The sequence below is a fragment of the Triturus cristatus genome, chromosome 12, assembly GCF_964204655.1.
Source record: "Triturus cristatus chromosome 12, aTriCri1.1, whole genome shotgun sequence".
Lineage (NCBI taxonomy): Eukaryota > Metazoa > Chordata > Amphibia > Caudata > Salamandridae > Triturus > Triturus cristatus.
The window spans coordinates 512,310,190-512,382,278 of NC_140595.1; the positions used below are offsets into that span (position 1 = coordinate 512,310,190).

Genomic DNA, 72,089 nt, shown 5'->3' on the forward strand with positions numbered 1-72,089 from the left:
CATCAGCCATATGGGTGGGGGTGGCAAGGGTGATGGGCAACAGGTCCCCTATGGGTAGGGGTGGCTGTAGTGATGGGCAAAATGAGCCCTATGGCTGGGGGTGGCAGTAGTGATGGACAACATGATACCTATGGATGGGGGTGGCAGGGGTGATGGGCAACATAAACCCTATGGCTGGGGGTGGCTGTAGTGATGGGCAACATGAGCCCTACGGCTGGGGGTGGCAGTAGTGAAGGACAACATGAGACCTATGGCTGGGGGTGGCTGTAGAGATGGGCAACATAAGACCTATGGCTGGGGGTGGCAGGGGTGATGGGCAACATCAGCCATATGGGTGGGGGTGGCAGGGGTGATGGGCAACAGGTCCCCTGTGAGTGGGGGTGGCAGGGGTGATGGGCAACATCAGCCATATGGATGGGGGTGGCAGGGGTGATGGGCAACAGGTCCCCTATGGGTGGGGGTGGCTGTAGTGATGGGCAACATGAGCGTCTATGGCTGGGGGTGGCAGTAGTGATGGACAACATGAGACCTATGGGTGGGGGTGGCAGGGGTGATGGGCAACATAAGCCCTATGGATGGAGATGGCTGTAATGATGGGCAACATAAGCCCTATGGCTGGGGGTGGCAGGGGTGATGGGCAACATGTGCCATATGGGTGGAGGTTTCAGGGGTGATGGGCAACATCAGCCCTATGGGTGGGGGTGGCAGTAGTGATGAGCAACAGGTCCCCTGTGAGTGGGGGTGGCAGGGGTGATGGGCAACAGGTCCCCTGTGAGTGGGGGTGGCAGGGGTGATGGGCAACATCAGCCATATGGGTGAGGGTGGCAGGGGTGATGGGCAACAGGTCCCCTATGGGTGGGGGTGGCTGTAGTGATGGGCAACATAAGCCCTATGGCTGGGGGTGGCATCAGTGATGGGCAACATGAGACCTATGGGTGGGGGTGGCTGTAGTGATGGGCAACATAAGCCCTATGGGTGGGGGTGTTAGTGGTGCTGGCCATGCAACCCCTATGGTGGGCTGTTGTTAGTGGCCAGGATGTGGATCCCCTGTGTGTGTGTCCCATTTTGTGGGTACTTGCCGTTTGTTTATGTGGTAGGTGTCTGACTTACCGTCTGCACCGTCCGCATCCGTTCCTGAGCCGGTCATAGATGTAGAATACTGGTATGACCTGCGCGATGGGATTCATGATGTGTTCGTGTCGTACACGCTGCTTGTTGCTCCGTCTCGTACCCGCTGCAAGCTGGTCCGTCTCGTAGCCGTGTATTGAGTTGTGGCGCGAATCAAAGCTGATATGCTTGTTTTCCGGATGCTGTGACGTGCCGTACGTGACGACCCGTCTGGCGCGTAGGAAGTACACATCGTACTTGTCATGCCGGAAACTGCTATGGATACTGCTTTCGGGTGACTCGGTTAAGTGTTAGGAGTTACGGCTCGGACGGAGAATGGAGCTTGAATCACAGCCTACGTGTCGGTCGTGTTTTTGGCAGCTATGCGCATTGTACTTACTCTACAGGACGGACCGGTTCCGGATACGTGTCGGTCGCACGGTAAGGCTACGGACAGCTGTCCGACCGGCTATCGGAATCGGCCCCAGAGCTGTGTTGCAGAGAGGTGGTTTGAGGCCACACCCCTTTTTACACTTCTCTGCAACACAGCTCTGTGGCGCTTACTGGAGGTACCTGGAAGGCTAGTTGGCCCCCAGGGACCCTCAGGCTTCAAGGGGACTTAATCCACTCTGTAAACGTAGCTTCTGGTGCACTGATGGTGGGGCAATGAGGTCCTCTTGTGTCCTGAGGACCTTAGGACACAAGTGGACTTCATCCTCCGAGCAGTAGTGCACCAGAAGCCTCATTTGTAGGATTCATGGGGACTTAATCCCCTAACTTACAACGCACCAGGGGGCGCGTTTGCACAGTGGTGCAGGGAGGGGGCGGGGCCTGATATAACAAGATAGCAATCCTGCTGTGTGGGACTTACTGGAGGTATTAAAAGGGGTAATTGGCCCCCAAGGTTGATGTTGGGGTCTAACCACCCCTCCTGTTACCTCCAGTAAATCCCACAAAGTGGGATGCTAAAAGGTGTTTGGAGGCCATGCTCACCTTTTTCAACCACTCTGAAAACACGACTGCGATGTTATAGTTAGAAATTAGCATTTAAAAAACCTTTGAAATTCACTGAAAAAAACCATAGGTTTCAGGGACGTTAGAGTTAGAAATTAGCATTTAAAAAACCTTTGAAATTCACTGAAAAACCATAGGTTTCAGGTACGTTCTAGTTGGAAATTAGCATTTAAAAAACCTTGGAAATTCACTGAAAAATTCATAGGTTTCAGGGACATTATAGTTAGGTGGACATTTCACTCATATAAAATCAGAGAAATTTCACCGTTATAGTTAGTTCAGCTAACTATAACTCGCGCCCCTGCAATGCACTGCTGATGACATCGCATATTACATCATTCATGACATGGTCAGTGACATCACTGATGACATCTCAAATTACATCACTGATGACATCATCCAGTGATTGTGTTTCTATAACGTTTAAATATGTTTTATATATATGCCAAGGTGTATTGAAGAATGAGTGGGTGTATATGTGTCTTGTTGGAAGATTTGGTAGGTGCGTGACTGACTCTATAAGTGAGTGATTAAAAGTGTCTTACTGAATGCATGGGTTAGTGACTAAACTGTGTGAATGTCTGTATCAGTCTGTCTGTTTTTGTGTAAGTTGCTGCATGGGTTGGTGAGTAGCTACATGAGTGTCCATATGGGTTATTGATTTGTTGCCTGTGTATTGGTATGGGTGCCTGAATGTATGTGTGGGTGGGTGGGAGGTGTGGGCGTGTGTTTAACATGCCCATCACTCGCACTGCGGCGTAAAGGATGCGATCGTAACAGTAGGCAAGTTAAGTTGTTTTTTCTCACACTCTTTTTCTTTGAAGTCCAAATGGTAAACCAATCATTTATCCACATTCTAAACGGTAATCCAATCTATTATAATCACAACGAGGACAGCGTGACGCCATTATAATTCTTTATTTCATTAGATATTTCCACAGCCTTCTGCTTGCCCATCCGGGCTTTCACATAGACATGTAATAGTAAACAATTCATCCTGGTTAGCCTTGCGTAACTTCACCCAATGCATTTCGGGCCTGTTTGGCCCTTCATCAGGGGTAGTGAGGTTCTGTAGCGATCCGAGCCCGTGTATTCGGTATCGTAGTACTGACACGATTTTGGTACCAATGAACCGTAAATGATCTATTTAATGCATGACAGTGTTTTCGCTGCGCTACGAGCATGAATTCACTGAGAAATAGGGCATTCTGTTGTAAAATCATGGCATCCATTTTAGATACGGCACCCATTTTGTTTCTTGCCCTCACATAGTCAATGAACAAGCGATGACCCCGGCAGAATCACCTTGTTAAGGACACGTAAGCTCGAGCCCGAGAAAGCTGACGCTGCGTGACTAGGCAGAATCAAGCTGCCTCCCCTGCCTAAGGCCAGCCCTGTTATACTGGTTCTCGTGTCCATTGTCCTGATTGAGAGGCCGAAGACGGTAGCCATGCCCGTTTATGATCCATAAATACCTCTTATCCTACTTTTCTATCTCTTACACCTGGCTCTGCTCCTCTCCTTCTGGGCTTTTACAATGGGGAGGATACGATTTTTATGATGGGGGGATTGGTCAAAGAATGGAAAACTGACAAAGGGACTTGATCGAATACCGAAAACCTACGACTAATTATTGTTTGATGTATGTTTATTGTCTGTTTGGGATACCGGGTTGGGCATGAAAGATATTCGTGTAATGTTGCCTGAAGACATATTTTGTGTATTTAAGGAGCAACCCACTTTTTGCAATTCAAACAGTCTCGTAGATTCTGCCTTTGTGTGGTTCCTATGACTTCTGTGTCCCTGCAGTAAATAAATCTTGGTCTCTGACGCCACCATCGAGAAGCTCGCGTCTCTGTTTATTTGTGCACCAAGACAGGAAGGAACTCAGGGGTCTTTGGGTGTTGTTTCCCTGACACCTCTGGACTCTTAGAAGTCCAGAACCTCAAATTGGCGCCCAATGTGGGGCGACGTCATCCGGTACCGGTCCAAAGCCTGAAAAGTTCGAGGATCTTCGTGTGAAGATTCCGGAGGGAGGTACCCCGCTTCATTGATCCCTGCATGTCGTAAAAGTGGCCCGACGATCTCTTCCACGAGGGTTCCCGTTCCCAGACGGCTACAGAGGACCGCTGCCCTGACTGTCGCCCTGTCTTGGACCCGAGGTGCAGACCTTAGTACAGCGAGACGTAGACGGGTTCTCCTTGGTGACGTCTTCCACATTTCAGTTAAGTATTAAGTGGGTTGCGCTCAGTTTGGTTGTTCTTGTTTTGCTCTCTGGATACGTTTGTTTTTGAATTCGTAGATTATCATTGGTTGCTCTTGTTAAGATAATCTTTGTTTTGGTATTGGTTAATTTGGTAGGCCTAAGTTCTTTGCGCATTTTGGTTGGAATCTGTCCTTAGTTTGTAATGACTAACAGTAATAATTGTTTCCTGTCCTGGTTAAGTTGCAACGGGGATTCCCGGTTGGAGGATCCGTGTTCGGTTCCTCCGATTGGAACTCCTACATATGAGCTCTATTGTAAACACGGTGTAGGTCCTATCGCTTATAATGAAGTATGGGACCGTTACACCAGGAAAGATGGTGTCCTTAGTTGGCCACCGCATGGTAGCTTTGAAATTGAAATTCTAGACAACCTAGAAATAAAGTTGTTTAAAAAGAAAGCCCGGCCGGCAATGTTTGATTCTTTTCCCGTGTGGCGTAAAGAAGCCAAACAGAGAGAAATTAGGAAGACGAAGAAGGAACAGAAAGAGAAAGGGTTGACATTAATGGAGTCTGCTAGACAGTTGCATGTCAGCGAGACTGAGAAAACAATAGAGATGGCGAATAGAAAACATAATTTGGCAATTGATAAATGCTACCCTGCCTTGCCATCTTGTCCTGCTAAGCCGATAGAGGACCCTGAAAAGGATCCTCTGTTGTCTTATCTGTTGAGATCACCTCCACCGTATGCACAGAGTATTACAACACCACAGTTACTACCTGTTGTGCAGCCAGCTGCTGGTCAGCCTGGAATAGGTGCTCCACTTCCTTTGATTCGAGCTCCTGTCCTTCCTGTGGTTAATGTTCCCTCGGCACCCCCTCTTCCTGGGTTGCCTACTTCGCCTTTGCCTGTCGTTTCGCAAACTGTTTTATCTGCTACTCCCACCCTTACCATTTCATCTGCTCCAGCTTCCCTGTTCCCGAACTCTGTAAACATTCTGACTCCGCTTTCTGTTCGTCGGAAAATAACCGACTCTGTAACTAACATCTTAACTCCTCTCTACAGGTCTTTAATTGGGACCCCCGTTTCTGACTCTACACAGAGACGTAGCCAGTTTCCTGGTCCCCAGGAACGAGAAATGTTAGATTCGACAGCCCTTAGGTGGATGTCGAAAGCTGCGAAGTATGATGCATGAAGAGTGTCAGATACATTTATGCAATGGAATCAACCAACTCAGCGTTATGTCTTTGACGTGATGTGTTCTCTTGTGCGTGAGGAATGGGACGATGATGACTCAGATTCTGTTCCCTCTGATTTGATAAATATTCAGCAAAAGTTCGCCGCAGGAATGGTGATAGGTCCAGAAGTAAGGGAAGCGATAGAACTGATTTTAGCTTATAGGGATGATTCTCCTCTTAGAGCACCAAGAGACTCTGATGGTTCACCGATTACTAGGAAAAGACGAGGTCAATATCCGATGAGGGAAGTTCCACCCATATGGCGCGATGCAGTTCAAGCTGATGCGGCTAATAATATTGCAGCTGCTCCGGCACATTTCCATAGAGTGTGGATACACATCCCTTGGAAGCGGGCCGAAGTATTAGCAGTAAAACAGGCGTTGCCGGACCCGCGTAAGAATCCTGCTGGTTATTATAAAGAGTTAACGCAGACAGTTCAAGCGTGTGTCATGAATTTAGCAGACATCGAAATGCTATTTGGCAATGTAGTGCCACAACCTATATGGGCCAAGATCCGGCAAGAGAACCACCCAGTCGCCTTAGGAGGTGATTGGCCAGCTATTATAGCGGCAGACGCGCAACAAGTTGGTGGTGCTAAACCTGAGCCTCTGATTGCTGCTTTACCTGGCAGAATAATTAATCTGATGAAAACGCTGATGCCAGCGTTACGGGTCAACTGGGATAAATTATCAGCATGCAAGCAAAAGAAGGACGAAAGCGTCTCTGACTTCTTCACTAGATTTGAAGAGACCTTCGTAGACCACAGTGGGCAAGATATGAGTACTGAGGGAGGTCAGAGGTTGTTTGTCGGCAAGTTTGTGTTTAATTTACTGCCCGAGCTTAGTAACAAGTTGAAGGATTCTGAGAGTGCATGGGCAGTGTCGACGACAGCACAGATACTTGCAACTGCTCAGTATTACGAGAATAGAGAGAAAGAAGAGAAGGAAAAGTCAGAAAAAAAGACAAAAGATTTGAAAACTAAAGTTCTTTTGCAACAGGCGTATCCGCCTCGCTCGAATCAGTCAGATTCACAGCAGCGACCCCAGTTTCAGCAACAGCCACAATTTCAGCAAGGGATGTCCCAAAGATTTAATTATGGTTTTCCCCGACAACAGTTAGCATGGAATCAGTGTGCCTATTGTAAAAAGGAGGGCCATTATAAGAACGAGTGTCCAGTATTGCACACACAAACCAGTGGTGTCCCAGCTCAGAGAGGTAGTGGTGGGTTTATGCAAACTCCTAGAGGTAGAGGACGTGGTACAATGACTCCACAGGCTGATCGCTCATCAAATTATTTCGATCAGCGAAATGTACAATCTACGCAACTAGGTTGATCTCCACAGTATCATGTTGAGGATTACTATGAAAATAATGAAGAGATTCAGAAAAAAGAGTACTAGGACAGCCACAGGCAAAGAGAGGGAGTAGTATCAGTTCCAGTTGATCAGAGTGGACCTTATGTCGCAGTAGTTACATCAGGCGTGGTCGAACCGTTTCTGTTGGATACTGGTGCGGCAAAAAGTTCAATTATGCATGCGAAACTCCCTGGCGCACCTTTGTCTGGCTTAACGAACACTTCAGTAGGTTTCTCAGGCGCCCCTGTTCACAATCCTGTTTCTAGTCCTTTGTCAATTTCTGTTGGGCCATGCGAACTAGAAGCACCCCTTATTCTAACAACCGGCTGTAATGAGCATCTGCTTGGTTTAGACCTGTTGAAACGTCTGCATGCGACACTGTACTGTTCTCCTTCGGGAGTGCAGCTCACATTGGGTAAGAGAGTCATTTCTCCAATGTACATGTCGATGGATAAGCTCCCACCGGAGCTGCGTTCTCTCCCTGATACTCTTTGGGCGACTGGTCCTAATGATGTAGGTCTTTTGGAAATTCCCCCTTATGTGGTGAGTCTGAAAGCGAATATTAGATTCCCACGAATCCCACAGTATCGGATTTCGAATGAAGGTGAACGTGCACTTTTACTGATCGTGAAAGACTTAATACAGAAAGATGTGATAGAGGAAACTAGAGGAAATGTCTGCAATAGTCCTGTTCTGCCGATTTTGAAACGCACTGACCCTTCCAAACCTCCAATCTACAGATTTATGATTGACCTCAGAGAGGTTAACAAAATAGTGATTCCACAGTTTCCTGTGGTCCCAGATATCACTGCATTATTGACATTGATTCCTGCCTCAGCTACATGGTTTACAGTGATCGACTTGAAGAATGCCTTTTTCAGCATCCCGATAGCCGAGGAAAGTAGAGACATTTTTGGTTTCTCCTTAGGTGGTCGCAGCTTCAGGTTCAAGCGCGCTCCACAAGGTTATTGGGAGAGCCCTTCAATTTACAGCCAAGCATTAAAAAGTCAATTAGATGCTCTTGTACTTCCTCCTGGTGTTGCTCTGATCCAATACGTAGATGATCTTTTACTGGCTGCTGATGACAAGGAAACTTGCAAAACAGCTACAATTTCTTTATTACGTCATTTGTCAGACTTACATCACAAGGTGTCACCTTCTAAACTGCAATATTGTTGCCAAGAAGTGACCTACTTAGGTCATCTTTTGTCAAAGGAGGGAAGAAGGTTGACCCCAGAGAGAATCAAAGCAATTTCGCAGATGACTGTACCAAGCACACAGAGAGAAGTGCGTGCGTTTTTGGGTATTACGTCATACTGCAGGCAATGGATCCCAAATTTTTCTCTCATGGCAAAACCATTGGTAGCCCTGACTGGAAAAGGTGTTCCGAGCCCTTTGCCATGGTCTGATGAATGTCAACAGAGCTTCTCCGACTTACGTGATGCGCTGTGTTCAGCTCCTGTGTTGGGTACTCCTGACTACAGTAAGCCGTTTACTTTATATGTCCATGAAAGAGAAGGTTGTGCGTTGAGTGTTTTAATGCAACAATTTGGCGACAAACAGCGACCTTGTGCATATTTCTCATCCACATTAGATCCGGTAGCCAGAGCATTGCCAAGTTGTTTGAGAGCTACAGCAGCAGCTGCAGTGTCTATTCGACAGTCTGCTGGATTGGTCATGAACAACATGTTGGTAGTCATGGTTCCACATGCTGTGGATACACTCATGAATCGAACGAAAACTCAGCACCTCACCAGTGCTAGACTATCAGGCTATGAGCTGACACTTTTGGCAAGTCACATTCAGATCAAGCGATGCAGCATATTGAATCCAGCAACGCTGTTGCCGACTACTCAAGAGTCGAGTGATTCAGAACCCCATGATTGTTGTTTTAGAACTGAGGAAGAGACAAAAGGTAGGATTGATTTAAAAGATACTCCGTTACTAGATCCAGATGGCACTTTGTACGTTGATGGGTCATGTTTTAAACTACAGAACGGTGATGTGACGGCCGCGTATGCAGTTACGACTTTGAGTACGATTTTCGAGACCGCAAGAGTAAGTCAGAATTCTGCCCAAGCTACAGAATTAATTGCATTAACAAGAGCGTGTGTTTTAGCTGAGGGAAAGAGAGTGAATGTGTTTACTGATAGCCAATACGCCTTCGGCGTAGCACATAGTTTTGGACGTCTGTGGAAAGAAAGAGGTTTTCTCACGTCCCATGGGACTAAGATCCAACATGGACAGTTAGTCAATGACCTGTTGGAATCTCTGACCCTACCGAATGAAGTTGCGATTGTGAAATGCAGTGCACATCGAAAGATTACGGATGATGTTGGCCGTGGGAATGCGTTTGCTGATGAGGTCGCCTAAGAAACGGTCAAGAACATGATGAGTCGAATGTATGTTGTAACGTCTGCAAGATGGATTGCTGAATCAGGAATGTGTGAGAATACGATTGAAAGTGTGAAGGCAATCTAGAATGAAGCGACTAAAAGTGAGAAGAATGAATGGAAGGAGAAAACGGGTAAAATGGATTCAAGTGGATGTTGGGTTGATTTGTCTGAGCAGCAGCGTTGGATGTTACCTGATGCGTATGTACTTGCGGTAGTCACAATGGCGTATGGAGCGGCGCACATTAGTTCGAAAGGGATCTGTAAAATGTTAGCTCCAGTATGGAAGAACGATGGAATTACTAAGTGTGCGGAAAGAGTGGTGAAAAATTGTATGATATGCCTGATGCATAATCCTGGCAAGGGAACCCCAACCCCAACTGGTCATTTTGCTCCCCCTTCTTGTCCCTTTGAAGTAATTCAGTTGGATTTTATCCACATGGACAGGTGTAATAAGCTTAAATATGTCCTAGTGGTAGTCTGTGCCTTTTCAAGATGGATTGAGGCATATCCGTTAAAGGATAACACTGCTATGTCTACTGCCAAAATCCTCCTCAAAGAGTACTTCCCCAGGTATGGTATGCCACGGATTGTTTGGTCGGACAATGGAAGTGAGTTTGTAGGGAAAGTTATGAAGAGTGTGTGTGCGGGTCTGGGTATCACCCAGAAATTCCACAGTGCGAATCACCCACAGTCAGCAGGCTTGGTTGAAGGGTACAATGGTACCTTGAAGCTGAAACTTGCTAAAATACAAGCTTCCACTGGTCTATCTTGGCCAGACGCACTGCCTTTAGCTTTACTGTCCACCAGAGCGACTGTACACTCTCGAGTAGGGCTTAGCCCATATGAGATTGTGTTTGGTCGTCCTGCTAATGTTTGGGGAGTCCCTAGGCCAAAGTAATTCAAACAGATCGAATATCCAATGTTGATTGATTACCTTTTTGACCTGACTGCTAAATTGAGCCTTATTCATCAACAGGTATTTGAATCCTTGCCTAAACTGCCAGAGAGTCCAGGCCACACATTGAAACCCGGTGATCAAGTTGTGGTGCGGAATTTTGAACGAACCCGGAACCTCCAGCCAAGATTCGTGGGCCCGTTTCAAGTGCTCCTGGCCACAAGAACTGCTATACGCCTAGCTGGAAGGAAGAATTGGGTGCACGCTAGCCATACAAAGCGTGTCCCTCTCCCACTCCCCTACGACAACTGGGTTAGACAGGGATTTGGTGTATCCGAGACAGAACCTGTTCCTAGGCTCATCCCCTTCAGTGATGCAGAGTACATAACGGACAAACCAACTGAAACGCAGAACTCTGATACCCCACCAGGAACTGTTCTTTCGAACCTTGAACAGAGTGTTGTACAAGGTGAACATTTGCCACCTGTGGATTCGAACATTACTGTACCGGTAGATCAATTGTTTCAAGATCAGACGAGACCAGGAAAATTTCGATACAATCTACGTTCTCATTTTAGAAAACAATAGCATTGCATAATTACCTTTCTATTTAAAAAACTCTTTCACATTTCTATTCAGTCAGGAAGTTTGCTCTATAACTTTTGTCTTTTTTTTGTTTTTTTTGTGTTATGCTCTCACCTTGCCATCTGGGTTACCGTAGGGTCGTAACGTGTGCCTTGTTTTAACTTGCAGGGAACCAGACACAAGGTCGGTTTCTTCTGTTTATTTTGGGAACTCCCAGGGTAGACAGAGGCAATTTTTTAACAGGTACAAACCATCCGTTGCGAACGGTTGTAGAAGATGGAGCTTCCTGAACTGCGACGGGCTAACGTCATAAATGCTCGCAAGACAAAACTGTATAAAATATTGTATAGCAGATGTTTCCTAATGCAATGTGCTCTGACATTTCTGATTGTTTTAATAACTCTGGTAGGCGGAATTATTTTTGGTATTCAATTGATCTTTGCACCTATTACATCTACAGTATCTCCCCATGTTTCTGTTTCTCCGACTGTTGTTTCTATTCATTCTTTCCATCCTTTTCCTGCACATGAGCAAGCTCGACGCTCTGAGTTTATAAATAACACTTTCATTCAGCTCTTGCACCAACACCAACTAGTGGTAAACACAACGAATTGCTGGGTGTGTGGCTTGATACCACATACCATGGACAAGGATATCCCTTATCTGGTTCTGCCCTTTAGTTATAATGGATCATTCTGGGCATTTCAGACCATGTTCGTCTATGCTCTAGAGACCTATCCCCCGCGACCTCCACGTTCCACTAGGTATAACTCCGCTAATAGAGCCTTGGTAAAGGGAATTACTGACATGGTTAGAGACGTCAATAACACTCCGTTTATTCCCAAGGATGAGTTGCGAGTTTACATGGGTTGGAACGTTACGGAATATGGCATTACTTTGGGTGAGAACAAACGTAAAAGCTCGACTCCGATCTGGGTCGTACCCCACCAAGGTCAGGTATGTTTGCAAGGAAATGGGAGGAATCCGAAAGCTCGACTAGGGAAGAGTGACTGTACCGAAACATACGTTTTCCCGTCACAGTCTTCCCCTGCATTCTTAGCTGCTAAGGGCACCTATTTTGTTTGCAAAGACAGAGCATATAAATGGCTGCCTGCTGACTTCTCAGGCTCATGTTATATCGCTCAACTGTTGCCTCCGACATACACTGCTGCACCGGATTATCACAAAACTAGAGTTGTGAGAGGTGTTTTCAATAAGGAAGACACTGCTGGCCAAGAAGCAGGAGACTTCTTCAAAGGTTTCCATCCGTTCTGGGGGCCTATGGCCAACAGTAGAAACTTACGTCAACTAACACGGGTAGTTGAATCCACTATTACCGAAACTGCGGGTGCCCTTAGTAACCTGACAGCTGAGCTTCAAGCGGATCACCTCATGACGTTACAGAATCGTATGGTCCTTGATGTATTACTTGCAGATCGAGGTGGGGTATGTAAGATGATCCAATCGAGTTGTTGTGTTTTTATCCCAGATAATGCGCCAACTGTATATAAGGCCATTTCTAAGTTACACAAAATCTCTGACTCTATCCATGTAGAGGAAGGTGACTGGTCACTAATGGGATGGTTCTGGAATCTGTTATCTGCGTGGGGATGGAAGGTTCTGATAGTCACTGGTGTTGCGTTGGTATTTTTATTCTCGTGCTGTCTCATTGTTCAGTGTGGTCCTGCCTTATGTGGCCTTTGTGTTTCAACATGCGTAAGAAGACCACCTGTTAATGGAGATACGCCACGAGATAGAATAATGTTCCAGCAACATATCAGTGACCTGATGAACATAGAGATGGACTCTGACAAAGAGTAAGTTATTGCCTATGTAAGGGCAAAAGGACGGTCTGAGGTTCTGTAGCGATCCGAACCCGTGTATTCGGTATCGTAGTACTGACACGATTTTGGTACCAATGAACCGTAAATGATCCATTTAATGCATGACAGTGTTTTCGCTGCGCTACGAGCATGAATACACTGAGAAATAGGGCATTCTGTTGTAAAATCATGGCATCCATTTTAGATACGGCACCCATTTTGTTTCTTGCCCTCACATAGTCAATGAACGAGCGATGACCCCGGCAGAATCACCTTGTTAAGGACACGTAGGCTCGAGCCCGAGAAAGCTGACGCTGCGTGACTAGGCAGAATCAAGCTGCCTCCCCTGCCTAAGGCCAGCCCTGTTATACTGGTTCTCGTGTCCATTGTCCTGATTGAGAGGCCGAAGACGGTAGCCATGCCCGTTTATGATCCATAAATACCTCTTATCCTACTTTTCTATCTCTTACACCTGGCTCTGCTCCTCTCCTTCTGGGCTTTTACAATGGGGAGGATACGATTTTTATGATGGGGAGGATTGGTCAAAGAATGGAAAACTGACAAAGGGACTTGATCGAATACCGAAAACCTACGACTAATTATTGTTTGATGTATGTTTATTGTCTGTTTGGGATACCGGGTTGGGCATGAAAGATATTCGTGTAATGTTGCCTGAAGACATATTTTGTGTATTTAAGGAGCAACCCACTTTTTGCAATTCGAACAGTCTCGTAGATTCTGCCTTTGTGTGGTTCCTATGACTTCTGTGTCCCTGCAGTAAATAAATCTTGGTCTCTGACGCCACCATCGAGAAGCACGCGTCTCTGTTTATTTGTGCACCAAGACAGGAAGGAACTCAGGGGTCTTTGGGTGTTGTTTCCCTGACACCTCTGGACTCTTAGAAGTCCAGAACCTCAGTAGCTGAAATGATAGTAACAAAGGCAATTAAACATCAGTTCTAAGAATGAGATGATGCTAACAATGTGCATGCATATGCTATTTACCCGCCCTCTCACTGAACCCCCCCGTCAACCCATGCTGCCATTCCCAAGCAAAACAGAACTGAAAATAGTATTTCCACATACCCACTCCTAAACACACAACCAGTATGAAACATGCGTAAAACTATTAAGTCAACCCCTCCCGTTCAGTGCCCAAAATACCTTAAAAACTAAAGTGGAAAAAAACAAAAATGAAAATTAACATCCCTCCCGTATCTCCTCTCCAATCCTGTGTCCCTCTATTTAACTAACCCTCCCATACTGAAACAATCAAAATACCTTCACAGCCACAGTCGGCAAATATGTGCTCCTTCAAACTGTCTTAAACTCCCGTTAGCACATAAAACCCATCTTCACGAGCACCAACTAAACACTCCCACCTGAAAACCATCAGCTTTATACCCAATTCACGATGTATAACCCTGACCCCATGACCATGTCCCAATGCAAATGTCAGCCTTAAAGATTCAAAGTACATGGGAATCATGGTAGCAAAAACAAAAACCTGTTAAAAAAAAATCTATTCCACCCACTAATATGTGTACCCTTTTTACGCCCCCACCCAAACATAATATCACCTATCTACATCAAAGAACACATCCCACAAAAACGTGTCAGCTGAGTCAATAAATGTTCATTTCACAGTGAATAGAAATGCACGCAGATACACACATGATTGTAGTGTCCATCTTAGTAAATGTAAAAATCCATTTCAGAGTTTAGCAACCACAATGACTTTAGGATCCTTATGATAGTTCACTAGGCTCACGCTGTCATCATTATAATATTTCAGATATTTCCATAACATTTTTCATTCTTTTACTTTTGTCGTCATCAACAGGGTACGGACTGCGTCGGGACTGAATATTGCAAAGCAAAAAGTACATGAAAGCAGAGTGCACTCCGTCCCCTAAACTAATTCAAAATGTGTAATTCTGTGATTTTGATTTGAATTGCGTGCAAACTGATTCCATGATCAATCCCAAAAATCACGGCTCTCGGTAAAGTAAACCAAAAGGTCCGTGTTTAATGCGCCCATCAGTCGCACTGCGGCGTAAAGAATCCGATCCTAACAGTAGGCAAGTTAACTTGTTTTTCTACCACTCTTTTTCTTTGAAGTCCAAATGATAAACCAATCATTTATCCACATTCTAAATGGTAATCCAATCAATTATAATCACAATGAGCACAGCGTGATGCCACTATATTTTCTTCATTTCATTTGATATTTCCACAGCCTTCTGCGTGCCCATCCGGGCTTTCACATAGACATGTAATAGTAAACAATTCATCCTGGTTAACCTTGCGTAACTTCACCCAATGCATTTCGGGCCTGTTTGGCCCTTCATCAGGGGTAGCTGAAATGATAGGATCAAAGGCAACTAAACATCAGTTCTAAAAATGAAATGATGCTAACAATGTGCATGCATATGCTATTCACCCGCCCCCTCACTAAACCCCCGTCAACCCATGCTGCCATTCCCAAGCAAAACAGAACTAAAAATAGTATTTCCACCTACCCACTCCTAAACACACAACCAGGATAAAACGTTAATAAAACTATTAAGTCAACCCCTCCCGTTCAGTGCCCAAAATACCTAAAAAATAAAGTGGAAAACACAAAAATGAAAATAAACATCCCTCCCGTATCTTCTCTCGAATCCTGTGTTCCTCTGTTTAACTAACCCTTCCATACTGAAACAAACAATCAAAATACCTTCACAGCCACGGTCGGCAAATATGTGCTCCTTCAAACTCTCTTAAACTCCCGTTAGCACATAAAACCCCATCTTCAAGAGCACCAGCTAAACACTCCCACCTGAAAACCATCAGCTTCATATCCAATTCACACTGTAAAACCCTGACCCCATGACCATGTCCCAATGCAAATGTGAGCCTTAAAGAAACAAAGTACATGTGAATCATGGTAGCAAAAACAAAACCCAGTTGAAAACAAATCTATTCCACCCACTAATATGTTTACCCTTCTTACGCCCCCACCCAAACATAATATCACCTGTCTACATCAAAGAACACATCTCACAAAAATGTCAGCTGAGTCAATAAATGTTCATTTCACAGTGAATAGAAAAGCACGCAGATACAAACATGATTGTAGTGTCCTTCTTAGTAAATGTAAAAATTCATTTCAGAGTTTAGCAGCCACAATGACTTTAGGATGACGTTGAAAGTGAAAGAATGAAAAATATAATGGAAATATATGAAATATTATAACAAAGACAGCGTGACCCTAGTGAACTTTCATAAGTATCCTAAAGTCATTGTGGTTGCTAAACTCTGAAATGGATTGTGGAGAGTAACCCTGAGCGTGACACTACGCTTCGCCCACGTAGTGTACGTAGCGCTGCCTGCTTCGCAGTTCTCGAAGTAGGCGAAGCAGGCAGCGCTACGCACACGCCAGGGCGAAGCGTAGCTGCCTGCCACCCACCACCCACCTCCCGCCCGCCCTCCTTTCTCGCAACAAATGCGCATGCGCGGGCGTCCGCGCATGCGCATTTGTCAGAAGAAGTTGGAAACCAGGAAGAGGGAGCCCCGGAGACGCCGCGCTTCAGGTAAGTGTCTTTACTTTTATTTAATTTACAATCAGGGTATGTTTTAAAAGGAGTGCGGGCGGGAAGCGGGTGGCGCGTAGTGGAGCTACGCGGAGCACGTAGTGTGCGTAGATTTGGGCACACTACGCGCTGCTTCACGTAGCCCCACTACGCCCACTACGCCCACCCTTAGTGGAGAGCAAACATGAATTTCCTACCTGCTCCTAATCGAAAGTCAGGACTTATTAAATGAAATAAGGCAACTCAATGTTCTTCTGCGGGAGAGGTAGGCCTCACAATAGTCAAAAACAAATTTAGATGTTTTTGACTACAAGACATGTCATACTTAAAAGTACATGTCCAACCTTTTAATTACAATTCACCCTGCCCTGTGGGGTGGCTAGGGCCTACCTTTGGGCATTTTGGCTATCTGGGCACCTTTAGCTCCACCACCAAGCGTCCAGGACTGGATGGGCACCACTTGGGGGCTGGAGTTAAGACTCACTCAGGCTGGGTATAGGTATGGGAGCAAGATGGTGGGATCCTATTATATCCCTGTGACTCTGAACAGGAGGCCAGCAACCTAGCCTGTCGAATCACTGTGGCAGTCCAGGGTTCAGATGAAGAAGCAGAGTTCAAGCAGCAGGGGTTTAAGGCAGGCTCCAGGCAGAAAAGAAGACTTGTGGAGTACACAACTGGCCACGGCAGCATGCAGTTCTCTGATTGACCTTCCGCAGGTCCAGAAAGTAAACTGAAGAGTGGGTCTGAGGGCCCTATTTTTATACCTTGCACCATCTTTAAAGTAGGAGAGATTTCTAGAGGTTACTCTTAGAAGTGTGTGGAATTTCCTGACTTCCCTGCCTTGGCTCCAAGCTGGCTTCAGGAACAATGCAGTGGTGATGAGCTCTTTGTGTAAAGGCAGAGCAAAGCCTACTCAGTTGCAAGTGAGGCTGTGCCAAGCTCCACACACCCCATCCTGCCAGCAAACGGCCAATTCAGGCACACCTAATCCCTCTAATGTGTAATTGTCTGGGAGGAATTCACAAAGTCTAACTGAGAACTATGCCTAGTCATGAAACCCAGGGGAGGCTGCTACGGGAAACTTTCTAAAAGTAGAATTTTCAAAATTGTAATTTGAAATCTAACTTTACCATTAAAGAGGATTTTTAATTGCAATTTCTTTGATACCAAAACGTAAAATCCTTATCTGTCCCCAATCAAAGGTTTGCTCTTAATAAATACAATAATGCAACCTAAAGTTATTCTATGGGACGGGTAGGATTCTCAGTAGTGAGAAACAAATACAGGCGCTTTTCACTACCAGGACATCCGAAACTTAAAAGTACATGTCCAACCTTTTCATTTCAATTCACACTACTTTATGGGCAACCTATGGCCTGCTTTAGGTGTGACGCATGTGCACTAAAGATAGAGTTTAAGGCTTGGCAAGAGGATTATATTACTAGTCGAATTGGCAGTTTTAAACAGCATTCAGCCTGCAATGGCAGGCCTGGGACATGTTTTAGGGGCTACTTAAGTGGTTGGGACAATAAGTGCTGCAGGCCCACTAGTAGCATGTATTTACAGGTCCTGGGTATATGGTATACCACTATATAAGGGACTTATAAGTAAATTAAATATGCCAAGCAGGTGTAAACCAATTTCAGGGAGTGAGCACAAGCAATGTAGTCCTGGTCAGCAGTGATTAACAGCACAGAGTCGCACATCCAGCAAAAACAAATTCCGAAAAATAGGAGGGTGAAGGCAAAAGTTTTTGGGGGAAAGACCATCCTAAGGCTGACAGGTCTAATGCTAGGTTTAATGTTGACTATGGGCTGAGCACCTATCATGCAGACAAATAATTATCAGATAATTATTGTGCTACTGCAAGAGCACCAGAGATAGCCACTCACCTTTTGTTGTCCACAGCGTTTATGGTAAGATTTGTTTTACAGCAAATGATGCATTTGCAGTACATTCTATAGAGATGGCATATAATTACATAAAATGGCATAATGGACGAATTCCAGGAATTTAGCTGAACAAGGATAATGCAAAATTCCTGAAATTATGCACATTTCACCAGAGTAATTTAATTTTTACCCATGCCTATTAAATACACTGTTTCAAGAACTTAAACCTGGGCTCATCCCCTGATAACTATGGCACAGAGCAGAAAGGCTTAACTTAGGGAAAAGAGTGTAAAGTACTGAGCAAAACCAAAACATTTGAAAAGTCAAAACAGCAACTCAATAAAATCCCTTAACCAATTTCTAAAAATCAAGATGAGAGGACCTTAAACTTGAATTTTCCTTCTCTGATATTTTGTCATCAAAACTAGCAACTTCAGTTGACCTCATCCAACAGATATCCAAGTTCGAGAAGACCTCCAGCCTCGAAACGGTGGAATATTTTGACTTCCATTCCAGAGACTACATCAGAAGGTAAAATCTTTGACCTAGATGACATGCTTGAGGTGCCCAACCTTCTCTTCATCACTGTCGGCCTGAAATTGCACCTAAGCCCCGCTCATCCACAAACAATAATACTAATTAATGATTTACTTTTTCTTGGTGACTTTTACCTGTAACTTTAAAAATTAAATTCACAGGTTCCTCTTATTATATTTTACTTGTTTTGGTGTCAGTTTTCTTAAAAACTTGTTTTCTATTTTTGGAAATTGGTTGTGGGATTTGTATTGTATTGTGTTTTGACATTTTAATTGCTTTGGTACTGTTGAATACTTTAAATACTTTTTTATTAAGCCTGTCTACTCTGTGCCATGGCTACCAGGAGTTGAACCCAGGTTTATTTATTGAACACGTGTGTTGGGCCTAATAGGATTTTGGACATAATACTTGGGAAGGACTACTGACATTCCCAACTAATAACTAGTTTTCTCATATTCCACTTATAAATACTAGATACCCTACTTCATAGGCTTCAAAGTGTACTTGTGGGTGACTCATTTAATATTTAAAGTAAAGGTTCTTTCATGTCATTACTGTTATTTTGACGGGTTTACCAGCATGAGTAAAGGCTGCTGCAGCCAGGCTACACATTTAGACCTGAAACCATACTTGCCTTATCGGCCTAGTGGATGGAGCAATATCTGCCACAGATGTTATTTGACTTTAGTTTTACAGTTTTAGGGATCAGGGGGGTCATACAATGGAGACGGGTCAGCAGTGCCATAGTCTGCAGAGTTCAAACACCAGCATTACCAGTCACAAACAATGGGGTTAAACATGCAAAGAGTATTTTCTAACAGATGACTATTAGCTAAATTTCTCTTTTTAGAAAAGGAAATGGTAAAGGTGCCAAATGTAGCACCTTTGTGATGGTGACAGCTCCAGCATTTTGTCTAGGAATCTTATAATTACTTGCAAAAGTATTCCTTAACTGTGGATTATTCGAGAATGTTGAGCCTTGTTATACATCTCTAGCGGTCTCGATATGCTATCATATTTTATTGCTCAAAATGTGGTGACTAATACATCACAAATTGCTCTGTACCCGGTCTTTGGCTTACATTTGTATATTCTTATTCATGCATACAAGTATATATATACATATTTAGTGAAGTTTTTGGTAGGCCATTGCCATGTCAAGATAACTTGTGCTATTGTAAATATACAATTATATGACAATCAATATACACTGAAATGGGTGTGAGATAAGAGTGTAACCGAGTGAAGTGAGGACCACAAATTTGCATTCTTCAGATTTGATACCAGGATCATATCCAGGCAAACACTTTCCCAAGGAGTTCATTTGTAAGTAGCTTCCTGAATTACAAGTAGTTTGGATTCGCTCTAATTTGGGGGCTGTGGAAAGTTCCATGATTTTGTGTTAAAAGTTCAACAGCTTATGCTGTATTTAGATCAGCATCGTTTTTTGTTTTAATCTGGCAACTTTTTCTCTTCTTTTTAAATCTGTTCCAAGATTCAGCATGTTGGTGGTGAAATTAAGTGTTTAGGAATTTAAACAAGATACCCTAGATAGAGAGCTGGTGTTACTGGTAAGCAACTGTTTCTTGTGGTTCTTAGTATTATTATTATTATATCTAGGTTATGCTTTACCATGTTATTTTAGTTTAATTTTATTCTTCTATGAAGTGCCCTCAAAACAAGGAGGATAATTCTTACACTTAAAATATGCAGCTACAAATTGAGGACACTGTAGTTTGCGGAAACAGATACATTTGATAGAACATTATTGTTTAACAATATGATAAGCAATGCCAGTGGACATATTGGGGCCGATTCACTGAACTAATCTGAGACAAAATGCTAAACTTAATACTTCTGCTATTCACAGAAGGGTATGGCCAGACACCACATCATAACCCAGAAAGGTTTACTCCTTTGTATCATGGCACAATTTGCTCTCTCCTCAGTGTTGACTATAGTGTCAACACCACAGTCAACACTATGGGCACTCCTCTTAGTGTTGACTGTAGTGTTGACAACGCAACACTAGAGAGAAGGGGAAATTGTGCATTGCATGTACCATGATGTCAAGGAGCAAACTTTTCTGGGTTATGATGTATGGTCTGGCCATACCCTGCTCCCTGCCCAAACTATATTTCATGACCTCCTCTACCATTTATCACACATTCCTAATGCCCCTTTTTGTAAAAATTGCATTCCTGCCCATTGATTACACTTTATCCGTCCCGAGCCGGAGATTACGTCTCGAGCCGGAGAGTACAGCCCTAGCCGGAGAGTACGGTCCTGGTGCGGAGAGTACCGTCCGGGTGCGGAGACTCTGGCCCGACTGCGTACGTAAAGTTAGGAGTTGTAAATGATTTCTGTGAATTCCAAAAATTGTAAGTGCCTTCTGTGAATAACAGAACAAGTAAGTTCAGGATTTTGTCTCAGATTAGTTCGGTGTATCGCCCCCATTGTGCTTTTGTTGATTATCTTCTTGCTTGAGTAGTCCCAATTCCTTTTGAGTTTGTTTTTTATTCAGTGTTTATTAGGTTACATGTAGTGGTAGAGAACAACACAAAATTTCATAGGTAATGCCCAGGCATGCATATGCTAGCAGCATACAAGTATGAACACTTGCAATTGGTCATCTTCTAAATCTGTGGAACTATTTGTTGTAGGTCAGTTGTCATACGTTTTGGTGTCCGTAGTAATGTGCTGTTTATGAATGAGAAGTACTTTCAACATAAATTTTGAAATACATTTGCAAAATAGGTGAAATGTTGCTGAATAAAGGAAAAGTCATTTTTAAAATGCATTGATATTTACAGTATTGCCGAAATTGATGAACATCTGAAGTAAGGATGTATGTGAAACAAATTACTTTTCTTAGGTACACTATACATTTAGTGCATTTAATGACAGGGTGTTATGGGTCTTTACATGTTTACAATGTTAGATCAGGTTGTGATGTCATTCTAAATCGTTTGGGAGGTGAAGTAGATCCTTGGTCATAGTGTTGAGGCAGTTGACTTATGAGGACACTTAACTGTCTGTTCCTTTACAGTATCAAATCAATCCTTAAAAATAACCTACGCGATGTGGATTCAATACGTAACAAAGTTGTCAACAAGGATGAGATATGAACACACATGTGTAAGGCACAATGGATTTCACTTTATTCCCTTACTAAGATTAGATAAAAATCCTCATACTCTTGTAATAAACTACTACAACAGCATATTCAAGGGTTTAAGGGTTAAGGTAGTGGAGGATTGGGAAACGCATTTGAGAGACTCCTTTTAGATAAAGTGAAAGATGTGTTTATAATATGAGCAGGAGATTTCAACCTAGCAAAATGTACTGTAGCTCTAAATAAGGTATGTGGCTTAAGGGAGTCTTCTGACGTAGACATTGATCATTTTAGTCATTCCCCGTATGGCTCCACTTTGAATAAGTTAGATTATAAATATAATATGAATTTTATGGATTTAGATGATACAGGCCGTGTTTATAATCCACCTACTTTTATTGTGATGAGGAACAGAATAATATTGACCAAATATTGGTTTCCAGTGATCATAGGGTGACTCCAAACAATTTGGTGGTCTGGAAAAACTGTGTTAGTGATCATAATCCTTTAATCCTAACATTACAATTGTATTGCCGAATGTATAAGAGCCCAGCTAAAATAGAAAACATTAATCTGATTGGGAATAACACTACAAGAATAAAATGGCCAGGAGTTGGCCCAGCTAATTTTATGTCAGTATTGATGAATGAGAACAAAGATCACTTATTTTCCTGCCTGGATGGAGAATTAGATAATGCTTCAGTTATTCATGCCCATAATTTGATCTCCAAATCCATTACCCAAAGCTTGAGCAAAGTTACTGGAGTCAAAGAACCAGGGCCCAAGGGATGATTTAACCACAACTGTACAAAGGCACAAAGTGATTTGATTAAGCAGTTGCATGTTCATCCAAGGGATCGTGTAGCAATCTAAAACAGTAAAACATGTTATAAGATGGCCATTATAGCCTGAAAGAAAGAACTTCAAGAAACAGCTTGGGAGAATCTAGTGCAGGCCGCTGAAACAAAGGATAACATACTTTTTTGGAAAGACTATTAACACCCCTTTACTTAAGGATAACTCTGCTCCTAACCTTGGGAGCTTAATCCCAGCAGAGGTATGGGTAGACCATTTTATTTCTATTTTTAAGTCTACTTTAGACTTAGCTTAAAAAGGAGGGTTGCAGAAGGAAATAACTCAAATCTGCATTACTTTTACTATTTAAAAGATCCAGAGAGCACTTGTTAAACCCCTTTAGGTAAAGCACCCGGTCCAGATGGAGTCCCCATAGATGTGCATAAATATCTCCCAGACATCTGGCCCCTCTGCTTACAGTTGTCTGTAATGCAACTTGGTCGGGCAGAGTACCATCAACTTGGTCTGAATCTCTAATTATCCCAATATTCAAGAAAGGCTCCAAAAAAGACCCCAAATTTTACAGACCCATTTCTATGCTCAACACTTCAGCTAAAACATTAGGAAGGATCCTATTATGAAGATTAGAGGACTGGGAGGAAGAAAATAACATTTTATCACGTGCTCAGTATGGTTTTAGAAGGGGCTTAGGGACCGTGAAACCGTACCTTAATTTAAATCTCCTAATGGGCCAGAGGTGCCAATTATTCCATGTGCTTTGTGGATCAAAGCAGTGCCTTTAATATGGTGAAACATGACAAACTATGGACAGGTATGACTTCTCTAGGGGCCCCGAAGACATCATATCACTACATGTACTTGCAGAGTAATCTAATTTCAAGAGTACAATAAGAACCACAGGGTGAACTAACGAGATTATTTAAGATGTGCAGAGGAGTAAGACCGAGGTAATCTAGAGAGGAGTCTAAAAGCACTGTGATGTGATATATATATATCATATCAAAGTCACCCAGGCTTACAGAGTTATCTTAGCTAGGTTGGAAATGTTTACCATAGATTTCTTTTGATATTATTGTGATTTTCTATAATATATCACCTGGTGCCTTTCAAACAGCAACAAAGTGGGCCCATAATGATGTTAAATGTCCATGCAATAATACATCAACACAATCAGCTATGTTTGTAACCCTTTTTCGTAGTTTCTATTTCAAATCCAGAAGAAAGTATTTAAAGCCTCTGTTTTTATGTGAAGGCCTGTATAATTACCAGAAAGCATATCTGTTTCTGATGGATATGGATGACATCAAAGTTAGTTAAGTCTTAGCAAAAAAATCGACAAATTTAATAAGAATATGAAAGGGCTGTAGGAAAACTGATAACACTGTATTATTAATATGTGTAGTTCATCTCCTTTTTAGCACTGTGTACTCATGATTTTTTAAATACTAAATCAATTGGTAAGATTGAGATCAATGTTTATTTACTGTTTGCATTTGAACTAGAAACTTCATTTGAGAAATAATGAATTAATTTTAGGAATCAGATTTTATTCTTATTATTTTCACTTTATTTAGGAATAATTTATGTAAAGATGGTGGTTTTAGAGTTTGGGAATTTATTTTGAGGAGAGCAATTTCTAAGTCGGAATGGAGATTTGATCCATTTTATCTTCTCTACCTTTACTATGATGGATAGTTTTAAGATGTTGTGCTTTTATGGTTGACTTATGTTATAAACCAAATAATTTTGATTTGATTTGATTTGACTACAGAAGGAACTATTAATACTTCAGCTTGAATAGCCAAGCTATCTGTGAAACTACAAGACTACAATTATAAAGTGGAATGTGTACTGGGGGGAAGATAATGTTATCGCTGACTTTCTTTCCAACATGCCTAAGTAGTTGGTTGAGTGTAAAGTTGAACTTTGGACTGATCTTCAAGTTGCCTATGTAAAAGATTGTGGAAGTTCTAACATTAAGAAAGAGGAGTGGGACATTTAATATAAGAAAGACAGTTTGTTATTATATGTTACAACATTTCTACAGAAAGGATAGTCAACAAATTTCCATTGGAAGCAAGATAAAAGCCCTTTTGGGAAGTAAAAGAGGAACTCTGTGTGCAAGGGTAGTGCATTTGGAGGGGTAAAAGAGTTATTTCCCCCAAAAGTCTGGGTGTACTGATTGTTGAATTTTGTCACAAAGGCCATTTTGAAATAGTAAGAATAAACCAAATTGTAAAAAATTAATTGTGATGGCCAAGAATGCATATTGAAATTGAGAGGTATTTATGAAAGTTTTCCCTGTGTGAGAAGGCTGATAACTCTTTAGTAAAATTGAAATCTCCTATGGGAATGTTTCCTATAACAAAGCTACCTTGAGATTTTGTCACAATTGATATAATGGGTCCAATTGGAGAATCACATACATTCATCACTTTATAATGGAATTGTTCTTTAGTTGGCCAGTGGTCAAAGTCATGCAGAAAGTGGATACAAATCTAGTTGTATATTTTTAGAACAAGGTATTTTCAAAAGAGGCAATTCCTACCAATTTGTTAAGTGATAACGGTGTACAATTAATGTCCAACAAAGCAAAGGAATATTTTGACAGGCTAGGCATTAAACACAGAACAACATCTTTATAAAATCCAAACAGTAATGGAATAGTGAAGCACTTTAATATAGTAATTATAAAACCATTCAACTGTCTGTTACATGTGGTAGTGACTGGGAGACACAAATGTAGAACACTGTGTGGGATTATAGGGTGTCTATTTGTGAAGCCACATGATATTCTCAATTTGTTCTGATGAGTGGAAGAAACCCTAAGACTAAATATAATCCAGGGTGGATTTGGAATCCAGTGTGGTACATTGCTCAAAGGAAGACATACATGATAGAGTAGAATCTACACAGTTCAAAGGGAATAATTGGAATCATACCAAATGATATGGATTGCCAGGTTACAGTGGGCCAATGGGTATGAGTTCAAAAACCTGCTAAAGTTCCAAAAGGTGAAAGTCACTTCTATGAACCCATGGAAGTTGTGTGGTATTAACCAATGCGGTACATCTGACAGATAAACGAGTCTGGAATCTCAAGAGGATTGTAAAATGGCATGCGCCTACCTCATCTATATGTCATTCTGCTTATGGTTTTTGCGATGATGTATTAAAGGATAGTGTTATGGACTATAGTGTCATGTCTGACTATAGAAGAGTGTCCGACACATTGATAAATGAGTTGCCTGGAATCACACTGACAGGCCAAATGTCTTGAGTCCAGAAGTATCAGAGCGCTTTACATGAGGTTCCACATTGTTACAAAGTTACATCTGTTGCTAGAAAACATTTAAAGAGCATAGAAGATGAGATGAATGGAGCGTAGAAGGGTAGGGGATAAGGTAAAAGGGTAGGAGGAAGATTTGGCAGAGAGACGAAGGAAAGTCTGCCCAAAGTCCGGCTGGGTAGGTGACAGCTGAGGGGGAAGTCCACAGCCCATCTCCTCTTTAGCTATCAAGGTTGCTCCACCGGGCATCGGCCAAAATGCTAGCTCTCAACGGTCGGTGGCAAGTTCACAGATTCAATGTCCTGATGGGTGAGCCGGATGGGGGATATGCTCGAGGTCTGGTTGATGTCCACGTTTTGTCCAAGAGTATTAGCACATCATGGTACAGGACCACTGTGGTGGCCATCTTGGGGTCAGGCAAGGGATTCTGCAACTGGTGTTCCATTCAGCCTGTCCTCATTTTTATCTTTCCGCCATGTATACTCAGGGGTCCCTAGGAAATTCGCATAGCTTCTTCAGGTGTCTTCTGGGCTGTCTCAGTAGGAGACTCCTCCTTGATGCCTATTTAGCCGCCATTTAGGGTCCGGGGTGCAGGAAGAGATCGCCAGAGGTGAGGCAGAAGCAGGCTCTGAGGGGGTGAATGTTGCATGATCCCTGCGCACAAAGGCGGGGTGTTTGTTATGCAATGGAGCCGCTTGAGGCCAGTGTTTTGCCTCCCGAGGAGTAGAGTATTGCTGTGTTATAGCTCCCCAGAGTAACTGTACTTTCCTTTCAGGATATGCCGGTATAGCCTGGTCCGGTTATCATCTTCAAATGGCATAGTTCCACTGAGGAGAATGTAAGAGATAACTCCCAGAGCCCACATGTTCACAGAGTTTGTGTAAGGTTTTCGGACTAAGATCTCAGGGGCAATGTACTCAGGGGTTCCACAGATGGTTTTCATCAGTCATCCCCCTTCCTCCGAGCGCTCGCCAGGCCAAAATCTGTGATCATGATTTTGGCATCTATCCCAAGATGATAATACAAGAGCTTCTCGGGTTTTAAGTCCCTGTGCGTGATTCCTAGTGTGCGCAAGTACTTCACACCCTCCAAGACCATCTGGAGCACCCATGTAGCATCTCTCTCTGTGAATGGTCCTTTGGCAATAATCCAGTCAAACAACTCTCCACCAGTGGCCAGTTCCATCACCATGTACACCCTCTCCTGTGTTTTAAACAGTTCAATGAGCTGGAAAATGTTGGTGTGCATAGGAAGCTACCAACGGGTTGAGGAGGCGGAATAGCCATCGCCTATAAGGAACAGCTTACCTGCCGCCTCTTGGGCAACCCGCTCAAAGACTGTGAGAATGTTCTCTTCTCTACAGAATTCTCCCCACTTCTTGCCTTCACAGGCATTCTAATATACCGGCCCCCAGGACCAATAGGGTCCTTTAATAGCTCTTTGCTTGAGGCTACAATCAAATTAGCAAGCTCCTCGGGCAACTTTACGATTTTAGGAGACCTCAACCTTCATTTTGACGAGCCACAAGCCCCTAATGCCTGCGAGCTAACAAAAGATCTTCTATCCCTCAAACTCTCCCCAAAAATTAATAAGTCGACACACATAAGAGGACACCTGCTCGACCAAGCATTTTCTAACCTATCCGACTTGAAGGGAACTGAACCCACTCCATTACCCTGGACAGGCCATTTCCTTATAAAACTTCTCTGGTCTCCTCAGACAATTAGGCCCAAGGTGCAACCGTCCTGGACATTTGGTCGCCGTTGGAACAAGCTTCCCTTGGACAAATGGTCTCAGGAACTAGAAAAGAAATAACCTAGCACATCCCAATGTTCTGGACAGGCTAACGAGGACTTCCTCTGTTGGATTGAGTCACTTAATACGGTCCTTCCAAAAACCAGGATAAAGAAGTCGGCAGGGCCGCGAGACGCACCATGGTTCACACCAGAGTTACGTGTCTTAAACAGCAATGTAAAGTAAAGGAAAGACACTGGAGGAAAGACTTCCTACCGTCAAAAAAACAGGAATACAGATCATCTATTCTTGCCTATAAAACAGAATTAGGGAAAGCCCAAGCTTCGTATTATGGACACAGAATCTTAGCAGCACCCAACTCCTCCAGAGAAACTTTTAATATCATTAAAAATCTTCTCAAAGCCCCTCCCCCCAGAGCAGCCCCCGATATTTCAGGCAAACAGTGCAACAAACTCGCCGAATACTTTAGTAATAAAGTTCAGCTTATCCTGGAATCCCTCCCAACTAAGATCGAGGAAGACTCCCCCCCACCTCTATACGAATCTCCAAACAGAGTTCATCCTGAAAGATCTCCGACCTGTGACACAGGAAACTTTTAACTCCCTGTGGACCACGGTAAAGAGTGGCTCCCCGGCTGACCCGGCGCCACTGAACATCTTGAAACAGGTCACCCCCATCATAGCCCCGCATATAATAAGCCTGATCAACGCCTCACTTACCACGGGAATAGTTCCTCCCAGGTGGAAAGAGGCGAGGGTAAGAGCTCTTCTAAAGAAACCTAATCTGGACCCGACCGACCCAGGCAACTACCGCCCCATATCCCTTCTTCCAGCCATCAGTAAGATCACTGAGAAACACGTAAATGTAACTCTTTCAGGGTTTCTCGAGAATCATGGCATGCTCCACCCCTCCCAAACCGGCTTCCGTCCACGCCAAGGCACTGAGACCGCGCTACTGGCAGTGGTGGAAGAAAGCAGGAACATTCTGGACTCTGGAGGATCGGCGGCCATTATACTCCTTGACCTGAGCACTGCCTTTGACACAGTGAATCACCTGACTCTGATCCGGCATCTTAGGAATATAGGTATCAATGGCATGGCACTCCAGTGGCTATCATCCTTTTTGGAGGGTAGAACCTTCCAGGTTTTCAATGAAAGCACGGTTTCCAAACCCATACACCTGCCGAACGGGGTGCCCCAGGGCTCTTCGCTTAGCCCAACTTTATTCAACGTGTATATGTCCCCCTTGGCAGCCAAAATAGAACCTTACGGAATCCAAATTATCACCTATGCTAATGACACCCAGCTAGTGGTCGGGCTTACCCAAACCGAACAGGAAATCCACATCCTCCACTCCTGCTTGAATGACATCTCAAGCTGGATGGTTGACTCCCAACTTAGGCTCAACGGAGGAAAAACGTAGATTATGATCTTAGGTAACTCCCTCCGTTATAACCCCAGCCAGATGTGGCCATCACGTATGGGCCCAGCCCCTATCCCAAAATCAGAAATCAAGAGTCTGGGGGTGTGGTTGGACCAGGACCTCAGCCTCAGAAAGCAAGCCAGGAAAACAGCAGCCCTCTACTATGGCCAACTCAGAATGGCCCGAAAGGTCCTACCTCTCCTTCCATCCACAGCTAAGAAAGTACTAATTCAGTCATTAATCCTTTCCAGACTGGATTATGGGAACACCCTGTATTTGGGCGCTCCCATTTCAGCAATCAAAAAACTACAATCCGTGCAGAACAGTGCAGCGAGACTCCTAATGGGAGTCTCTAATAGACTGTCAGCTGAACTGGCCCTTCGCTCCCTCCACTGGCTACCGGTTCAGGAACAAATTAAATTCAAGTCCTTATGTCTAGTGCATAAAATAAGGCAGGGATTCGGTCCTCCGTCGATTTCCACCATGATTCGCCCATACAAAGCCAAGCGTAAACTCAGATCAGATGATCTGCATCTGACTGAGATCCCTAGGATTAAGAGGTCCAGAAGTGGTGGCAGACTCTTCTCTTATAACGCCGCTAAACTCTGGAACGCTTTACCTCTTCACTTACGTACCACCCCTGACCACATGACCTTTCGGAAGCAAAAAAAAACGTATCTCTTTCCTTAGCTTTCTGGTTCCCCCTACTCTCGGTTATTAGCGCTGGGATGCCTCCGGGTAGTCATGCGCTCTATAAATGCTTTTCCATTCCATTCCAAGCTAAGCTCAGATTCACACACTTCTCATCCTTCCCTGTACTTAGTCTCAATCATTTTAATGGCGTATGGCTGTTTAGAGCCTTTGTGCTCCGTCCACACGCACAACCCGACAGAAACTGCCCCTGCCAATAAGGGCCATAATGTCATACTTTGCAGTCACACGAGGATCAAATTTGGCACAATATTTAGTAACCTTGTTCCTGCGGGAATCAACATGTTTTATTTGGCTTGGTGGATGCCCACTGTGGTAATGGCTGGTGTGATGGGGAGGTGAGGGAGACCCACTTTTAAGGGGGATATTGCCCTTATCTATGATAAAGTGTTTGTATATGTCATTTTTGTGGGACTCGGCCTTTTTGACGAGATCCAGCTGAACATCTTCTGGTGACTCAGGAAGTATTTTGCTTGTCCCACAGCCCATCACTGATGAATGCTAATCATCCATGAAAGCCTTCTCTCAGGCAACACCAACATGACACTGGTTCTGGGAAAGCTGCTTCGATACCCTTTTGGTAACACAGGGAGCCTGTGAGTCCAGCAGAATGTCCATCATCCGCTGTTGATCATTTAATGGATGTCCATTCTTTACTTGTTGGTATGTTAGGTCAGGCTGGGGCGCCATTCTAGATTGTTGGGAAGGAGTTGAGCCCTGTGAGAGTGCTATGGCAATTGACTTGTGAGGACGCTTACCTGTTTGCATCTTTACCATATCAAATAAATCCTATGCTTGTGGATTTAATACCTAACATAGGGATTATAGAATTTCTATGTGAGGACTTCATATGGGAACGTTTTGTTTGAAATGCAGTTGTGTTGCCAATCTCAATAAGGGTTAAACGAACAGGGGTATTATTTACTTTTTTGTAAACATCACAAAACCCAAGTATTGTTTACTTTTTTTGTAAACATCACCGATGTTTTTGTTTTAATTTGTATTTATTTTTCAAGAGTTAGCCTCCGTATCAAGTGCAGTCTGAGAAAATCAAGAAACTGAATGCATCAATACATTTCATTATATGCCATTCCTACTGAGACTTCACTTTTTAATAGTTTTAGACATGTTTCTGATAATGAAACAATAGAAGTCTTCTGCTAGTGGAGCCTATTGACATTGTGTTCTTTGCAGCAAATTGCCAATGTGAAGATTCCGACACACATATCAAAATTCTATTATCTTTCTGTATTATTCCCATTATATTTCGCTTTCATGGATATTGTATCTTTTCCGATTAGTCTTGATTTATGTGTCATGATGCAGCCCACGGTGTACCTATTTCAAATGGTTCATAAAATAGAAATGAACTGTAAGAATTTAAAGAAAGGCATGTCCTCGAATAACTTCTCAGGTATTTTATACTAAACATGCATATCATACAATTCAAATTGAAATACAGATTTAAAAGTCGCTGGAATGCCAATATAAAAAAATATAAGAGCCTTCACTGTCAAAAGAAAGTTATTGCAAATTAATTTCAATTATTTTTCGTCATTTTCCTACACTGTCTTCTTTTTCTGACACAAATATTATTTAAAAAATGTCTTGTTCACAGGAGGAACAATGGCAAAGTTAACATTTCCTTTAAATACATTTCTGACTGAAACCAACATTTTAATTATGTTGTCTTCCACCAAAATCTGCTACATCTCCAGTGGTTTCCTTTAGTCAATTAAGGATTTCACAAAATTGAAGGAGGCAAGTAAAAACTGCTGTGTATCACAAATTACATTCAACCTCCATCAACTTTACCAACTCCTCTACCTTTTCACAACAGGTCTCCCGTCAGCAAACCGTTTCTTCTCTCTGACAGTACTTCTTGCTATGCTACATCCCACCATTCTTTCCTCACTATTTGTAAAAAGCTTGAGAGGAAGAAGCTAAAACCAACAAGGTTATCTGTGCTCTACAATAACAGCACTATTATCACTTAACAATAACAACCTGAATTAATTAAACGAATCATTAATTATTTGTTCACACATTTGCTGTGGTTTTCTGCCTTTTACTGTAAGTCAGTGTGTTTTACTTTTACCAAACAGATCCGGCACTTCAAGGTCCTGATTCGGTGTGGGACGTACATTTCTAATTCGTTTGTGAACCCCTGTTTGGGCAGGGATGGGAATTCCAAGGTGTACAGTCATTATTTTACCCCTGCAATTTTCTCTAGTTTACTTTTAGCAGGTAAAACCTGAAAGTTACTTGTGGGAAAATGTCCAGTAAATTCCCACCAATGCACAATTTTCTGTGATAAGCACTTGGGGCCAGATGTACGACCCCTTTTTGCGGGATGCAAACAGGAGATCCTTTCGTTTGTGGTCGTAAAAAAGGGTAATTGCATGTACAAATGCTATTTTGCGAGTCACTGACTCACAAAATACCATTTGTGACTCTCACTTTTAGGAAGGAGCATCCCTTCCTAATAGCGAGTCACCATGCCATGTACAATTGTTTTGCAACCGCTTTTGCAGCCGCAAAACACTCACAGTAGGTGGTAAACCACTCGCAAATGGGAAGGGGTTCCCAAGGAACCCTTTCCCCTTTGTGAGTATGTGAGAAACTATTTCTAAGAGCAGGCAGTGGTCCCAGGGATCACTGAATGCCCTTAAAATATTAAACTGAAAAGTTTAATTTTTCTTTTTTAAATGCATTTTGTTTTCCCTCAAGGAAAACGGGCTGCATTAAAAAAAAGACTGCTTTATTTAAAAGCAGTCCAAGACATGTTGGTCTGCTGACCCCTGCAGGCCACCATCCCTGGGAGTCAGAGCCATTCCTAATGGGGTCGCAAATGGTGGCTGCATCATTAATATTCATGAGTCATGCAATTTGCAACCTCATTAGGAATCGCGAACAGTGTCTGAGACACTCTTATGCATCCCAATTTGCAAGTTGCAAATTGCGACTCGCAAATGCGATGCAATTTGCATGTCCCAAATTGGTAGGTCGTACATATGGCCCCAAATTCCATGTAAGGTGAGTTTACTACTGTACCACCAACGAGCCCACTGGATTCAGGGTCGTTAAACACTGCTAAATGCGATTTGGATGCTGGCAATGTGAGGGTTACAAAATGTCCCCATACAATTACACTATAATTGAAGATGTCACACCATTACCAAAGGAAGAATTATTAGATGTTAGCCATTCCTTCCTGAAGCTATAATAGGCATTTTCAAACCCAATAGGTCTTGCCTTTTAGCTGCCAATGCAGACCACTTAGATGTGTTCCTTTTTGTCCATACTGTATCAGCAAAAAGAGAAAATAAATGCAAAGATTCATAAGCATGCATGAGTCATCGCTGACCGGCAAATCAGGATCTTCATGCATACACATACATGCATTATCACGCATCTGCACGTAGGCATAATGAAATGGCAGCCATTTTGAATTTTGCTATAATTTATCCTTTCAAGACAGCAAATGCCTATCTTGGACAGTTATATTACAACAATGTTAAGGGCACCTACCGGTTTTCTTTTTTTAAAGGAGTGGCCTGGTAGCAAATTGCATCTGCTGGACCCTCAACAAAAAAAAAGTTTAAAAAAACATTGATACAGAGACTGAGACTGAGGAGCAATGGTGGAGGCAGCAGGTCAGCTGGATGGTTTAAGCACCGACGAGTGACGGGAGCAGCTGTGGGGAGTGATAGTGGAAGTGTATGGGTGTGTAAAACTAAAGACACAAAACTGAGCTGGACTGGAAGGGGTGGGAGAGCAATGAACAACTGAAAGGGAAGGTGAGCAATGCAGAGAGTACAGGAGTGGTTTGAGTGCAGAAGTATATTCCGAGGGAGCAGAACAAGAATAAAGTAGTCCCATGAATCAAAGCAGTGGAAAGCTAGAAGCTTTTCAAATAAAAAGGATGACAAGGAAGCTATACTCCAGGGGAGGGACATGCACAAAAAAGAAGGAAAGTCATTGAATGGGAGTCAAGCAAATGAGTAGGCCTGTACAGAGTTTGCAGAGTTCCTCCTCCAAAAATCTCCACCACGTTACGCGGAGTTCCGCAAGTGGCAGAGCGGTTTTGGTCATGCTGGTCGAGTTGATCTTTAGCACTGGGTGTTTGTACAGAGCAAATAGCACCATGCACATGAGCAGCAGTTTTCTCAGCACGAACAGAAGGTTTCTCAACGCGAGCTGCCGCCACCATCTAAGATCGCCAATGTTGGGAAATCTGACCACCTGCATTGAGAAATCGCGGCAGGAGGTGAAATTTCATTACTCACACTCGCCAGCTTGATGTTGGAACATGGAGGGGAGCAGAGTTTTTCAGAACTCTGTGTGTTCTGTGGAGTGCAGAAAACTCAGCGAACGGAGCGGAGTTCACCACCCCAAGGCCAACTAATGAGATTGACAAGAGATCCAAACAATTGTAAACAGTGAGTTGACCCAAATCCCAATGTAAGTACAGAGCAGTTTGTAGGTGACACTTGAAAAGGATATTTACAATAAGTCTAAATGGTCCGATTTTATTTATTTTTTTAAATTTTTTATTGAAGTTCTTGTGTCAAGGTTACAATTGGAGAATAACATAAGTTGGCTAACACAAAGTAAGGATACAAAATAGAATAGAGAAAATTAATTACGAAATGCAAAAGTCGAACATTACTCAAAATAGAAACTCCAAATTCTGTTGAACTTCCTAATCCCACCAATTCGCTGTGCATATCGCATTTCACTCTTTCTAACATTCCTAATTTTTTGAAGACAGGCATTAAAAAGAGGAACTTGAATTGACTTCCAGTTCTGGAGCACCAAGGACCTTGCGACTGCCATTGCAATAAATAATAGTTTAACCATCTGTTCTGTCAAGCCAAGATCAGAATCGTATCCGTACAATACTAATTTAACATTATAAGTAATCTGGATCCCACAATACTTTTGTAAATATTCGAATATCTCGTTCCAAAAAGGCACAATTTTAACACAGTAAACTATAATGTGAGAAAAGTAAGCAGGAGTATATTGCTGGCATCTAAAACAGGTGGCAGTAGTATTAACAAACATTTTAGCAATGGCAGCAGGAGTACGATAAAGAAGCCATTTACTGAAGAACAGCATTCTTCTCCAATTAGACCCTCGAAGAACACTAAAATTCAGCTTATTTATGATTTTCCAAGTGTTGATAGTAAGTACGTGATTCTCCTGTTCTTGCCATTTTTTAATTGCTTTCTGGCTCAGATCAACCTCAATGTATTGAGCTAAACAACGTTTCTATGCCCCTGGCTTCCTCGTCCTAGAAGTCATAAACAAATCGTCCCATAACTGATTCGAGGAACCAATGCTTATCGGCTCCACTTGTACCAACATTTTAAAGATCGAAACATACGAGCCTAATAACTTAAAATGCCCTGGAATAATAAGCTGCATTTCTCCAGGTAACAGCCATGTCCCCTCCCTTAAAAAATCTGACAGAGAGTAAAATCCCAGACGTGCCCATTGTAGCGCAATATCAACTCCAATTTTCATTCCCATAAAAATGAGAGCATTTCTTAAGGGGGTTCTAATATTGAATTGCGGGAGAGAATATCTCTTAAGAAAAACATCACGACGCTTAAAGAACCAAAGCATCGTCTTATATCGAGTGAGTTTCGGTAATTTAGGAATATGTAGCGGAGATGGGATCTGAGCCTCATAACAAATTCTGTCAAAAAAGAAATTAATAAAAACATTTGGGGTCTGCATTCCAGATTTAAACCGCTCTAGATATTGGGCGAAATATGCGCTATAATAATCTCTAACATTGGGTACAGCTAAACCTCCCAATTCAGTGTCGGCATAAAGAGTCCTCATTGCTATCCTGGGAGTTTTTTTTGCCCATATAAACCCTGAAAATAATGATTCCACTTTTGAAAAAAAAACACTGGGCAAAAAACAAGGAATGGCAGAAAATAAAAAATGAAATAGCGGAAGAATGGACATTTTTATAAGTGCCACCAATCCCAAGATGGAAAATGGCAGCGAGTCCCATCTAGTAAACAAGGATTGAACCTTGCGTAGAAGAGGATCAAAATTCAACATAACTAAATCGGAAACCAAAGTAGAGTACATAACTCCTAAGTACCTCTTCGGTCTTGAATTGATACAGCCAAGTAAATCAGTGTGTAACTCCACCTCACCCCCACCACAAACTAGTATTTCCGTTTTTTTTAAATTAATTCGATAACCACCCAAATCTTCGAATTCTTCAAAAAGCTGAAGAACAGCAGTTTGAGATTGAATATCCGTCTTAATCAATAACAAGATATCATCGGCATATAGTTTAATTTTTGCCATGGAAGGGATAGGAGGAGAAATACTCACAGATTCACGAATAGCTGTAGCTAACGGTTCAATAAAAAAAGCAAAGAGAATAGGGGACAAGGGGCAACCTTGCCTGGTGCCCCGTTGAACCGATACTTTGCCGACCATAACTGAATTAATAATTATATTGGCTTTGGCACCCATGTACAAATTCTGAATTAAACTAATAATCTGTGGAGGAATTCCAAAGTGCTTTAAAATAACAAATAAAGTTGTCCATACCACCAAATCAAAGGCTTTTTCCGCATCTAACAATAGAATTAAAGCAGAGATTTTGTTTGTCTGAAAATAATCTAAAGCCTCAGTAAGAAAATGTGTATTAGTAGCTAATTGTCGGCCTGCCACAAAGCCATTCTGATCCGGATGAATAAGATCCTTTGCAATGTAATTGAAACGTATTGATAATAATTTAGTAAGGATCTTATAATCAGTGTTAAGTAATGTGATAGGCCTATATGAGTTAGGATCTTTAGGATCTAAATGGTCCGATGTATATATTGAATGGTTTATTGGTGGATTACGGGAATGGCTATGCTCCACCAAAAGAACACCTCTCTGACCCAAGGTAATACAAGTGTTAATGTTTTCTACTAAACCACACAAAAGCTACTCAAATGTGGCTTTGCATGTCTTTTGCATCAGACTGCATTGTAGGAAAGGGCCCCTGTTTGTCATAGTTACCCCCACTTTTTGGCAACGTTACTGATGCTTTTTCACTGATGTGCACTGGCTCCCTGCTAACCAAGCCCCTGTGCCAATGTTCTTTCCCTACAAATATGGTAAAATGGTCTTATTGTCACACAATTGGCACACACTTTGGCAATTTTCAACTGCAAAGTCCTTTTGCATACACCTCGAAGTAAGTGACAACAAGTCCCTTTAAGTCACTATCTTTCTTTCTGTCTCCTACTGGGCATGCTCTGTGGAAGTGAAGAACCCTCATTTGACTATAGCTTTCTTTTTTAATTAATACACTATTTTCCTTTCTTCTTCACACGGGTGTGATTCTACAATTTTTGTTCAAAGAGTACATGGTAATTGTTGTTCTTTCCATGTTTTCTTAGGGGTCAACCATTTTTATTAATAGTCCTGAAATGGTCTAGTGGACAAAAGCCTAAATTAAACCGAAACATCGATAATTACACCTCTTTCTTTTTTATTGTTGTTTATTCATTTAAGAAAAGGTGCTCACAATTGTTACTAGGAAGGACATTTAATTGTATATAGCTGTAACTTCTGGTTTCATTGTGTTACATAATGATTTTGTACCCTCTACAAAACATCTTTTCTACAACAATGTAAAACTCTTTTGAATACATACACCCATGTTTCTATTATGCTTTATGTTTATACAAGATATATGCATGTGGAAATAAATGCAAATAGTTTTTGGATATAAAACATTTACTGCCAAGCAAATTGAGATAGCCTGTCAAGATTGAATGTATGAATTGATCTAAGTGTTTAGTTTAGAAAATCCCTTGTAGGTGTATTTACCTGCTAATATTACTCGCCCAAGCCATCAAGGGTAGATTGGGTTCCCCATTGGTGTTGATATCTTCGCAGTATAGAGCGCAGCATAAGAGGTAACACCTTTAAATACTGCATCATTAAAGTGGATTCATGTCAAGAATATGTGACATGTTAAAAGCAGAGGGATGCAGTTGAGGAACAAGAACACATCACATTAAAATAACTTACAATAACAGAAAACCAACAAAACACACTAACAGAAAATGATCACAGAGCAAACACAAGGCTCACAACGCAGCAGCACAACAGCCCACGCAGCAGGACACATGATTGACCCCGTCTATTCTCTGACCAGCAAAAACGTACCTCCAGCCACACCTCCGAACTCCTCTGAACCAACCACCACTACATTAATTTCGCCTTCACCAAACCCATCATACACCACCACACCCATCGCCCCCACTGACTTAACTAGAATAAGGTCGCCGAAGAACATCTCACCACCTCCCTTAGCAAAACCACATCACCGACATCCACAGATGCCAATATCACAGCACGCAACTTCTACCGATAGATCTACAACCATTCCGACACACTGGCACCTCTCAAGAAAGCACCCGGCAAGCAATATCTCAAGAAAGCCAGTTGTTTCACTGCCGCCCTCCATGAGTCCAGTCGCATCTGTAGACGGTTTGAGAAGAGATGGAGAAACAACAAAACCCCGGAAGTCCACGCAGCCTTCAAAGCCGCTGTCACTGCACACCACCTCCTCTTCAAAACTACAAAGAAAATAGCCCTCCAAAACAGAATTAATGGTAATGCACGCAACAGCAAAGAAGTCTTCGCCATTGTCAAGAAGTTCACCAAACCTAACAGCAGGACCACAGAAGTCCCACCCTCCCAAGAACTCTGCAACAAACTTCTTCCACCACAAGATTAATCAGATCTATGACAGCTTCGGCACCTAAGACCCACCCATCACTCCCGCCACCACTACACGTCACGACTGCTCAACTGGATGCTGCACACCATGGATGATACTCTCAAGATCATGAGGAGCACCCTCGGACCCATGCCTGAACCAGATCTTCAACAGAGTTGCCACCTCCATCGCCCCCGAATTCTGCCGCAACATCAACTGCACTATCAAGACCGCCACCTGGAAACATGACTGGAAACATGCCGAGATCAACCTCCTGCTAAAGCAACCTCCCGCTTTCCCGACAGGCCTCAAGAATTTCAGACCCATCTCCCTGCTCCCCTTCCCACCCAAGTCTTCGAGACGGCCAAAGCCCAACTCTCCAAGTTTATCAAAGCCAACCACACCCTGGACTCCTCTCAATCTGGTTTCTGAAGCAACCACAGCACCGAGACCGCCCTCCTTGCTGCCACCAATGACAACTGCTCCCTCCTTGACTGGAGAGAAACAGCGGCCTTCATCCTCCTGAACCTCTTGGTCACCTTCAACATCATCTCCGACTGCACCCTAAGCACAAGAATCCATGACGCCGGCATCCATGACAAAGCCCTGGACTGGATCCATTCCTTCCTCAGCAGTAGAACACAGTGAGTCCAACTACCACCCTTTCTCTCAGAACCCATGGAGATCGGCTGCAGAGTCCCCCAGGGCTTCTACATGAGCCCCACCCTCTTAAATATCTACACGACCCGCTCGCAACCAAAGCCAGGAATCACAGACTCAACAATGTCCCCTACTTCCACGATGGTATGAAGGCCGTCAATACCTGTATTAGAGACAGGTGCCTCAAGCTCTACTTGGATAAGACCAAAGTCCTCACCCTGGGACCCAACACCACTTGGGAAAAGTCTTGGTGGCCCACCGTGTTAGGAACCCTCCCCACACCCACGGACCACGCACGAAACCTCAAAATTATACCGGCCCCCTCGCTAATGATGAACCACCTTCTCCTCATCATGCTTTCACACTCTTCACCTGCTTTGAAAGACCTTCGGATGGATCCCCACTGAGGCCTGAAAGATGGTCACCCACACACTCATCAGCAGCAAACTCCACTACGGCAATGCACTTTATGCAGGCACCACCCAGAATCTCGTCAGGAAACTACAGAACGATCAGAACACCACCACCAAACTAGTCGTCAACATCACCAGTGAGACCACACCTCCAAACACCTGCAAGAACTCTACTGACTCCTAGTCAACAGAAGAGTCACTATCAAGCTCCTCACACTTGCCTGCAAAGCCCTCCATGATGCCAGACCTGCATCCCTGAACCAACACCTCTCATTCCACGTTCCCACCAGACACCTCCGCTCCGCCAAACTGGCTCTTGCCACTGTCCCTCAGATTTGCAAGAACAGGACCGGATGAAGATGTTTTTCCTACCTCGCCACCAAAACCTGGAACACCCTGCCTCTCCACCTCAGGCTATCCCTGTCACTGACCCAATTCAGGAAGGATATCAAGACCTGGCTCTTTAACTGAACCTCAGTGCCCTGTAGGACCTGTTGCCCCCCACAGTGCCTTTAGACCCTCATAGGTGAGTAGTAACGCTTAACAAATTTTTGATTAATTGATTGAGAAGAATGTAACTAACAATGCAAAGCCGCAAAATGCAACTGAGCAGTACCACACAAAAAACACAAGTACAAGATAAATGTATAAAATATGACAGCACCATACCAACAAACAACAATGCACCAAATCATAACGAGAAAAACAGCCCAACACTAAATAGCCATTCAAAAGAATCCCAGCACATTACAAACAATAAAATAACAACACAACTTAAGAACACAAAAAAGTCAGCTAGAACACAAAAACAAAAACACACTACAATTATGTTGTGTTTTATGTGCTGATGTTGTGTTTGCATGTGTTGCATTTCAGTGTGTTCTTTTGTGTAGTTCTTTTGTGGTATTGTTTTATAGTATTTTGTGTGTGTTGTTGGATTTTAGTCTGTTGTATTGCTGTGTATTGTGATGTATTTTTTCATTGTGCTGTGTTATTTTGATAGTATGCTATGTAGTTTGATTTAGTTCTGTCACTGTAGTGTATTGTTGTTGCTTTGTTACCGTGTTTCATTATATGGTTGTTATGTTATGTTTTGGTTTGGTTTGTTGGGCTTTGTTGTGGTTGTTTTGTGCTGTTGTGCTGTTGTATTGTGTTATCTTGCTCTGTAGTGCTGTTACACTTTTTTATGGTGTTGTTGTGTTGGTATTTTAGTCTGTTGTGTTCTTCATTTCTTTCTTTAGTGACTGGAACAAATGTTGCTAAGTTTCTAGCCTGAAGGAGCATACTACACAAAGGTTCCAGTGCACATAAACAATTACTTTAACCAAAGATGGTAAAATCATATTGCCACAGCTTTACGTCTTTACATGGGCCCAACCACACTAAATCCACATCATACTATCATTTGAACTGTTTTTTACTTTGTTAGCCACAATAACTGTCAACAGCAGTTCATTTTTATGTGTAAAATGTTATTTATAAAAAAGCCACTGGACCAATTCCAAACATATCACTTGCCGTATGATGCTAATATCCAGCATTTTGCAATGTAATGCTGACAATTAAGCAAATATATATGCCAGGATTTACCACTGGCTAATTCAAATATGACTAACAGAAATTTGCTTGCATAATAAGGTGAGTACTGCTGACGAATTTGAATACTGCTGACACAAACTGTTTATCAGGCAGCACCAAGCCTTAACGCGGTGTTTATTTGTTTTTAATTTAGAAAACAAAATACAATTATATGCCAAATAGAAATCTAGCATAAGGTGATATCATTACAGCAGATATCAGATGATCTCAAAAGGTAGAGAAGGGCTATGATTAAGATTACAGGGATATGTTGAAGTTCTCATTGCAAAGAATCAAACAGCATGGTTGTTAGAAATGGGGGTCTCTTGTTGGCAATGGTTTGCACCTTTATCCAAGTAGAGACCCTTCTCCTAGTCAGGGTAAGGGGATACAATTCTAAAATAACCCCTGCTCACCCCCTTGGTAGCTTGGCATGAGCAGGCAGGCTTATCTCAGAGGCAGTGTGTAAAGCATTTCTGCACACATACAGAAATACAGTGAAAACACTACAAAGGGACACCCCACCAGTTTAGAAAATAAGTAATTTTCATCTAAAACAAACAAGACCAAATATAACAAAAATCCAACATACAATCCTGTAAAAACAGTTACTGTGAAAAATAACTTCAAATTGCAGGCATAATGTGATAACACAGTTCTTCCGACTTGGTAGCTCCGTTCAGGGCTACCGCAATACTGAACACAACAGAGTTTGCCAATTCCAGCTAACCCAGTCGGTAAGGGTCAGCTAAAGCGTTGACAGACTCAGAGACAGTACCTTTCTTCTGCGGCCAATGTGCTGATGCGAGTGGGTCGTGGCAATCATCGCGGTTGCGATGTGAGATGGAAGCATTACAGCGTGCCGTGTCCTTGCTGCTCAGTGCAGGCAGCTGCTCGTTTATGGAGTAGTGGAGAACAAGGATTGCGTTGCAGGGTGAGACGGTGCTTGATGCGGTGCTGGCAGGCCACCGTGTGGTGACGGAACCAGTTGATGTTTGATTCGGGCAGCAATGGAGTCAGTGACGTCTGTGCAGTGTGTAGCGAAGTGCGGTGCCCAAAGGACGCAGTGCAAGCAGCAGCTCATTGACGGAGTCTGTGAAACCAGGGCTGCGTTGCAAAGCTAGGAGTGCTCTCTGAGGTGCCTTCAGGACTCGGAGTCTGTGATGGGCTCAGCTGCTCTTTTGTTCTGCAGTGACTGGAACCAGCAGAACCAGAGACAGTGCCCAGAAGGATGGTGAGGTCTTTGCTGTTCCAGAGACCTCTTGAACAGGGGGCAAGCTCCACTTCAAGCCCTTGGAGATACTTTCTCAAGCAGGATGCACACACAGTTCCTCTCCTTGGCAGAACCAGCCACTGCAGGCCAACCCTAGACAACACACAGCAAAGGGGCAGTACTCCTCCTCCAGTTTCCCCAGCTCTTCTCCTTGGCAGAGGTTCTTCTTGAAGTCCAAAAGTGATCTAAAGTTCTGGAGTGTGGGCCCCAATATTTATACAGCAAAATCCTTTGTTCTCTGGTGGCACTCAGTCAAAACCGGTTCTGTTGTCTCTGGTTCAGCTTCCTACCAGGAGGTGGAGACAGCATTGTTTAAGGGAGACCAGGCCAATTAAGGTGAAAGGAAATCTCCTCTCCCTACTCTAAATGCAGCCCAGGTCTATTCAGCCCATGACTCACCCTGGAAAGGCAGGACACACCTAACCCCCCAAGTGGCTGTCTGAACAGAATGCACATCCCCAGACCCGGCACACCAAAGCCAGACAGTCAATACACATCCTAGCAGAGGCACACTGGATGGCTAAGCAAGAAAAGATCTACTTTCTAAAAGTGGTATTTTCAAACCCAGAATGTAAAAATTACCCTTACTAAAGGATGCATCTTAACATTCTGAGTTCAGGCATACTAAACTTTATTTTCCTATCTTGTTCTCCTGGGCAGTTGTACTTTCAATATGCTATAAGCAAACTCCCATGCTATCCTATGGGACAGATAGCCTTACAATGGTGAAAAATGAAATTGGCAGTATTTCTCTATCAGGATATGCCACACACATCAGGGAATGTCCTACCTTTCACATATACTGCATCCTGCCCACAGGGGTACTTTGGGCCTTCCTTAGGGGGGACTCACATGTAAGAAAAGGGAAGGTTAGGGCCTGGCAAGTGGTTGCACTTGCCAAGTCGACTAGGCAGTACCAAACTGTGCACAGACTCTGCAGTGGCAGTCTGAGTTATATTTACAGGTTGCTTATGTGGGCGGCACAATCAGTACTACAGGCCCATTAGCAGCATTTGATTTCCAGGCTATGGGAATACACAGTGCACTGTACTGGGGACTAACTAGTTAATCAAATATGCCAATCATGGAATCACTAATCCAGAACAACAATTTACAGGGAGCACTTGCACTTTGGCACTGAACAGCAGTGGCAAAGTGCCCAAAGCATCTAGACCAGCAAAAACTAAGTCCAACACACAGCAAAGTAACAGGAGGCAAAGGCAAAAATACACCCTAATGATGCCACAAGGGTGCACTTATAATCTAACGCATTGAGGATAGTAAAAGGAAGCAAGAGAAATATGCAATTGAAAATAGAAAATAATCGTTTCTGTCTTTGTATTCATTTTAATGCCATTTTAGCGTCTGTGAAGAAGAAAAGAAGATGGGGGCACTATGGTGCTATTTTATAAAAGCTCCAAACATAGTTAGAAGTTTTCTCCTGGGGTTACTTCAAAGTTTGGAATAAATTAAATACTTTTTGAGAATTCAGGAAAGACACCGGGAAGCCTCATTGATATCTTAAATATATATGACTACTCAAATGTGTACCTATCCACATACGCTATGCAGTATAAAAGATGAATGCCTTGCCCTTGAAAAGCGTTGTTCTTATTTTATTTGTTGTATATGTTTCCTGTTGATAAACAACTTCCTCTATACAATCATGAATTACGGAAGCGTTTCCTCACCATGCTCACTGTCAAACATATGTACCCTTACTTTAGTAGGATTAAACAAGCTGGCATTTTCAGGCTGGAAGCCTACAGTGTATATGAACATTCTTAGCATTGTGGAATTCCCGTGTATTTAAGTATATTAGTATGAATAGATTCATGTGTACCTTTCCACATATGTTATGCAGTATAAAAGATGAATGTCTTGCCTTGAAAAGCGTTGTTCCTATTTTATTCGTTGTATATGAATCCTGTTGATAAACAACTTCCTCTATACAATCATGAATTACGGAAGCGTTTCCTCACCATGCTCACTGTCAAACATATGTACCCTTACTTTAGTAGGATTAAACAAGCTGGCATTTTCAGGCTGGAAGCCTACAGTGTATATGAACATTCTTAGCATTGTGGAATTCCCGTGTATTTAAGTATATTAGTATGAATAGATTCATGTGTACCTTTCCACATATGTTATGCAGTATAAAAGATGAATGTCTTGCCTTGAAAAGCGTTGTTCCTATTTTATTCGTTGTATATGAATCCTGTTGATAAACGACTGCCTCTATACGACCATGAATTACGGAACTGTTTCCTTACCATGCTCACTGTCAAACATATGTACTCTTACTTTAGCAGGAGTAAGTCAGCCACCATTTTCAGGCTGGAAGCCTACAGTACATACGAGAATTTCCAAGCAGTGTGGAATTCCTGTGTATTTATATATAGTAGTATGAATGGATTTATGGGTGCTCATGGGCTGGTTCACCTATAAAGGTTCAAGGTGAATAAACTCAAATCTTTGTGAGTATTCACCAACTTTTCCAAGAAATTTTAATATCGTAAAAACATTTCTAACTTTACTACTGTCGGAGCACAATATAGGGGTCAGATACGATGCAGTCCGGAAAGGTTCCAAACAACATCCGATTTGGTCGAATCCAATTCGGAAGCCTTGTTTCCGACCGACTCGGACACATTTCCGGACAATGGATCATGATTTCCCGAAAGTGTCCGAACTGTCTGACTAGGTGTCCTTCGGAGCTGACTCATACAGGTCTATGGGCCGCGTTTCCGGATGAGCGATCAGCACGTAGGTGCCGGACAGCCTTTCTGAGTCCAACACGGATCAGCTGCAGGAATCTGATTTTGGGGCCCATAGCGCGGCCCCTCTTCAACCTGGACCCTCCAAATTGGGCCTGTGGGGGTACCCATGGGTCCCCCATTTACCTGCATGCACAGTGTGGCAGGCACCATGGGGTGCCTGCCAGAGATTGCAAGGTTTTCCCCAACCACGCCTTTTCTCAATGGGAGCCTGTGTTTTCGTTCAGAACACAGGTTCCTATTGAAGTCAATGGGAGTCCGACCGAAAGGTGTTCGGACACACCGTAATCAGTAGGTTGGACTCCCCGAACCCGAGTCGTTCAGAAAGCATTCCTAAACCGATTCGGTTGGAATGCTTTCCAGACGACATTGTAATCGGGCACTAAATGTGTTTTCAGCATGAGAATGGGAAGCACACCACCATAAGACATTGAGATGAATGGTTTTGAGAACATGTTCAATCATTTTTAATATGAAAATTGATCCCTGTGTGTTGTATTTACTTGTTTTACCTGGAAACCCCATTTGAAATGAGGACAAAAAATCACCTGCCTCTGTTTAATAAAGTTAGCAATAAATGTTTGCAACATTTTGAATTGGCATGTGCCCTTTCCTCTCTGTGTTCCCATTGCGAGATGAACATTCAAACTCATAATGTTATTTGCTGAGACAGAACATTTTCTTAAATGGGTGTGTTTGTCTTCCCATAGGTGAGCACCTTCATTTTGCGTCTGTGTTTTATCTAAATTGAAAATGCTAGTAGGGAAAATTGTGACACGATCAATAACCAAAACATAAACAGGTAGTATAAAAAAATATCCATTATGCATTTTATTAAGCAAGACGCGTGGAATATGGTGAGCAATCTTTCATTTACTTAATAATTATAACTGCTGGCAGCCCCTGGAGACATTTTATGGAAAAATAATGTTTATCCCAAAATAAATGTTATTGAACATGTAGCAGGTAGCAGCCACGTGACGTGGTGTTTCAACATGTTGCTTAAATCTAGCTCAGTGCTTTCAATTACAAGATTATGAGAAATCATATGAATATTTATAGTTGACTGAAACAAATATTTGCAGTAAGTCTGATGTTTTCAGTCAAAAAAAGTGTCTACAATTTGCTATTAACTCCTTCTTCGAAGTAACCTCAGTGTTATTCTTTTTAGGTCGAGCGTTAGCGTACGACCTCTTGTATACTTTAGTATACATATATCTCTTTGGGCCAAATGCCATTCCTTGCTTCTCATTTGTTTGTTTCAATGTCCTTTAAAAATTCTTGTTTACTAGTGGCCAGTCTTGCCTTTTTGTCCCTCCTTTTTCTTCCAAGGAGCAGGGACTTAGTACAATATCATTACACTTTGTTCTGTTGATCCACTTGTGGGGGGACTATTTTATTATGTTTTTAATCTCGTGTTACACTGTGGGTGCTCAGACATAACTGCTTACATTTTATTGCAGCATTCACCTTCCCAGTTCCTTTAATGTGGCTGGCATTCTTTTGTATTCTCCCCGAAGGCAGATCCCAGGCTGTCTTGAAATGCAAGCAAGTAAGTATTTTCTATTTGCTTACTGTTACCATCACGGCAGTCGTGCTTTAGCTGTAAACATCGCAAGTTAAAGCGCGGGGCCGCGATTGCTTGAAAAGTAAAGAAATTGAAAAACATATGTTTTTCTATTTCTTTACTTTTTAAGCAATTATTGCACCTGCGCTTTAGCTTGCAATGTGTACAGCTAAAGCTCAAGTGCCACAAAGGCTTGTTGTGTTTTATTGTAAATTCCAAAAATGTTATGTTACTTGTTTGAGTGACATGTTTGCATTACATGCAATTAGAAATAAATAGGTGAATAAATAAACAAAAACATATTTCTACAAGGACAATGGAAATATTTTAAACCCCCCAAAAAATGGTATGCAGGATACGTTCGATAAAGAGTTCATGTTAGGCAAATCATGTAACAAACGCATCAGCGAACCAATCTTTTACAATGAATACAAAAAATAGATATAAATACTTTTATCCTTTTTATCTAGTAAAAAAACAGCGTAATATTGTGGATTTGAGATGGTCTCTTTTTGGGCTTTGTTAACGTTTAGTATTTACACCTCGTTGGTGAATGAATGCCTGCAAGGCTGATTACTTTGGAATAAGGGCCTAAAAAGGACAGTATTTGATGGAGTCATTGGTGCAGACTGAATATTCTTGCACATTTGAGCCAACGAGGCGATGCACGTCTTGCTGTGTAGCAATCAAGGCCTGTGCGAGGACAGCAACAACAGCAGTGCACCTCAACAAGGACAACGATGGACATTCATAAATGTCCACTTCATTGGGGACATAAGGGGCTTTCACCCCAACTGACCTGGCCATTGCCTGATTGGGTGTACACGTGCCCAGTGGCAATGTCTGGTTGACCTCTGGCTTGAACCTGTACGTGCTGCCCCCAAAGCAAAGGGGGTGGGAGAATTGCAGAGTGTGATTCGATAAATCTCTGGGAAAAAAAGAGTGCAGTGGGACATCTGTCAGAAAGCAGATGAAAAGGTGTTTGCCAGGAGGAGAGCAGCGGAGGCAGAAGTGGACTCAGTCTGAGGAAAGTCAGACAAAGCTGTTTAACAGCAGCTTTGCTGAAGTGGAGAATGGCCGTTTTATTTGCGTCTTCTGGGAGGGGCCATAGAAACGCCCAATGTATAGAGAGATTACATCACTCTTGCAAATCTGCGGACATACTCCCAGGACTGACCAATCACCCCCATCATGGTGGGTTTTCATGTGTGCCACTGGTGTGGTTGCACTAAAGTATAGCCCATTTCTTCACTAATATGCCTCTGTAAAGCCGACTTCGCCAAGTGGTTCGTCTGCTGTGTATATTGGCATGTTACTCGAGAGTGCCCAGACACCCTCCTGACTGGCTCACATTTAGCGCTATTCGAGTGAGCACTGTTTTTGTATCGTGCCATTTTGGGCGATGCAGAAGGTTAGACTGCCAGAGTTTGGTATAGGGTTTATAGTACAAAGCCCTTTATCATCCGTGGTGGAAGGACTATATGCCAGCAGACACTTCTTCATCGATGCAAAAACATAAAATAGTAAATAAGTTCCAGTTGTAGAGAGTGCTTTAAATAGGCTGGTACTGTTAGTTATTGTGTACTGGCACTTTTTAGGTCAAGCCTAGGCTGCGCTCATACGCTGTCTGGAAGATCTGGTGGAAACACTATACGGAATGTAATTCCACCTGCTGCTTGGGATTGGTTCACTCCTGCGTTGCTCTTCTGTCCTGGCTCCTTATTGGTTGGTGGTCCCATACAGCATTTCTGTTTTATGTCACAGCAGCACCGACTAACTCCAGTTTGCTTACGCTGTAGGTGTTCTTCAGATTCTTTGAGGACTACTTATTTTATTTCCTGATAATGATTAGACGGAAGCACATAACTTTTACATACACGGGTGCTGTGCTTTATGTTTAGCACGGCACCCGATTTAATAATTACAACACGGACGCTGCGCTTTCTGTTTTAGCACGGCGCCCGTTTTTATGTTTTGCTGTCAGTTTCATTAATATTTGTTCCCTGCTTGTGTCTTTGGTGCCTCTTTTGCCGTCTGTGCGTTCCCCCCACCACTACCTCCCGCCTGTCACTCCTTGTTGTTGTTTGTTCACTGCTTTTATCTTCTGTTCGTCAAAACCCTTTGCATTGTACCAACCCACTTCACTACAATCTGGCAGTCTCTTGTCTCCTCATATGTTCAAAACGTGGCACCCCATCGGCACAGCAGTGAAGCCGCAGCAGGCAGCTTGCCTCCATGCCAACCTGCTGTCACATTCATTATCGCACCTTTTGTTCTGCCACCAACATATCGGGACCGCAGCGACCATGGCAGTGACAGCAGCAGTGAGGAGAGGAGAGGCGGAAGATTTGTACTTTAACTGGGGGAAGGCTCCCCTGCGACCTACCCTCTTATGACACAGTCACAACTTGAAAAAGGCTCCATGGACCACAGCCTCACAGTGGACGAGGAGGCTCTTTACTGTTCCTGTGGTAGGTGAGCGGCGGTGAACTACTGTTGCTCACAGTTATTGGTTCGATTTCTATAGCTCTAACTCTACCATTCCAAAATGGCCAAACCTGGAGGGACACTTACTAGTTCTTATTCACTAGAAAGTCCTTTCTCTATCTCTACTAGATCACGTGAATACACAAGATTGGTAAAACGGCATCCTGCTCCTGTGCTTTGGGCGCCACACCACTGTTTGACCTTTTGCTTACAGGTACTTGGTTTTTGTGGGTTGCATTATGTATTTTTTTAAGTTTTAAAGGTTTTTATTTGATGAATGAAAAATAAGTATAACATAATACAGATAATTCAAGATTAATATCATACACGAGAAAAGGAGAATAATACATCTCATTAGAAAGAGGAAGTGGGAAGGGAAAGAGAGAAAGAGGGGGTAAGAAAGAGCAAAAAAAAGGAAAAAGGGAATATATAATAACTGTATAAGCAAACAGTATTACAATAAAAATGTTCCTAATGCATTATACAAGCATATAACAATAAAATAGAAAGAATTAAACAACAATGGTTACAAAAGTCAAGGTGGTTTGAGTACTTATTAAATGGAGGGTTTGTGTAAAGACATCTGTTTAGCAGATACATTTAAAAAGTCTGTGACAGGCAACCAAAGTAACTCTCTTTTAATTGCAAGCGAGATGGGTTATACATAGGCTCTATCCAACCTATGATTATAGCAGACTCTGTACCACCATGCCTGAAAAGAAACCGCAGAGGTATCTTTCCATGATTTTGTAATTTTTTGAAAGGCAACAGCAAGGAGTAAATTGATAATATGCACCTCAGTGGCTTGTGACGACCAATCTTCAGAAATGCTCCCCAGAAAAATATGAGTGAAGGGAAATGGAATATGGTAATGGAAAATATTGTTAATGTGTTGCCAGACTCGAGTCCAAAAAGTAGGAATGAGTGGACAATTAAATAACATATGTTTGAGATCTGTGGATGAACTAGTACAATACCAACAAGTAGAGGGAATGGTAGGGTCAATCTTGTGAAGTTTAGCAGGGGTGATGAGAAGGATTCACCTAGATCAGATTCCCAACTATGTTCTAATTTATCTCGCAGAAGGGGGATGTTAGTTAAAAATGTATAGATTTGGGAGGCAGAGGGCGTATTGCTTAAAATTGAAGTTATGTTAGAAGATGGAGGGACAAGTGGAAGGTTAGAGGATAAATCCTTATAAGAAGATTGAGCAGTCAAAGATATGCATCTTGGTTTATATGGTGAGGGAAGGGAAATATGAGATTGCCTTGTTGGGAATAGGATACAAACGCCATCTTGAAAAAGCTGATGAGTTCATTTAAGCTCATGAGCAAGCCAATCTTTCCAAAAGATACATTTATTATAAAATTTAATATGCTTATTATACCAAAGTGATTTGTTTAAAAATTGTGTACGGTCATCTTGTGAAGTGGAGAAGAGTGGTTGGAAAATTTTTCGAGCATTTTTAAGAATGGGAAAAGTTAGAGAGGACGGAGTGTGGGAAAATGAGATAAACTCTTCAAAAGAAAACGGATGAAAAAGAGATTTTTCAACTTCCACCCATGAGGGGTAAAGTATAATGTCAGATTGATTGTCAGATTAAAGAAAAGCAGATTGTTTAAGAAAGAATGCAGAATGATAGGGGTGAAAATTTGGGAAATTAACTCCTCCCATATATTTAGGTTTTTTAAGCTTACAAAGGGACGTTCTTGCTATTTTGTTATGCCATAAGAATTTGGATAGAATAGCATAAAGCTTTTTTATAATAAGATTTAGGAATATTGATTGGAATATTAGATAAATAAAACAATATGATAGGGACTAACATAATTTTTATGGTATCCAGTCGACCCCTCATGATAACTACAGGGGGTGCCATCGCGAAGTGGACACAGATACTACTGATAGTAACTCTTTCAAATTTAGAGCGACAGTATCTTTAAAAGAAGTACTGAACCATAAACCAAGATATTTAATCTTTTTTGAATTCCAATGAAAAGATGAAGCAGAAAAATCAGCATGAAAGCATAAACTATTTAAAGGAAGGATTTCATATTTATCAGCATTTAATTTATAACCAGAGACAAGGGCAAAATCATCTTCTTCTGAGAGAAAAGCTGGAAAGGAGGTTTGTGGATTCGAAATAAATAATAAAATGTCATCTGCATAAACTTAGAGTTTTAAAAGTTTGTCACCATATCAGAATTCTGTAATAACTTTATTTAATCTAATTTTGATTAAGAAAGGTTCCAGGGCAAGAATAAATAATAATGGAGAAAGGGGACAACCATGGTGGACTCCTCTATGCAATGGAAAAGAAGGGGAAATAAGACCATTGGCTAAAATAAAGGATTTAGGAGAGGAGTATAATAAAAAACATAATTGATTAATTTTGGGCCAAAACCAAACTAAGCAAGCCTTTAAAAAATAGAAGGCCAACTGACTCTATCAAAGGCCTTTTCGGCATCCAAAGAAATTGCTGCTAATTAATTTTTATATGTTTTGGATTCGAGTGTTATCAGATAAATGTCGTCCTTTAATGAAACCGCATTGTTCTTTCCCAATCAAATGGGGTAATAGAGAATCTAAGTGAAGGGCGAGCATTTTTGCAAAAATCTAATCTAATCTAAATTGATCAAAGAGATTGGCCTGTAATTTTTGCATGAATTACGGTCTTTGTTTTCTTTAGGGACGAAACATATTAAGGCCTCTTGAAAGGATCCCTCCGAATTTTGGATAGAGATAAAGTGTTGGAATAATTGATATAGTTTAGGAAGATGGATCTGGGAGAAATGAGTGTAGAACTCAATTGTAAACCCATCAAGTCCCGGAGCTTTACCTTTTTTAATAGAGTGAATGGCGGTCAAAATATCCTTAGGTTTAATATCATCTTCTAGGGAAGAAAAATCTACCTCAGGAGAAGAAGGAGGGGTGATAGAAGATAAGTAATGAAGGATATCTTCTTGGCGAGAGGGAGATTCAGGAGTATAAAGGGATTTATATAAATTAGTAAATTCTTTAAAAGAATATCTTTGTTTTTATGAACTCTAGTGTTAGCCGAAGTTAAAATGTAATCAATTTTAGATCGTTCTTTTTTAATCTTAAGATAATTAGCGAGAAATTTTCCACCTTTGTTTTGGGCACCATAATATTTAGCACTGGATTTAAGCAAAATCAGATTAGCAGATTCGGTTGAAAGTGTATTAAATGAAAATTTGGCTTAAAGAAGCGCGTCTAAATCAGACTGGGATTTAGTAGAGTGAAAGGAATGCTCTAACTGTTTAACATGCGAAGTGAGTGTTTGTAATTTTTTGGAAGAGGATTTGTCGTTTCTGAGCTATAAAAGCTCTAGAAGCAGCTTTGAAGGTGTCCCAAAGTAGTGATGGGGAGGTATGCGGGGATTCATTTTCTAGAAAATATTTATTTGAAAAATGTTGAAAGGCTGGGGTAAATGTGGGGTCCAATAGAAGGGAGTTATTAAATATCCATCGTTTAGATCCCACTGTAGGAGGAAGTAAGTCTAAATTGAGAGATACAGGAGCATGATCTGAATGTAAAATGGATCCTATATTGGAATGTGAAATATGTTGTGTAAGGGCCTTAGAATTAAACAGGTTATCTATGCGGGGTTGAGAGGAGTGAACAGGAGAGAAAAAGGTATATTCTTGAAGGGTAGAGTGGCATAATCTCCAGGCATCAACAAGGGAACGTTGGACAATAGTAGACATGAATTGAGAATGGATATTAGAGGAGATAAATCTAGATTGTGAACGTCTATCAATAAAGGGGTCAACAATCATATTACAATCGCCACCAACAACCAAATAATCATCACTGTACGCCATTAGTTTGGATAAAATCTGGGGGGGGAAAGTTTATCAGGGATAGTGGGTGCATATAAATTAAAAACAGTCAAAGGAGTTTTTTTAACTAACAAAGAAACTGAGACCCATCTGCCTTCAGTATCCGCTTCTTGGGCAACAACCTGAATATCCAAATGTTTATGACAGAGAATAGCTACCCCATTACTTTTCCCTGAACCAGGAGAAGCAAAAACATGGCCCATCCATTGAAGTTTGGATATCTCTTTTTGAATTACATGAATCTCCTGCAATAAAACAATGTCACCTTTCAAGCCAGCAATATGTGATAAAAACCCTTTGACGTTTTATAGGCGAACACAAACCTTTAACGTTCCAAGATAAAAAATGTTAACGACATCTTACTTTCTCTAACGATAATTCAAAAAGTACAGTAGTGTAAAATAGAAATAGTAGCAAGGAAAGAGTTAACAAGAAAAGAATAGTGTAGATGAGTAGACAAAATAAAGGAACATAATTCCAAAAGATCATGCAATAACTAATGAGAGAAAGAAGATAAAGAGGCTGGAAAGAGGAAAAGAAAGAAGAAAATGGAAAGGAAGATACATTTAGGGGCATATTCACAAGAACCTATCGCCGAGTCAACGGCACTTTATCGTAGCCAAAGTTGCGATAAATCCATCGCACCATTCACAAGCTGGTGTTAACAGCCCACAGCACCAGTTTACCCGCGATAGCAGCCGCAAAAAATATCACCACAGAGGACCCGCGCAACTATCGCTAATGAGATGCGGAGTGGGCGTTCCCGTGCCAAAAGCCACGACAACATCACACCACAACATTCACAACGACCAGCCACATCGGCGATAAAAACACAAAACAGGCGATAAGACGCGTTAGCACCAGGAAATCTACACCTGCTCTGACCTGGTGTAAAGTCGGACGGCAGCCTGCACCACAAAAGGGAGACCAGCCCAGGGCCACCGCCGAAGGGCAACAGAAGCCATGGAGCCACCCATCATGCGGCCCGGACACCCAAGAGGGCCACAACACCCACCGACACCACCCCCAGGACCACCCCTACCTGGCACCCCCGACCAAAGACATGCCACATCAGCTACACCCAAACATGCACATAATAATCCGCCTGATGTCACACAATTACAACTGGTGACATGCATGTGTTGACACAGAAAAGAGCAGCACACATTCACTTTCGAAGCAACAAATGAAAGTTTATTACAATGAACACTGAAATGAAATGAAGAGACATGGCCGCTCCCCTCGGAACAATTCGTAGGTCCCAGCCTGAAAGACAAAAATCATGTTGAGAAGGTGTGTCCTGTGCACATCAAAGGACAGAGAGAGAGCAAAGGGGAGAGGGAGGAAGAGAGGGGGAGAGAGAGAGAGAGAAGAAGAGAGGGGACGAGAGAGAGAGAGAAGAGAGGGGAGAGAGAGAAGAAGAGAGGGGGAGAGATAAAGGAAGAGAGGGGGATAGAGAGAGAAGAGAGGGGTAGAGAGAGAAGAAGAGAGGGGGAGAGAGAGAGAAGAGAGGGGGAGAGAGAGAAGAAGAGAGGGGAGAAAGAGAAGAAGAGAGGGGGAAGAGAGAGAAGAGAAAGGGAGAGAGAGAAGAAGGGGAGAGAGAGAAGAAGAGAGGGGGAGAAAGAGAAGAAGAGAGGGGGAGAGAGAGACAGTGCCGCCCGTGCGCACCCAGGCCACACTACTCACCTGCTGCCACCGGTGTGTCTCCAACCACGTACAGGTATGTATCGCAGTTCACCTGGTCACACATCTGAGTCAGAGCCGCCAGCTGAAACAGAGTCCAGATACATGACTGGCACAGTACACACACCTGCACAAGACAACAGTGCCTGTCTGCCCATGCACACCCAGGCAGAGGCACCCCAACCCCTCCCGCCGCCCTTCAGAGCATGCCCGCCCATGCGCACCCAGGCCTCACTGGTCACCCTGTTGCCACCGGTTCATAGACGGACGGTCCCACAATGTGCCAGTGCAAACCACAAGCCCGGGGTCCGCGGACATGGCATCCTCCACACTATGCCGCCACGCTCCTCAGGCCAACAGGTCTCACGTTTGGTGCTGGGTCTTGATTTCTCCATGGCAGAGGAAATACCAGTGCACCCGGCACCATCGCAGGCTGCACACCCGCTCAGCCTAATGGGTGCCACTGACTCTGGGATCCCGGAAGCGACGCCACGTGGCGGTAGGCCCGCGCTGCTCGCTGGCTCTGGCCTACACTGCGGTCCAGCAGGGCACACAAATCATGAGCTGTCCGGACCGCCAGGTCGGGGCTTCATCGCAGGCTGCACACCCGCTCAGCAGCTTAAGGTGCCACTGACTCAGTGCACCCAAAGTCACCGTCCCGTGGCAGGGTGCCTGTGCTGGCCACAATGCTCTGAGTGCCACTAACCCTGTGCAACCCCAGTCAGCGCCACGTGGTGGCAGGCCCGTGCTGGCCGCAAGGCCTTGGGTGCCATTAACCCTGTGCAACATCAGTCAGCGCAATGTGGTGGCAGGACCATGCAGGTCGCAAGGCATCAGGTGTCACTAACCCTGTGCAACCCCAGTCAGTGCCACATGGCGGTAGGCCCATGTCGTGCGCCAGGCCTCAGATGCCACCAACCCTGTGCGCAGCAACTCATTGGCCCTTTATGAATGAGAAGCGTGGAGTGGCCGTCATCCAGTCACCACCGGAAGAGGGGAATGTGACGTAGTCGGCCCCTTATGTTGGCGGAGTCACATGACCAATGACGCCTGTGCCAGATGGGTGTGGTGTGTGTGCAAACCTGCCCTCAAGAAGTGGCTGTGACATGCTGATGACTAGACCAGTGACCTGCACACCACCAGCGAGTACACCTGCGACGGGTAGCAATGATGGCCCCCCTCGGTGCGTCATCGTAGTGGTCTGGCCTGCCGTACGCTGGATGAGTGCAGGGCTTGCCACAATGACTTGTGGGCTCGGGGCATGGTCCAGTCCATGTCCGGACAAGGAAGTGACTGATGTGTGTGTCCCGGTTGTAGTGTTCACAGGACCAGGTACACAAAATGCAATGGTGCACCCTCTGACTCGCATCCCACAGGATGAACATCATTGACGCAAGGGAAGGCACTGTCCCCACATTCATCCACACATCTATTCCTGAATGATGCAAGACATGACACAGCAGTGCATCACTGCATATTTATTTGCACATCCCGTGCAGTTATGCAGCTGGAGTGGTACAGGGCAATGCCGAGCACACTACACATTATGGGCCCGTGGAGGGCCAGCCAAAGTCCATCCGGGATCGACATGTACTGCGGAAGAGGAAGGGTACAGTCTGCAGTCTGTCCGCCATGTCATTGGTCGTCGAACAGGATGTGGCAGTCCATGTCGCTGTCCAAGGTGAGTGCATCGGAGTGTATCGGGGGGTCAGTGGAAGGTCATGAGGCCATGTGCGGCAACAAGCAGAAACAGACCAGGTGGTGGAAATTAATGCTAGTGCCTCCTGATTACAAACCCATCCACGTCCTCGTCCCCGGATGTGTGCCCTGCCCCCCCCTGTGGGTGTTGCAGTCCCGGCTGCGGCACTGTGTGCCACTGACACATCAGGGGCCTGGGTGGATACATCTGCTGCACTGTGAGGCACTGACACCCCAGGGGCAGGGATGCGGATGGTGTGGGGGCAGCAGCATTCATCAGCGTCACACCTTTTGGTGGCAATGCCATGATGGAGGTCTGCAGGGCATGATAGATCCCAGCTACATTCCGATGATGTGCAGCGGTGGCTGCCATCCTTTCCGCCTCCATCCGCATCATGTCCTCCATGAGCCTCCGCATGTGTGCCAACTTACGGCTGGTATCGCTGGAGCCACTCTGAGCAGACAGCTGTTCTACTCTCCACGTCATGACTCCAGCGATGTCAGTTAGGGCTCGTTGGAGACCATGGAGAGGACATAGACACCCAAGGATGGCGTCCAGTTTGGCAGTCATGAGTTCGTACCCCACCTGCACCTGCTCAGCCGTCTCCCTCTGGCCCTCCAGCACATGGCATTGGAAGGCCATTTGTTGTTCCTGGGGGACTTGGGAGGGTGCCAGGGCTGTGGGTGCCTCCTGCTGGGTGGTTTGGGTGATGGGTGGGGTCTCCTCGATGTAGCTGGGCTGCCCTGATCCTGGAGGTGAGTCGCAGATGAGGTCAATGATGTCTAGGAGTGTTTGTGCATTGATGCTGGTGTTGTCCTCCTCGTCATCAGTGAAGAGTGGCTGGGACTGCTCTGCAGGAGGTGTTGACAATGCCCCTGCAATGTGAAGGGGAGATGGTGTATTACAATGTGTCCACATGTATGTAGCCGCATGTAACAGATTGACATTCTGACAGCATGGCATTGTACATTGTGACAGTCTGTGGGTCTGAGCGAGGAGCCAGGGTCATTGTGTGTGTGTACTGTGCCCTGCTTGATTGTGCATGTATGCCATCGTGGCCATCTCCACCCGTCCCCCCAGTACCTGGTGGTCACTCACCCTGTTGCGGTTGTGTTGTGTCCTGTCGAGCAGTGTTCGGTCCCCCGACTCCGGCCACAGTATCCACACTGATGACTGTCGACACCAGCTCCTCCATGTCATCCAGCTCCAGCTGTGGCGCTGGGCCCCCACCTCTGGTCTGCATTGCTGCCTTCTGGTTGGCGGAGAGTTTCTCCTTAGTCTTCCGCTTGATGTCATTCCATCGCCTCTTGACCTCGTCCATTCTCCGCTTGTACTCTCTGACGGCATTCACCTTGTCAACGATGTCCCGCCATATTCCAGTTTTGGTGCCCAATGACACGTTGGAGGTGACGAAGAGTTGTTGCTGGTGTTCCATCACCTCCGTGACTATGATCCTGTTCGCCTGTGGACTGAACTTCGTCTTTCTCGTCTTCTTGTCCTTGCCCTTCACTGTCCCCGATGTCCCTGGCTGGTCGTCCGGAGTTCTTGTGGGGTTGCGCTCGTCCTCTGTGCCTGCTCCGGCTGCCTCCATGGTGCTTGGGTGTAGGTTAGTTTGGGTGTGGGTGTTTTTTCTACTTTTATGGTGATTTGTTTTGGCCTGCCAGGTGTATGTTGCAGGCCTGGCACTGCTTATCACTGATTTCCTCATCACGCTTTGGCCCATCGCGTGTGATTTGGTGTTGTGGTTTGTGGTTTTAGCTCCGTTGTGGTGGTTGTATCGCGGAGATTGGTCACGTGTCAGCAGACTATCGCATGGTACAGCCTTGTTGTGAATTCCACGTTGACACAGGGTTATTTTCCCGCGATGGGCTACGATATTGGAAGTTGCGTTACCCTACTCTTGAGGTAGTTATCACACGTTCTTGTGAACATACCCCTTAGAATATATAGGAATAGATAGAGAACAGAACCAGGGAATACATATATAGTCAAATAGAGAGACCAAAAGGGGATAAAAAAGAGAAAAAATAAAGATAAAACAAAAAGACATACCACGAACATACAATGAAAACAGGGGTAGTGGAGCCACATCAGGAAGACGGCACAGCCAATCGGAAAACTCCAGGACGAGAACAGGAAAAGGAGGAGGACATCCAGACTAGGTAACAGTCACAGATCAGGGGACCATGGAAACCTTACCTAGTGGTAAAAAGAAAGAAAATACATTATATAAAAAACATAACCATATAATCTGAAAAAAATGACAGCTAAGGAGAAAAATAGATAACAACAATGTTAACACTACAGTCAAATTGGCGAAGAACGAGCAATTTTCATATCTTCCCTAGAGGTATCCAAAAAATGCTGTAATAGAACAGGATCTTCATAGTTAGTGGTTTTATTTTTGTAAGTCACCTTAAAGAGGCATGGGTGAAACAAACCATATCTGGCATTCAATTTCGATGTGCAGGTCTCATATCTAGAAATTTCTTCCGAAGGTCTGCTGTCACTTTTGCATAATTTTGAGCAAAAAACAGGTTAGATCCTTGCCAAATAATTTTTCCCTTAAGTGTGGCCGCCTGTAAGACCTTAAGTAAGTCGGTATATTCTAAAAAATATAGAATAACGCCTCTTGGCTTAGTTGATGAAGAAGAAGCTTGTGGGACATGACGCAGACGGTGTGCTCTTTGGATATTCAGTGGTGGAGATTCTGGAATATTAAGAAGCTTTGGGAGAAAAGATTGGAAGAAAATAAAGAGGGTCAGAGCCCTCAAGTCCCTCCACAAGGCCAGAGATGCGTAGGTTGTTACACCTATTTCTATTTTCTAGATTTTCCGCTTGTTGTTTTAGGCGGGAAATTTCCTGATGCATAGAAGGCACATGGATGACAACAACTTGAACAGCGTCAACTTGATTATACATATGAGTAACTTTTTGATTGGTATGAGACCAATTGTCTTCGAGACTTTGGAGGCGAGCATTTGTTTCCTTCATGTAAGGTTTGAGAGCATGAATTTCTTCGAGAAGTAATTCCATAGATATGTGTGCTGGAGAACTGGTAGGAGAAGGCGGGTCTTTTTTGACACGTTTACCTTTCGCTGATGACGATACAGAGGGTAATTTAGAGACTGGTTTACACGCAATACGGGTGGTAGCAGATACTGCACCATTTATGGCAGAGGAATAGGAGCTTGAGTCCATGTCATCCATGTTGTCTTGTAGAATACTGAAAGGGTTATAATCCACCAAGGTAGCAGGATCGGGAGGAGGAGCTCCGCCATGGGTAACTCGTGCTTTTTACATAAACCATACACCAATAACACTGACACCCTCGTGTATATAGTAAGGCAAAAATTTGATGAAGAAAAACAGGAAATAAGAAGAAATTCTACTCAAGTCAGTCAGTAGAATTTATGACATTTTGCATCGTGAAAAAGGCAAACGAGAATAAGCCATGTAGATGCTGATTTTAAACTTTGAGTCATCTGGGACTTAAAAGAAGTTGGTTGGTGAGTAAAATTAGCCAAAAGGATATGAAACTTTGGTGAAAGTGGTCCACCCACTAAACAGGCCAGCGAAAGTCCCAAGACGTCAATTTGGTGATCTGGTCTTATATGTTATATAAGAGCTGAGTAGAAGCAGCATGTAAACAAAAGATCTTCAGCCAAGAAAGAGGGAGCATCTTTGTGGACAGTAATTAATTTGGTATCCCAAGGCTGCCATTTATGGAAGTACAACTGGAAGTTAAAGATGCTCTTCTTTAAGTGAGAAGAGAATATGGCCTTCAGCACTGCCAGTGAAGTTTACCGCTACACAATAAAAGCTCATAAATTAAGCTATATTTGTTCCGGGGCTCGAGGTCGCGGTAATGTTTCCAAAAACGGCAAAAACAGCAAAAGGGGTGAGGGCATTAAAAAATTAGCAAGAGCGCTTATTTATTAGAGTTCGTATAGGGGTTAGCTGTAAAATTGAAAACCGAGTGATAAAAATGCTCAAAATGGCGACCGAGAGCTGACTGAAGTGGAAGTCGGCAAAAAAGAAGACAAAGTGCTCACCCCAAACTAACGGGAATGTCACAAACGATGGAGAAAGACTTCATCTTCACTCGCTGCTAGTTGGGGCTGCGAAGCGTCGAGTGGTGCCGTCCCTAAATGTCCTCCTTTCCCGCACTGCCGCAGAGCTTCACGGAAAGGTAGCCATCTTCTTTGGTGCCGAAGCCACGCCCCCGGTTGCATTATGTATTAACTTTTATTATTTTTAACCCATGGCAATTCTTACTTTATGCCGATATTTACATCATCTAGGTAGGAGCATACCAAGGACTCTGTATCTCATTTGTTTAATTATTCTTGTCTTTGCGCCAGTGCGGTTCATGTTTGTCTCAGATCTGTGAGGAAAAATATTGTAATTTGCGAATTACATGAATGTCCTATTCACATGTACTGACTATGGAATTTCAAATATTAATCAAAACCACATTAAGTGCATTTTATGTAATTTTAGTAAGTTTATATTCTTTCAAAATGTTGGTCCACATGTGCATGTTCCCACAGTTTCTATTTCCTGCTTTATCCAAAAGAAATCATCCATTTTATTGATTAATATGTAGTGATAGTAATGGTATCGCACATCTCATAAATACAACATAGCAGCACATGTATGTCGCAAGCCTGAGCTCACCAGTGAATAATATAAAATCTACTTGCAAATCTCATCTCTCACCATAAGGGTAGCATTCAGTGTTTCAGCACTAGGGTCAGAGTCAGTCTTTGAAAAGGTTCAGCTTGCTCCACACGAGGTGCCCCCGATGGCATATGTTTTGGAACAGGCAGTAGTAATACCACCGGTGGTAATTTGTTATACCGCCATACCAACCATTACAGTGGAATATATTAAAATCGCCTCCCCACTGTCGCAGTCTTGGCTGCCCCTCTGTTTATTTGATGGTACAGTGCCCTGCTATGCCAGTCCCTAGGGAGCGCCTCCCTCAGGTAATGGAGCAGATGAAAAGGGTTTAAGATGGCAAGAGGGGTGCAGTGACTCCATTCAAATAGGCAACTAGTCTGGCAATGAGAATATGCCCACCCTAGCTACTTTTAGGAGGGACCGTGCCTTAGGAAACCGGACTGTTGAAGCAGTGTTATTCTGTATTAAGTCACAATCATTACATCTTACTAAAGGGCATTCATGTATATTTCCATGCAGAAGCAGAGCAGGGTTTAAAAATAAATTTGAGAATAAACCAGTCCGTAGGTCAATAGGGTCAACACATTGTCAGAATCTTCAGCATCCTCTAGCTTGTGTTTTTTCCTTTTTTTTCATTTTTGGACTTCTTCTTACAGGGAATCCCCAATACTTCATAGTGTTTGCTAACGCAGGCCCGTCGGCATTTCTCCTCACGTGCCCTCCACATTATAGGGTTGCATAGGAAGTTGCCTATACAAGCGCTTAATAATCAAGTCCTCGATACGTGTGTCTTCAGTGTCAAATTAAATGGTGCTGTATCATGAGTATGTGACACCATTTGGCCACAAACACAAGTGCCTCAGGTTTGTATATTTGCATTCATAAATGTATAGATAGAATTTCTACCTCACTATCTATACATTAACTACGCCGTTTTATTCATTGTGCAAAATTCTGTCCTGATACTTTGACAGGTGCATCTGTCTATCTGTTCGAAATTGGCTGCCTAGTCTGTTTATTAAATGTCCTTCAACCACCTTAATTTATTAAGTTATTGGTTTCATAAATACAAAATGATGTATCTTCTTCAGGAATACTGTGTTTTAATTTTCAAAATTTGTGTATTTGTGTACAATAAAAGGCTGCCTTTCTTTGTAAATATGTTTATTCACTTTTAAACTTGGTATCACAAACCACACAAATACACTCCACCCCATGCCACATAATTTGAATCTGCATACTTTCACTCAACGCCACACATTTCCATGCCACACAGTTCAACTCTACACATTTCCATTCTACACCACATAATTCGACAACATACCACATATTTCAACTCAACAACACAATAACACAAAACACCAAATGCATCCAATCCGCACCACAAAATTCCACATCATGTCACAAAATTCAACAGCACACCCCATAATTAAATTCCACTACATACCACTCCACAACACAAAATACCATTACACATAATTACACTCCATGACACACAATCCCATTCCACATAATCCCAGTACACTCAATACCACATAATTACTATCCACATAATTCCACTGCACACTATGCCACATAATTCCACTACACAAATTCACTCCATACAATTCCACAATTAACAATTCCAGTCCAGCCCACAGAATTCCACTCTGCATCACATACATCCACTCCAAACCAAAACATTGGTAAAAACAATATCACTTACAATGCCAATAGCTCTAACTCTCAGAAATGCAAGACCTATTGCATTGCAAATGCTTGTTTAAAAGGGTGTGGTTTTGTTTAACCACATTGTGCACAGTACTTGTTTATAAATATTAGTAAACTATCTCTTCAACAGCTAATTTCAGGTTACCTTTTTAAAGTAGAAAACTATGAGCGATAGTGTTGCACAATGGTAAACGTGGAATCCCTAATGCGATAGAAGAGAGCTGTTGTCCGGCAGCGTCTAACCAGTCTAATTTCCAACCAAATTATACAGTTTTTTGAAGTGCCCTTTAGAGGGCCAGAAATGCTTTAAAAACAAATGTTAGAGATTTGTGTCTTGTAAAGTTTTTCAATCTTCTATTGCGCAATCGTTTCTGATTGACTTCTGTAAGCTGTCCTGGCTGTTCTTTGAGAAATATTTTAGGCTGGTTTTCTGTCCTTAAAAAACTCAAAAGAATATGAGGTAACAAAACAAAAAACATGTATTTAAAAGTATTCATTCGTACTAGTTGTTAGTGATAACGTGTTGTGTACAATGATATTGCAATCGGTAAGCAATGTAAATAACACTTGCTAGAATTCCGAATGGACTATATCAGAAGGTTGAGTTGAATCTTCTAGCACTTGCCACATGGCGCCATCGGACATGGAGCTCAATAAGCCATCTTGGCGATTAAACCTTTTTGATAAATGTGCTAGAAATTGACACTCAACCATGTAAGCTGAGATGGAGATGGGGTAAGGAGGGGATGGGGGAAAGCTAATGTCAGTTTGTTTCACCAGATTGAATAAATAAAAAATACACTGCTTGTGCCACAAGCATTACACAATGTATTCTTTAGGTGTACTAATACAGGTGAGCCCCTGCACTTGTTATTAACTGCTTGGAATTTTCCCTGCAAACAGTGAGGCTGACCAACCCGCCCTCCTTTCTTGCACACTAGTTTTTGTTCATGGTGTGCAGAGAGAAGCACACACCTGGCAGGCTGAAGCATACCAGGAATCTGCAGGCATATTTGAGTTCTCCCTCATTGCAGGAGTAGCAGTTAGGCTATATTGACAGTCGAGGCTGCCTAAATGCACCATGTCCAGTTCGTTCTCCATGACTACTTCACAACTCAGGGACTCCAAGCACTAATAAAATTCAATGTGTGTGGTGGGAGGGCAGGCACCTTGTGAACTGAAAGATCCCATTCGCCAGTACGGCCATTGGCCATGTTGAGAACTAAAAAAAGGCCACATTGGATAGTGCAAGATAGTGTAACAAAAATTGCTCTCAACATTTTACAATACAATATTCTGTGTATATCTTGGTCGAGAGCTTTCAAGTATTGGTTGCCCATTAAGACCTAAAACAAACCACCTGCCTTGCAGCCCACTGAGATAAAGTAAACATGACCAAATAGTCAGACAGTCCTGGCATTGCCTGTTAAAATTGCCTCTCCCCAGATTTTGCTCTTAACACAAAGTGTATTAAGGAGAACATCATAAGGAAATATCTCCAAGGTGCCCAAGAAGAAAAATTGTGAAGGAACAACATTTAGACTATTCTGTGGAGTTTTTCTTAAATCATTTTATTTACTCATTGAGGTAGTTTTACCTTTTCATGTCCTTTTTTGTTTCCTATATTTTTGTAACAACCAAAATACCAATTTCTGACAGTGAACAGAGTCTGAGCACATTAGAGCAACAGTCTCAATGAGAAATGGCTCCAGAATTTCCAAATTTCAAGAGAACATTTTTGAAACCAGCACAGGTCACTCCTCTCTTTAAAGACCAATGACTTCAATAAGGTAGTTTAAGGACTGGTCTTGAAAGCCCTCATTACTTTTAATCCTATAGATTGAGATGATTAATCTCAAATCTTAGAACAAAATTCACACATTTAGAATTAATGAAGGTCACTGAAGTGGAGATCACTCTGGCTACCAATTTAGTAAATAACAACGTAGGTCAGCAAGAGCTAAACTGCATTATTTTTCATCAATCTAGTTATTCAAGTTTTTTTTGTTTAAAATAAAATCAGATTGTGAGACTAAATGGGGCTCCTGTATTTCAAATACCAAGGTACATCTTTCCACTTCTCCCATACCTTTTTGCTATTTGGTAAAATCTAGTGACGGCGACTGCTGTTGACTGGAAATTCCAGACAATAGCTGTCTAAACTGAGATTTTGAAGTCAACATTTAATACTACCAAATCATTTACTCATCCAGTTATGACTTCAAATGAAATTAGCATTGTTTCGCACATTACGGAAATATTAGAATAGATACTATATTGGGGACAGATTTATTTCTAAAATCGCCATTGTAGTACAATGATTTAAACAAGGTTTCTTTCAGAAAGTTAATAAAAACTCTCAGCACGCAAATATAGTTAAACCTGAAATTATATATGACAAACTCAATAACTCTTCTTGTTCACCTAGGCAATAATAAAATACAAGTGCAAGTGCAACAAAGAAAAAAAGACCATTTTGAAAACAGTTTAGTATGTAAAGATATTGAAATTCAAAAAATCTAAGAAACTGAAGTATTGTGTGTCAAATAATGAACAGTGTGCTGCAGATTTAGACAAACAGCTCATGCTGACTGTGTCAGTCTGTCAGACATGGCATTCGAGCGATGGATTGGCTTCCTGTGAGGAAGCACATTGCTTTTAAGGATATTTGCTTAGTTTTCCTCGCTCTCCATCACAAAGGGTCCAAACATCTCTTCTCCCTCTTCAGCTGGTACAGTCCAGGCAGGTCACTCAGATCCTCTTCAGCTAGGAAAGTCTCCATGACCAGGTTCTGGAAAGTCAAATGGGGCGGTCAGTCCATCTTCAGGGCTGCTGTCAAGTTATTGAATCCCTGCCAGACCACATCACTAGACTCGACTTCTTTCGCTTATTCAAGTAATCGTTAAAAGCATGACTTTTCTCATCATAGGCTCTCTGGATTTTCTATGTTTAGGAGCTTTGTTTTTCGGGCATAGCGCGTAGATACACTCTGGTTTAATGTGCTTTATGAATTCATTTTTCATTTCATTGAGAAACAGTCTGTTGACTTGGGCCCTCATTATAAGTGGGCCTTTAAAATCCCCTTAACTTCTCCCCTTTAAGGTACCATTACTAGGGGTCCCAGTAATTCTTGAGGAGGGAGAATTCTGGGGATTATGAGATCTTAGGCAATACCATACAGGTATAGATGTTTCTGCATAAATTCCCACGTTCCCCCCTGTGTTTCACCAGTGGCGTCACTAGGGGGGTGCGGGGGTGCGGACCGCACCGGGTGACACCCTCACATGGGGTGACACCGTGACACCAAAATGCTAAATAATGGGACCCCCGCCCCGCCCGCGGACCAGCCTGCATGGGGAAGCCTCGCGCCCGGAGCCAAGGCAGGGACAGATTGGATTCAAATGGAACGAGGAGCATGCGGAGTAACCAGGGGCCATGGGGGTGGGGGGGCTGAGAAAATACCGGTGGAGACTGGAGAGAGCTAAAAGGGCGGCACCACTAGTACAGTAAATGGGGTCTTAGGGCCAGGGCACAGGTGTGACAAGGAGGGAAGGTGTAAGGTCTGTGCCACAAATTCACGGTGGGACATGAGACAACCCGCAGACAAAGTACAGAGTGACAGCAGATCTGACGGATATGCCCCCTCCCCGCCCCACAGATGCCACCCCCCCCTTGTCCTTGGGAGTGTGGCACCCTGTCCTGGGGTGACACCATGAGTTACCGCACTGGGTGACACCAACTTTAGTGACGCCGCTGTGTTTCACACAGCAATTTCAGGTGCTTTTAGAAGCTGATATCTCCATGTGAAACACAAAAAACATATAATTCCAATATGCTTGCTAAATCCTGTTGCTAATAAACAGGCTACTCAATGGGGGAACACTAAAATGTGACACAATGCTGCAGAGTAACCAAAGTTTCTGCTCTGCATTGAGTCAAAGGAAGTGTGAAAAACAGCACCATAGCTACTAATCAAGTATAACGTTTGTACTGGAGGGGGAGCCTTCAAAAACTGTGCTTTAGAACACTTTCCACTTTGTATATGCATGCTGTACAAAGATTAAAAAGTATGGAGAAATTAAAACATTTCTCATTGGTTATGCCTACCTTGAGGAGGTGTAAGGTTTTGGCACAAATCCTGTCTACAATTGTAAGTAGATAGGGATTTGCGTCAAATCCCATGCTTGGTTGCATAGAAAAACACACATCGATTAAATCCTCTTGCAGCATGGGGCCTTTGATGCTGGCAAATATTGGTATTATAAGAGCAAGGAATATATGATTGAAGGACAAGCATGGATAACCCACCTAAGCCTACATTTAGGATGCATTCTAAAGCTAGCCACTTAGATTATGGTATGGTCAGTGTACACCTGTAAGATATTGAGAGATACATGTGAGTACAGTCCTGATTTGAAAGCAACCCTGACCCACTTATACTTACTCTAAGAAGGTGTGGTGTAGTTATTAGTTTTCCACAGCTTAAGGCATCTATGAATTGCTTAAATATTGCAAGCAACAGCAAAGCAGTATGATGGGGACATATTAAAATGGGAGCAATCCAAGCAGAAATGAGTAGCAAAATAAAGGAAATCTAGAAAGCAACCTTGATGTCAAGGATGTAGGAAAACAGAAGGTCCTTATGCTAGCACATGAAGTCTTCATGACCACTTGGAGAGGTTCTTTACTAAACAAACTTCAATCATTTTTGGGAGAAGAAGAACCCCCAAAGCTGGCATGATAAAAAGTACATAACCCTAAAACTCAGGTTCTAGGTTCCTTAAAGTGGACACCTGGGAAGACCTGCAGAGTTGTCCATAAAATCAGAACTGTATATAAAGTGTTTGTAATAAACAAAAAAAACTTGGCAAACCTTAAGGAAGTCAGCAAAGAAGAGAAATCAAAAGGCATTTATGGAAATTGTTGACCAAGGAATTTCAGTATGTAGATTGTGAGATTTGTATCCAGATACTTCCTGATTTGCAGTTGTAGTGTGTTTTTCAACGTATATGTCAATGGCCAGGCCCCATTACCCTGATGGAAATAATAATGAATGTTTTCTAAAAAGGATCTGGATATCCCCATTTACTTAAATGGAAAGGAGTGATGCTATAAATTCCAGAAGAGAAGAAAAGCTCCTGGAATGTTTAAGGTACCACTAGACCAGTTTCATAGTAAAATAGAAGCCGGGCAAGCATATATAGATATACCTTTATTAGTCTCTCTAGAACAGCTAGTCATCTGACCCCCAGATGAGTTGCTAGGATAAATTATCTAAGCTAGTCAATCAAACATAAAGCGTGGGTGAAAAAAGATGTAAATTACATAATTACTATCGCACCACTAACAAATAGAAGTGTGAATATATCTGGGGAGAAATGCAGCAATAGTGCCAGTTATAAAGCTAAATTGAACAATAATAGTATGAAATTGTGACTCTAATAGAAACTAATAATACCAGAATGTTTTGCACTGGTGGTAAAAAAATTAACACTATTTAAAGGTGAAACAAAAAACGGACTCACTTAACCGTGAAAAAGAAAATTTCTTGTTCGAAACGTTGGTGGGTGGTGTATGGTGGCGGAAACTGTGCTTAAATAAATTAAGCTTCTTCGATTATATTCGTTTTCTGGAGTGCGGTGATTTTTTGCTTGGATACTTAACCACGAGGGATTGTCTGACCTCGACACCGGCACCCGCCATAAACGAGCGCACCAGCTACAGACTGTTTGTTTTGATAAATTATTCATGCTGGTAGCGACCGGCGTCCAAGGACATTCGTGGCAGTTACGAGATATATGAGGTGAACCGAGGAAACTACAAAGCGTGGTGATTTGTCTCTGTATCAACGATTCCTTCGGAACCCTCGAGGAAAATAACTCCTCTTTACAACAAACTGACTACATGAATAAATGACCTCAGAAACGTGCCCGTATATCAGCAACTCTAAACCCGAAGTGGGAGTATCGAGAAAGCAGAGCCGGAGGACGCCGCTCAATCACAGACTCGCCAGGTAAGGAGAACGCTGGGGGCGCGCAACTGTAAAACTTTAAAATTCAAAACATCAAATTCTTGCTAGCATTGACGCCGGAGCGTAGCCTCTTTTCTGAATCAAGAAACATTTTGAAAGAGTCGGAAAACGAAGGAAGCAAAACACACGCCCCACATTTTCAACACCACCTTAAAGTGAGATAACAGAGTCTTAGAGTCACATCACAAATGGAGGCACAAGCTGCCAAAAGATTGTTAAAGGCAGAGACTCTTTTCAAAAAAGGTACAGAAGAACAGATCTATCAGAGAGACAATGATGGGAAAGATCAACCCATAAAAAACATTAAACAACTCTTCTCCCAATTGGAAAGATTTCTTAAAAAAGAGATATCTAAAAGCTGGGAAATTATAACATTGGAGAAATACATTGAATACAATCGGATTCCCAGAGGCCTAAGAATCTTCACACTAACAAACCACCCTGATACACGCCCAGAAATGCTTGAAGAATGGGCGAACAACAGCATGAGCTGCTCAAGTAACATGGTTCTTATAGTAATTAAATATGCAAAACAAGATGTGGAAGAATTACACAGAGAAATAAATGCACTAGAAGAAAAAATAGCAGCGTTGAACCAAGAAGATGAAGGCAACAAATTAAGGAAAGATATGGAAAAAAATCTGGATAAGTATGAGGAAGAAGTAGAACAACGGAAACAAAGAAAATTCAGACGGGACGAATTAGACTATGAAACAGGCTTTATTTTAACCTTTGCAAAACGTTTTGAAGGTTTAAAAAAACAATTGCATGCAGGTAAACTCACATTTACAGAACCTGGGAAAGTACCTATGAGTGAATCAGAGTCAGATCTCAGTGAAGAAGAACAAACACCTAGAATTGGCGGCCGCACAACTTTTTTAGACGAAATGAAACTGATCTATCTGGATCAGAAAACTCCGAGAACAAGAGGAAGAGGACGTGGTCGGGGGAGAGGAAGAGACAACAGCCAAACAATGGAATCAAACGAAGGAGGAAAACACGCAGAGGGAAAGGAAAAAACAAAGGATTACCCCCTGCGCAACAGGATGGCAAAAAAATAAAGAATACCAAAACGAAAGAAAATCTCATCATTAACCTCTCCGAACACACACTCACTGAAGCAGAGAAAAGCGTCTTAAATAAGGGCCTATCCTTTTGTCCAGTAAAACATCACGATTTTGTGGAAACAAGAATAGACCTATATAAATACACTAGGAAATTGAAACTAAAAAAGTTTTTTGCAAAGTGAACCCAGATAGCGGAACAAGACCAACCGACAATCGCCACAAGAGAAAGTACTCTGTCAATACAGGACATTACAAATCTTAAGAATATCTATGATCTTGCATTCAATCACAATGATGAAGAAATGACAGAGACACAAATATTAGATGATCTCAACATAGATACTGACAAACATCGAAAATCTGGAATGAAGCCAATGTCCAAATTTTGTCCTATCCTGAGTCCAGGAAACAGGATTGACCAATTCCACGAATTGGTAATAAATGAATTGGAAAAAATGGAAAATATCACATCAACAACTAAAAATGAAAACCTAACAAAAAAAGAACGCCTGGCATTAGAAGGCTTGATGAAAAATGATAAAATAACTATTAAACCAGCGATCAAAGGAGGCAATGTGGTGGTTTTAAACACAACAGACTACATTGAAGAAGCAATGAGACAATTGGGAGAAGAACAAAATTACATCCAACTATCATTGTAAATGTAAAATGTAAATTTGATACTTGTATAGCGCACTACTCACCCGCAAGGGTCTCAAGGCGCTTGTACGAATACTGCTGTGGAACCCATCCTGGCTTTCCCTGTGAGGCGTCCACTCCTGGGCACCCCCAAGGTGGAGGCCAGGCATCCTTAGCGTTGTGGGGGCCGTTGTGGAGATTAAGCAAGCTATTGCCCAGAGTTGCAGAGTGGGACTCCATGATTGGAATAGGCACCGAGGCGAGAATTATCAGGTCCGTGGAATTTTTGAGCCCAAGACCCGCCGAGGCGGGGAATTGAAGCCTGGTCCCGGGCTAGATCTCTGCATCAGGGTCTGCCGCTCTAATCATTGAGCCACACTTCTCCACTAATGATTTAACGTTAGACCTAGAAAGAAGAATTCAAAAATGGAAAACCAATGGACTTCTAAATGACGATGAAGCCCGGTTCTTACTCAATGAAAGTCCTGTGATGCCCACAATATATTTTCTTCCCAAAGTCCATAAAACACTCATCAACCCACCAGGCAGACCAATAGTGTCAAGCTGCCAATCCCTGTATGAAAATATCTCCATCTACATGGACAAGTATTTGGCACCAATAGTAATGAACCTCAGTTCCTACATCAAGGACACGGGGGACTTCTTAAGAACACTGTCAAAAATGGGATGGCAGAAAGGCTTTCAATTAGTAACCATCGATGTTGTGTCCCCATATATTCATCCATTGACCATGAAATCGGACTAAAAGCAGTGGAATACTTCCTACGACAGAGAAACATCCAAGAAATCAAACACACGGAAATGCTGTTGGAAATGGTTGAACTATGCCTGAAGAATAATATCTTCTTCTTCAACCACAAAATCTATAACAAAAAACGCGGTACTACCATGGGAATATCTTTTTCCCCCAGCTACGCCAATTTGACCATGGGGTGGTGGGAGAAATTTGTGGCATGGAAAGAAGAAAACGAAGGACACACTGCCAAGATAGAACTATGGCTAAGATACATTGACAATCTTTTTTTGATCTGGAACGGCAGTACAAACGATTGAAAAAAATATTTTGACATCTTAAACACAAATGAAGTCGGACTAAAGTTCATTCATAATATCAGTTCCAAATAAATTCAGTATCTTGATGTCCAGATATATATTGAAGATGGGCAAATACAAACAAAACTGTATCGAAAACCAACTGCTACCAACAGCATTCTCCATGGAAAAAGCTTCCATCCAGCTAATCTAATAAAAAGTATTCCATATGGAGAGTTTATAAGGATGAGAAGAAACTGCTCGACCAATGACAGGGCGGAAAAAAGCTTTGAAGAGAGCAAAAAATGATTCATGGAAAGAGGATAGAAATATAGGGACGTGGAACAAGGTCTAACACGAGCCAAAACAGTCTCTCGAGAAGAAACTCTCATTAATAAGAACAAAAAACTAATAGA

The 72,089-nt window shown here is 42.7% G+C and overlaps 1 pseudogene; it reads right to left on the reverse strand.

The window, feature by feature from the left end:
* Positions 1–23,565: 23,565 nt before the first annotated feature.
* Positions 23,566–30,215, reverse strand: LOC146776165 (serine/threonine-protein kinase H1-like; annotated as a pseudogene).
* Positions 30,216–72,089: the final 41,874 nt, after the last annotated feature.